Below are 72,089 nucleotides of genomic sequence, written 5' to 3' on the forward strand. Positions count from 1 at the left end.
CTTAAAACTTGCACCGAGCTTTTCAAACTCGGGAGCAAGCTTCTTACAGTGACCACACCTGCATCATAAGATGAAGTCCCATATCACGAATCTGAAACTACATAACTGCAGCAAAAGCAGGAACAATACTGAAATATTACACTGCTAGTTACAACTGATCAAGTTCGAATTCCACTTATTCTAAAATTTGTTGTCTGCAAATTGAAAACTTGAAACTGAAATTAAAACCATTCATCATGATATGCAAATAGGCAGGGCTACAGCAGGGAATTGCCCAATGCTTACCACCTTTTATTACAGGATAAAACAACAACGCGTAGTCGCGTAGAGATGGATAATTAAACGCACCCACGACTTAACTAACTGACAAATATATCGAAGATGTAAGCGATCAAATCAGATCTGCATCAAAGATCTACACAATTGTATAAATAAACATGGAAAATCAATCACTTAAAACTAGTATATCACTAAACACGAAACATAACATACGAAAAAAGAAGTTTAAAAACACAGGTGAAAATTGAATAAGTGGATGAAATCAAGAAATAAATTTCGTACCAGGGAGCGTAGAACTCGACGAGAGCACCACGGTCTTTGCCGACCTCTAGGTGGAAATTGTCTTCGGTAAGAACAATGACGTCGTCGGCGTAGGCCAAAGCGACCAACAACAGCGTTAGGGCGGCGAAACAGATCGGCGATCTCCACATTTTCGGTGCAATCGGAATGAAAGAGAAGTCTTTTGTGCCTGTTCTCTAATCCCTTAAGCTAATTTTGTGACTTTTCAGTGGTTTTACTACCGACTCCACTTTCTTTCTTTCCATTCTCTTGCCACAAAAATGAAGAAAAATGTTAAATAAAATGTGAAGTAAAAGGAGAGGAAAAAGTTGGAAAATAAAATAAGAGAAAAATGTTAAATAAAATGTGAAGTAAAAGGAGAGGAAAAAGTTGGAAAATAAAATAAGAGAAAAATGTTAAATAAAATGTGAAGTAAAAGGAGAGGAAAAAGTTGGAAAATAAAATAAGAGAATGGGTAAAGTAGGAGTGATAAAATATCCAAAATGAAAAATAATTTTACTACTATCCAACGGAGGGAGTACGTTTCTAGCGAATTCTACAAACAAGATAAGCATACACATAACTTTTCAAAAAATTACATTTTTTTTACCAATTTTGAAAACATATAATATCACAAATTTAAATAGTTGTTGAATTTTTTCCGACAAAATTCAACTACATTAAAATGAGATGGATAACCCTATCCACTTTTTTGGGACTTTATATCACATTGCTATTATTTTCGGTGGTAACCATATCTCATGTGATGTAATAACAAATTAAATGTACCTGAATTATGTTGTTGGTGGGAAAAATCAACAATTGTTTAAGTTCATGATTTTATGGGTTTGTTCGGTCTTCCATATTTCCACTTGGAAGAAATAAATATGGTCATATTTAAATGTTGATGACCCCACCTCAATGAAAGTCAATTGCATCGATTGGTGTACAAAAAATTAGTGCCAACATTTGATGTGATGGGTTGGGTTGACTACTATTGTAGGCGTGATTGGCCAATATTGCCTCTGTCATTTCACACAAATTCCACCGACTACCCAATCCTATAAACCGCGCCAACACCAAAATGTCAAATTTCACGGGTCAAATTGGTAATTTGACACACAATTATCGATGCACTGCAGCGGAGCAGTTTTCAAATACTATCAAGTAGGGATGTCAATTTAGCCCGAAACCCATGGGCTGACCCGAATAGCCCGCCAAATTTATAGGGTTAGGGCTGAAAATTTCCAGCCCGATAAAATTACAGCCCGATTAGCCCGCACCCGATTAACCCGCAACCCGTTAGGGCCAGACCCGAAAACCCGATGGGCTGGCCCGGAAACCCGATAAAATTTATATTGTTCTATTTGTTTGACTCTAATTCGACACTTCATTGATTATTTTATAATACATATTACTGAAAAAATAACTTTTCATTTTATATATTAAATATATAAATTATATATTAAGTTTTTATTAATATAATAATAGATAAATGAATTAGAAACTTCAAATTCACTAAAAAAATATATTTAAATTTCTAAACATGCTTTAAAATTTCTTGATGTTTATGTTTTATGTTGCATAAATCTCAAATATTAGTATTTGATCATGTTAATATTTGAGTTTACGCATATATCTCAAATGTATCATAATTAAATATTTTACATTTTATAAATATAACTACTTTTCACCATTATTTATTGGATTGATCGCATGTTAATTTTATCGGTAGCAACCCGATTAACCCGATGGGCTAGCCCGAAACCCGAGCTTTTAGGGTTAGGGCTGAACTTTTATAACCCGAAAAAATAACAACCCGATCAGCCCGCACCCGATTGACCCGCAACCCGAATAGGGTTGGCCCGAAACCCGGTGGGCTGGCCCGATTGACATCCCTACAGTATCAAGTAGGAGGCCATAATTATATACGCCGAAAGTCGTGGCCATCAGTGCGAGCCCTTGGTCATATCGAGGGCAATGCATAAAAAAATACGAAACATCGAACCATCATTATTCACCTTTTTTCACACAAATTCTGTCCATTTAGCAAACACTGAACGAGCCCTATATGTCAACTTCAAAATTCATAAAAAATATTTTTTAAAAAAATTTGATGATATTAGTAGCCAATATCCTTTTTTAAAATCAAATTAGCATTCTAAAGACATGCAGACCTTGATATGCTTGTTTGGGTTCCTACGACAAGTGGGCTTTTTTCAGTTAAATCAGCTTATGAAGCTATTCAGAATTCTCATGAAGAGGTTTCTCTAATGCTACATTTATGGAATAAGCATGTCCCTTTGCATATTGCAATTTTCAACTGAGATTGTTTAATTGCCTATATCATTTCCTTGAGGTTCTTCGAAGATATGAGTATATTCTACAACCTTCGATATGTTGCTTCTGCCAAGGTGCTTATGACAATATTGGGCATGTTTTTTTCTCTTGTGCAAAATCACGTGGCATATGGACATATTTTGCAGAAATCTTGGATATAAATATCCATAATGACATCGGCTTATGGAATTATGTTCAATCATGGGTCTCCAAAGAGGGTTCATCCTCAACTTGGAAAATCATTATTATAGTGATTCCTTTGTTTATAACATGAGAGCTTTGAAAAGGTAGAAACAAATACCTCTTTAATTTAGAGAAGTTTTCTCAAGATCGAATAGCAAAAGAAGTGCATATGCATGTTTGGAATATGCTTAAAGCTTAGGATTTAGGTGTATCTTCTCAAAGGGAAAGGAACAAAATTGATAGAGCGTTTGGGTTGATGTTGAACATTACCTGGATGAATCCAAGTTATTTCAGTTTGTTGGAAGCCTTCAAGCTCTTCTATGTTAAAAACATATGGTTCCTATATTAGCTCTCCAGGAACGGCATGATGTGCATATGTGCACAGGGATCAACATGGTCACTTATTATGGCAGAATCAGTGTTTTTGGGGCATGTTGATAGTTTTACCGCTGAAATTATGGGAATTTTGATGTGTGATGAGGAAGTGTGCTTGTATTGGTTTATGGAATGTGGGAGTCCAAACGGACAACAAACCGCTACGTCTTGGGGCACAAATGTTGGATAAGAGTGAAGGGTTCCCATGGAGGAATTATGACGAGTTGTGTGAAATTTATAAAATCATGGACACATATACATATGAGGTGGAGCATATTTACCGTGAAGTGAATGCCGTCGCAGATTTCTTGGCGAAACAAGCGTCCTCAGGTCCCTCAATCGAATACAATTGTGCTTCTATGCTCCCCCGCACTGCAAGAGGTTTACTACGTCTTGATAGTATTTCCTACCCATACTTCCGAGAAAAAAAGGGCAATAGTTCCAGGGAGACCTTCCAACACAGAAGATAATGGTATGAAAATGCTCGAGTTGGATTTTTGTGTCAGAGAATGGAGCTGGGGAAGGAGAGGTGATGGTGATTGTTAATGATATCACAAGGGTATTGAATAGCTTCACCATTTGATTGTTGCTATGAAAATAGAGATCGTTAGTTTAAAAAAAAGAAGACTAGAAGCAAGTTGAAAATTTGTATCGCTATCTTTATATTTGAAGCTGTCAATGGAAATGGATTATTGATTAAAAAAATACTATAGTACTTCTGTTGTCTAAAAATATAGATTTTTATAGATAATGCAGATTTTATTACAAATTGATAAAATACAAGAAGAAAAATAATTAAAGTGTGTATTAGTGAATAGAGAAAAACTATTCAAAAAATAAAAAAAAGATTACTTTTATGGGACATATTAAAATGGCAACAAAGACTTTTTTTGGTGATATAGAAAGTACAAAAAGTTTCACTCACGTTTTATTTAACATATTTTGTCTGGTATGTTTAGAAGTCGTAAATCTTTTATCTACTTAGTATACGAAACATAAAACAATGATAAATTTTTTTTATCAACATAAAATATTGATGAAACTTTTTATATAAATGTGAAATAATGCTCATAGTTTGTACTTCATATACAAGTAAAAATTAATATTGTCGAAATATAATTGACAAAATATAATATTAAAAAAATAAAATAAAATACAAATAATTTTTTATATTATTAATGAAAACTTAAATCTTTATATTTTTATAAAAAATATTGATAAAAAATTTGTATGATCAATTTTCTACAAAAATCTATAAAAAATTTGTATAATCAATTTTCTACAAAAATCTATACTTAAAATTTAAAACCTTCTCCTTCTTTAGAAAAGGATAATTTAAGTCAAGAAAGCCTTCTTATTTTAGGAAAACTAGCTAACTTCTTCCTTTCTGAATATTCCCGTTCTGAAAACTAGGGTTCAATCATCTTTCCATTTTTTAAATTTTCTCACTCCCATTTTTCCCCTTCTTCATAATTACGGGTTCCCTCCATCTCTACGCGATTGCTTTTGGTACGAATTCGGTGTAAGAGTCGGCAAACGAAGCTGCATAATGTCTCAATCTGGCAACGGCGTAAGCACCAACTCGTGGTTCAAATTCATCTCTCTTTTTTGCTAGTTTTGATTTCACAGACTCAAAGCACTGATTTTTTGTTGCTTTATGTGCAGGCTGCTGGAATTGATAACACTTTCAGAAAAAAATTCGACCGAGAGGAGTATCTGCAACGCGCCCGGGACCGCGAAGCTAAGGTTTGTCTATGGAGTAGCGTAAATTAAGTTTTTTTCTTCAAGTTTTATCGTAATTTGTTATTCCAGCTGGCATATTAGGTTGATTCTTTGTTTGTTCTTGTGTTGTAGGAAGAAGCTCGGAACAAATCAAAATGTATGGTTTCTTATCTAAATGTCTTTATGATGTTCTTATGCATTATGCTCTTAAATTATCAATCTCAACACGTGGTATTATTATGCTGTATTGGTGAATGTGGTGTTCATGATTGATGCTTGCTATTGAATCTCTGAAATGATTGCCTATCTTTTGTGTTTGTTTGGTGCAGCAAGTGGTCCACCAGTGCAAAGGAAACCATTGAAGCACAGAGATTATGAAGTGGACCTTGAATCACGCCTGGGGAAGACTCAGGTATTGTTCGGAAAAAATTGTAATGTGTTTGGTCATCCAAGTATGCGAGTCATTTACTAACAATTATGGTGCTTTAAAAAACGAGTAGTTCTTTTCTTTCAGTTCATGCCCCAGTGAGGCAGTGATGAACTAACTTCTTCACACATATTATTGTTATTAAAATGAGTGGAAAGTGAATTTATCTACTATCTCATTTGTAGGTCGTGACTCCTATTGCACCCCTCAGTCAGCAGGTATGTGATCAACTATTATTTAAATACTATATACTCAGTTATCTTTTGTACTGTCTTTAAAGGCACTGGTGTACTACTAATGCAGTTATATAGGAAAAAGACGGGACTCTGAATAGTTCCCTTTGTTAATACAAAAGCTAGTAAGATGAATTTTATTTTACACATGTTGCAGTTGGCAGGAGCCACTTTTGTGGTGTTATAAACTTGGAAAATCAATATGGATATGAATGCTTATCTAGCTTTATAAAACATTTTTTACCTGAAAGTTTCCCAATTTTCTCTCATCATCTCATGAGGTTTTATCTATCTGGTCTAGAAGAGCTCTTATCTATACAGAGTTAGTTTTCTGTCTCTTCATATAAAAACAAACTATATATGAAAAGAAAGAGAGTTAATCCATTGTCTCATCCACATCCAAGAAGCCTAAAACAAAGTAATAATATGAAGTCCAAGTTTTCGAACAGAATTTTATAAAATATGTTGTGTTTTCTATAATTTTATATCTGCAAATCATTTAGCTCGATTCTGTTGCAGGCTGGATACTACTGCTCAGTTTGCGAATGTGTAGTTAAAGATTCAGCAAACTACTTGGATCATATTAATGGAAAGAAGCGTATGTCAAAGCCCAGTCTGTTTCTTTTGGTTTTTAATCTGTCTATGTTCTATATAGTTACCAATTGATACGTGATTATTTTTCTCTAGATCAACGAGCTTTGGGAATGTCCATGCGGTCCGAAAGAGCAACTTTGGAGCAGGTGGGGTTATTTACTTTCTATTATTGGGTACATGCATATTGACTGTTTAGCCATCAGAAATATAGGTTTTAACAGGTTTTTGGTTTTCGACTGCTCGTCCCAATGTATTTTGGGATGTAAAATTTGTCCCGTGTGAGGTATAACTAATGCATGAACTAGTGTCGTCTTTGCAAGTAATAAAACTTGGTACTATTTTTCCCTGTCTCTTAGATTGTAGTTTGTACTGGCACAGTGCCACAGCATAATGTGCAATTGTGTACGGCTTCTTAATACAGATAAGGTGGAGGAAAGACTAAAGAGTGATAAAGGCAAATGGAAAGGGAAAATTGATGAGACAAGAGAAATGTGGACTGGTTATTACTTGGATTAGAACTAGATAAACTGAACTGAGATACCGTGTAATCCCATCATACCAAATGGTTTTTCAAACTCGAAGCCAGACTATGCACTAATTTTCTATATGATTGCATTGGTCTTGGAATTTTTTATTGCTCTCTCCCGCTTGACATGAATCCTAATCTAGTAACATATCCTATTGCACGGACCACTTAAAATGAACATAATTTACTAAATGACTCACATAATATGATAATAATATTAACCTTTAAATTGACCTACGTACTAGAGATTGGTCAATTAGCTAAATCTGAAGCTTGTTACATGCAAAATTAGGATTATCCTGCTATAAAAACTAAATAAGAAAAATAGTTCTCTTTAGGTTTATTATTTGACCCTTGAAAGGATTTGCACTGAGTGTAGACTCACTAAAATGCATGCAAGAAGTGTGTGAAGAAAAACTGAAACAAAATCATGATTACTATTAGTAAGAGGAGTACAGTAGTACACGTGTAAAAGAAAAGGAGTGTAACAATTAACTTGTTGGCAGTAGGTCTGAGAAATGTGCTTATAAGTCTTAGCAATTTCGCAAGGTTATATCATGCATCCTACGTAGCTTTACCACCATTATTAACTCTCCCAGAAAAACAACTATCTCGCAACATGGAGCCCCCTCACATCGACCAGATACAGTTTATCAACATTGCGCCGCCGCCAACCGCTGATCTAGCGCCGCCGCCTGAAGCTGGAACGAACTAGGGTTCATTAGGAGATGGTGGACTTGATCATGCGATTTGCAGCGTTAACCATCGACGATCAAGAGGCCTCAACCCCTAGTTCCAGTTTCAGGCGGCAATGCTAGATCAGCTGTTGGCGGCGGCACAATGTTGATAAACTGCATCTGGTCGACGTGAGGTGGCTCCAAGGTTATATCATTCATGACAGCATGAGATATTAATAATAATAGTGTGTTCATTACTTTTGCTTTGTGGACAGGTCCAGCAGCGGTTTGAGGTTCTCAAAAAGAGGAAAGATACTCCAGGCTTTACAGAGCAAGGTATTCAATTGGAATATAATACTATGCTTTTTATGTTTGTGGATGCGTTCAATATATATTGTTGCGTATGTACTCTGTGGCATGGTTTCATCGTAAAAGATTGTGCTCTGCTTTGCCATATGTGATCATGACACATTGTCCCTGAGCTTCTTTTATTTACATGTTCCATTTTGTAGACTTTGATGAGCGGATCCTAAAACAACAACAAGAAGAGGAGGAAAGAAAGCGTCAGCGTCGAGAGAAAAAGAAAGAGAAGAAGGTTAGTAATCACTAATGAGACCACATATCAAAATTTTGTTCTATGTTTCTCTTTATTAATATCTAATGGTGGACCAAATATCTCAGAAAGAGAAGGCAGTAGAGGAGGAACCTGAGATCGACCCTGATGTTGCAGCTATGATGGGATTCGGAGGTTTTGGATCGTCGAAGAAGTGATTTATGCTCTGGCTCCTGAATCAGAAATGTGGGTAAAGCACATACTTGGGTCTCCCATACTAATCTATGTGGGAATCCATGCCTTTCTTTGTCGATGCACTGTAAGCTTTTAGAGAGCTTGACCATGATCGTTGATGCAAGATTCGCAGAGGCTTTGATCAGTTTCAGGTTGTCTTGTGGTGTAATCTTTTCATCTTCATGTCCGCTTTGTTATGGTGCAAATCTCGAGGCCAAGATTGGGACCTTAAGAGCTGCTAGTTAACAATCAGTGATGCATAATGTTAAATTTGGGTAAAGGAGGAAGAGAAAATCATCTTCCGGCTTAGTCGATGGAAGAAATGAAGTTATAATTTCATATTTAAAGTTGGAAATTGGAATGTTAGCAACTTATTGGGTCTCTGGGAGATGTCATGAGAGTCGTGAATTTCATCTTGTTATACAGGAAAGACAACATTTTAGGGTTTTTGTAAACACTATTGTTGCAAAACTTTAATAGTCGAAAATGAGAGTTTTAGAGCTTCCACAACCGTGCTCTTGCCAGCGGCGCGGTTGTGGGCCCGGGCGGTACTATTCATGCCTGCTCTCTGGCAAGAGCACAACACCCACAACTGTGCTCTTCCGCAAGGACGAGCACAATTAATTTAAAATTCAATTAAACAATAACATTTCCATAATACTAAAATTCATTAAAAAACCACAATAAATATTACAAATTATAAATAAAATAAAAAAGACATAATTAAAATCGTAAAAATTAAAATTACATAATTAAAATACTAAAAATTAAAAATTACATAATTAAACTCCTAAAAATTAAAAATTACATAATTAAAATCCTAAAAATTGAGATTGAGAGAGTTGTTTAGTATAGTGTCATTTTTTGTGTTTGAAATGAGAGTATTTATAGATGAAAGTATGAATTTTGGGGTAAAAATAATGAAAAAAAATAAATTAAAAGTGTGGAAAAAATGGATATATTTTATTAGGAAGTGAGACAATATTTTTTTTATTAATTTTGAATTTTTCAGATTTTTTCGATTTTTTTTAAAAAATAAATAAATAAATGATAAATCAACGGGCCAATCGGAAGCTGCCACGTCGACGCGCTGTGCTCTTGCCGCTGGCACGGACGTGCTCTATGCATAGAGCAGCGCCCTGCCAGCGGCAAGAGCGCAATGGTGGCGGAGCGCGTCCTTGCCAGCGGCAAGGACGGACGGTGAGCTGCTGCTCACCGTTGGGAATGCTCTTATGTGTTTTTAGGTTTAGAGTAAATAATTCAAGTCTCAAGGATAGGGCCTCTCATCAACTAATAGGGTGATAAAAGGGGTTTGACCATAGGAATTCCAGAAATATAAATCTAGATTTATTAACACGAACTGGTGTCATTTTTTTTAGCAATTAATACACCTTTATATGGTTTTGTTGTACCTATCTGTTCCACCAATTTCCATACACGGACGGCTGAGACAACTAATTCACAAATTATACAACTGCTCCATCTTGCAAAAACCTTAACTATCATAACTAACTAAACGTACAAATTTTCTTCTATATAACTGAATCTCATTCTCATCCCATAAAACAAATTCGTAGTGACAAGAGAAAAATGTCCAAGAAATCAGCAATAGCATTGCTAGTCACACTCCTGGTGATGACGAAGAGCATCGCTGTCGTCCCTGACGGCGAAGCCCCGGTTCTGGAGCTGTACATGCACGACATCCTCGGCGGCAGCAACCCGACAGCTCGGCCCGTGACGGGGCTCCTTGGCAACATCTACAGCGGGCAAGTCCCCTTCGCCCGCCCCCTCGGCTTCCAACCCCCGAAGAACGGCGTGGCCATCCCCAACGCCAACGGCGCCATCCCCACCATCAACGCCAACGGCATCCCCCTCGGCACCGGCCTCGCCGGCACTGCCTTCGCAGGAAACCCTAACAACATCAACACGGCCCAGCTGGGGCCGGACGGTTTGGGTTTGGGATTCGGCACGATCACGGTGATCGACGATTACCTGACGGCGGCGCCGGAGGTGGGGTCGCAGCAGGTGGGGAAGGCGCAGGGGGTGTACGTGGCGAGCTCGGCGGACGGGACGACGCAGATGATGGCGTTCACGGCGATGATGGAGGGAGGGGAGTTTGGGGATAGTATTAACTTCTTTGGGGTGTATAGGATCGGGAGTAGCATGTCGAGACTGTCGGTGGCGGGGGGGACCGGGAAGTTTAAGAATGCGTGCGGGTTTGCGGAGGTGAGGTCGCTGATTCCGGCGGGGCAGCATGTTTTGGATGGGGTTCAGACGCTGCTCAGGATGACTGTGCATCTTACTTACTGATTTACTTTCATTATCTGCATCACTGTATGTATGTTGTGGGATTGATTGGTGTGTTAATGTAATACTCCATGCTGCTGCAGAAAATGTCAAGCAGCATATATTTCTACATATTTACTTGGGACTTTTCGTATACTTACCAGAGATGAAGAAAAAAGAATTTAAAAAATTTGAAAAGTGATTGCGGATAAATATTTTGAAAAAAATACTTAAGTCAAGTATGGAGATGCGGGGTATCAATCCCCGTGCCTCTCGCATGCTAAGCGAGCGCTCTACCACCTGAGCAACATCCCCACTGTGTTAATGTCTGAATGTACATGCTACTAAGCCACATTTCCTAACAGAGTTCAAAAAGAAAAAACACAATTGGAGATGCGGGGTATTCGCACGCTAAGCGAGCGCTCTACCATCTGAGCTACATCCCCGCGTATGAACAGTTGACAAGATTCATATTTTAGTTTCATCAAGAATTATTATTGCATAACAATATGGATATCATCGTACTTTCACAGTAGTATAAACATGGTTGTCAGTTCAGTTATTTATGATTCGAGAGTTAGTTATAATAGAACACCTACTACTAAGCGATTGCAAACGAAGAGGCTTACAACTCTTAGGGGTGTTCAGTTTGTAAGATTGTATCCGGGATTAAATTTATAGTATGTTTGGTTCATGAGATTCAATCGCACAACTCAATCCTAGATGAATAATCATGGGATAATTAGTATTAGCTAACCTCCTAACCTATGACTAAAATAATCTCACAACTCAATCCTAGATTATATCTTGGTATTATTTTATCTTGGCAACCGAACACCACCTTAATACGTGCGTATTGGGAATACCATATACTAATATTTATTGGCCCTTGTTCTATGGAATTTTGGTGCTTCTGAAATGATTCATCAAGTTTTATAGTATTGTGTTTTATTGTATGCATCTCACAAATGAACCTTTTTAACAGCCTGCATAACTAGCCCTATTGTCTGTTACAGTCTTATACTTTTTAACAATACTAAATAAAATGTATTCTGCTTAAGAATTGTTTAGAGAAGTCCAAGGGAAAATGAAATACATGATTATAAATGCTCAATGGTATATAATTTGATAGTTCATGAATCATAGATGTATTTTCTCTAAATATGCCAACTGAGATATAGAATAAGCGTTACTTCCTTCGTCCACAAAAAAATAGTCTCATTTATGGATAATACGAGTTTTAATGAAAAATTAGTAAAGTAAGAGAGATAGATAAAAAGTAGATAAAATAAGACAGATTGAGAGAAAAAGTAGTAAAGTAAAAGAGAAAAGAGAAAAAGTGTGCAAAGTATAAAAGATAAACTTTCTATTTTAAGAAATAAGACTATTTTTTGTGAACATCCCAAAATGACAAAATGAGATTATTTTTCGTGAAGGGAGAGAGTATAAGAGCATCCGCAGCGCTGGCTCGTTGCCAGCTCGATCTCGTCTGGCCGAGACGAGCCAGCATCGAGCCAGCGCTGCGGATGCTCTGCAGCGTCGCGATGCCCGGTGCCGAGAGGAGGCTGGCGAGCCAGCTCGCCACGCGCGTTGGTCACGTGGATCCATTATTCATCTCAAAACATTATTCTTCTCCCAAATTTAATCCATTCATGGATCTATTTGAGCAAATTCGTCGAATGATGGAAGAATCGCTAGAAGCAGATCGACGTAGAGAGGAAGCCGCGGCGCGTCAAAAGCGACCCCGGAAATACATCCATCTTGACCAGGAGGAAGCCGCCGCAAGGTTGGTACGAGATTACATTTGTGAGAACCCGGTATGGGGAGATACCTACTTCCGTCGCCATTTCCGCATGCGGCGGGAGCTATTTCTGCATATCGCAAATACATTGGCGGCCCGGGAAGAGTACTTCCAAGAAGGGTTCGACGCTATTGGTTGTCTCAATCTCACGACGCTCCATAAATGTACTGCAGCAATCCGTTAGCTTGCTACTGGACAAACGACGGATTTGTTCGACGTCCAGTACATTGGGACATCACTGGGAGACTGTGTTTGATGAACTTCTGCAAAGGCGTCCGGGCAGCCAATCCGACCTCTTCAACGAAATTTTGAATGGTAAAGCGCCGGCCATCAACTTCACCGCTAACAACCGCAAGTATAAAATGGGGTACTATCTTGCCGACGACATCTATTTGAAGTGGCCAACCTTCGTAAAGACGTTCAACAGACTGATAAACGAAAAACAGACTCTTTTTGCGCAGAAGCAAGAGGCTGCTCGCAAGGATGTGGAGAGAGCGTTCTGGGTTCTACAAGCTCGATTCCACATTATCAAATCCCCGGCTCGTACGTGGTTTATGGAGAATATGGTCACATCATGTATACGTGCATAATCTTGCACAACATGATTGTCACCGACGAAGGACCTAATGCGGAAAATTGGTTCGACCCTGAAACCCCAGGAGGTTCTACTGCAAGTAGTCCGCCTCGCAGTGGACTGCATCCTTCTTTGCAAGAGCGAATGTGTGTTCGTGGAAGGACACGTGATTTTATCGCCCACACCCAACTACATGAGGATCTAATGGAGCACATTTGGGCAAAATTTGGCAACTGTTAGACGATCACCACATCACTTTCCATTATATGCAGATTTCAATAAATTGTAATATTAGGATTTCAATTATGTATTTTTCGTATTTTCGGATGTTGTAATTTTCTTGATTTTTAATGATTTTATGAATTATTAGTATTAATTTAAAATATTAATTGAATTTGTTGGAAATAAAAATAAAAAATAAAATTGAATGAATAGTTAAGAGATGAGATGACTAATAGATGGAGGGTTGCAGATGTTGTCTCTTAATTAAAAAATAAGGTAAAAAGGGCAGTAGGGGGGTCATGAATAGTTAAGGGATGAGACGGTGAAGATGTGAATGGCCTGAGAAAAGCACTTTTCCGGTCCTACATAAAAAGGGATCTTCTATAAAACTTTTAGACATCAAACACTTTTTTGGTCACATAGGATTTCACCATCAAATAAGCTCATTATCTATATCAAGTCCCAAAATAAAGGTCCAAAATCCCCCAAAAGAATTCATGTGCTGACATTCAACAAGAAATAAATCCAAAATTCAATTCATTTAACCGAATGGGGCGAACAATCCTTTTAAAGAGACAAGTACCGAATAAAGTCTAACAATGTTATTGTCCCCTCTACTTGATATACTGAGAGACCCATTTGAAGCCATCTCCATAGCCCATCTTCCGCACAATGCTGCACATGAATACCTCGATCGGACGGACGTTTGAATCAGATAGGTTTACCTTACCTTTCCCAGTAGTGATGCCGGTCAACCCCAAATAGTAGGTCAACTCTTCTTCAGATGCAGCATAAGGAATATCAATCTTGTTGCCCAATATCAAGAACGGAACATTAGCCAAACTGTCGTCAGAAAGAAGACCATCGAGCTCTTTCTTCGACTCTGCAAACCTCTCCTTGTCATAAGCATCCACCAAGTAAACAACAGCGTCCACCTTCACATTCAAAAGATTTGTCCACATAATTAGCTACCACACAAATGCAGGGAGTTCAAACATTGATTCTCATTATGTGAAAGTAATGCATATTTGAACCAGAAAAAGCCTCATCGATTCTGTAAAAGATAAGGAAAGACATATAACAATGTTGGTGATATATCAGCCTTTGGCGAGACTTTGATCTCCCTGCTAAAGGAAAGAAGGTTCAGTAGCTCAAGTTTTCTCTATATTACAATATTCTTAAACCTTTTTATTTCTTTTGGCGAGACATATAACAAAGTTATTTCCTTAACCATTTTATTGCGAAATCAAAATATTTATTCTACATCCTTACCAAATTGGAAATTTGGTAGATACTACCATTACAACAAATATGAGACTATAGTTCTTCTCAGGATAGAAGCACTCAGAGCTCATTCCGTGTGCTTGTATCCTTCAAGGTAATGTCCTTGAGAATAATTATTCAGAGTTTGGATGAAGTACAACTGTAACATCTTAAAGCTATAGCTTTTATCAAGCTCTCAATTTTCAGTTGACCTCCAAAGAATTAGCATATGAACTGGGAACCAAAACAAGATACTACTATCCAGTGTGGTGACTACTATCCAGTCTTCTCTGGCGAAATTTAAAAAGTCTACTCCACTTCGAAATTTGACTTGCTTATACAATCACAGTATATCTATCACAAAGATCTTAACTGCTTAGGCACATAAGAGAAGCAAAATTCAAATTTCTAGCAGTCATGAGCATCACCAACACTTTCCAAGAAAAAGATTCAATACAATTAAATGACAGGAAAAGGTGAAAATGATGCCCTGTGAATTAAGAAACAAGCTTTATTTGGGAAGGTTCAGTACCAAAACATCACATAGGCCACTGTCAAATATTTTGAGAATGATATCATCTATCTAGAATCAACTACCAAGAAATCCTAATGACTGCTCGATACATTTACTATACACAGAAAACACCAATAGAAGAGAACACTGCAAGAAATCAACAATCTTAAAAATCATGAGGACTAGCTGTTTCAAAAAATGTCATGAAGACTAGGATGTCAGGAATACATGTTGCAGCAAAACAAGGTTCCATCAAAGAACACAAAACTGAAAGGCAAACTTTAGAACATGGTTAGCTATGGAACCAGAGATAAATGGTGAACAGTCAGCATAAAACAAAAGAACACTCATCACTATGATGATGATGATGATGATGATGATGATGACGATGACGATGACGATGACGGATAGAAGTTTTGCTGTTTTGGAGAGATTATACCTTGGCATAATAATCTTTCCACACCCTGCGTGCAATTTGATGACCTCCCAAATCAAAGGCCTTAAACTTGATATTCCCAATGCTTAGCTCCTCTGATGTTGGATGCTGAGTTGGCTGATGCTGTACCAATCTCTGCTCATTTTAAACACCATAAGGATTTCAGTTTACTTCTAAAGTCAGGAAAACAGCAAGTAAAACTCCAATTTGACCACACAATGATACATCCCACTTCACAATGAGATTAGGACAGACATCGAGAGAATCAGGAAAGCAATAGCAGGAAAAAGTATGAGCTAATTAAACTTGTATTCAAATTTGGGCAGCTGAATACAGGCTCAATTATCTTTGGCAAGAGATACGATTTAAATACATCGTGGACATGGATGATACGCATCAGTTACAATTGAAAACCAAAACAAAAAGTAAACTGAATCAAATCATACTTCATCCCCTCATACATCCAGATCCAAACATACAAATTGCTCGATTTCATAATTTTTTTGTTATAAAAAGTCGTTCATCATCTGATCCCCAACTCTAACTTATTCACCAAAAAAATCAGTAACTTCGCATAAATATTATCGAACAAGGACTCAATTCATTCCAGCCTCAACACCAATTGATAAACAATAAAAACAACAAAATAAAAGGGAAGTAAAGGGGACCTCGTCTTTGAGCATATGAAGGAGGGTGGTTTTTCCCGCATTATCAAGCCCTAAAAACAGAATCTTCCCCTCTTTCTGCCACAAACCGAGCGATGCGAGAACTCCATAAAACCAATCGAACAAGAACATATTGGGATGTTTTCGGAGCAGGCGAGCTCGCAGCCAAGTCGGATTGAAGAATTAAAAGCTGAACCGCTCGCAATCTCTCGATCGAATCACGAAAACTGTTTGTCGGTTTGGTACTTGGAAGTTTTGGCTGGAGAGAGAAACAATGATGTGTGCTGTTTGTGTGTTGGTAATGGTATAAATAAATAATTACCGAATCCAGAGAGAGAGAGTTTGGGTTTTCCCTTTCAGATTCAAAGTCTGTTTACGCCGCCTTTTTTGTTTGCCGAATAATAAAGAGTAAAACGACCGCGATATTATTAGAGTAAGATTTTTTCTTCTCTTTTCTGTAGAGATGTTCACAATTAGGCTATTCGCACCGCTGTCTCTTAATCGTCTCATCTCTTAACTATTCATGGATCTCCCTGTACTTTTCACTCCATCTCTTAACTAAGAGACAGAACCTACAACCCTCCATCTCTTATCCGTCTTTTAATCATCTCATCCCTTAAGAGCATCCACAATGGTTTTCGTCTAGCCATAGCCTAGCCACAAACTCCTCCTGCCACATCATCAAAACAACCAAATAGCACAGCCATAGCCCAGCCACATCACTCAAAATTATATAAAACAAATAATAAACAATCACACAAAATACGGAATTAAATTTACGCCACAGATACGGGAAAATGCAACAATTTTATTTAAATTTTAAATAAATTACATTTTAAAAAATTACATAAATAAAAAAACTAACTCCAAGTAGTCCTCTGCGCCCATAACTCTTCAATTAAATCCTTTTGGAGTCGAATATGAGCTTCCGTTTGGCGCATGTCGGCATGTGCTTGGAGGAGGCTGGCTTCATCGTGAGGTACCTCACTCCGTGCGTTGGGGACGGCCACGCCGTGGCTTGGACCGGCTTCATTATCGTCGTTGGCCCAATCCGTCAGTTGTACACCTTCATCTTCGACAATCATGTTGTGCATGATAATACAAGCTACATTATATCAGCAATGCAGTCGACATGCCACAAACGCGTTGGACCCCTAACCGCCGCCCATCGAGACTGGAGCACACCAAATGCGCGCTCCACGTCCTTGCGCGCCGACTCCTGCCGTGCCGCAAAGTAGGCCTTCCTCTCATCTGATGCGCATCGGATCGTCTTCACAAACACGGGCCACCTAGGGTATATCCCATCGGCCAAGTAGTAGCCCATATCATGTCGGTTGCCGTTGGCGACAAAACTGATGGCCGACCCGACGCTCTGGCACTGCTCGTTGAAAAGGGGCGACGAGTTGATGACGTTGAGGTCGTTGTTCGACCCGGCTATCCCAAAATACGCATGCCAAATCCACAGCCGATAATCAGCTACGGCCTCGAGGATCATCGTGGGATTCTTTTCCCTTATAGCCGGTCGTGTAGAACCCCTTCCAGGAAGTGGGACAGTTCTTCCACTCCCAATGCATACAATCTATGCTGCCTAACATTCCCGAGAACCCATGCTTCTCCCCTTGCATCTGCATCAGATCCTGACAGTCTTGGGGGGTAGGGCTTCGAAGGTACTGATCACTAAATATTTCAATCACGCCCTCACAGAAATACTTCATACATTCCAGCGGATCGCCCAGCGCATAGCCCAGCGGATTTTGACCGCCTAGCGCTAGGCGAAATTCATATCTGAAAAACCGCTCGGCGGTTTTTGGCTCCTGCAATGGTTCGCCTAGCGCCGGCGCTCGGCTAGGCGGTGCGCTAGGCGCCATTGTGGATGCTCTAACTATTCATTCAATTTCATTTTTTATTTTTATTTCCAACAAATTCAATTAATAAAAACACACTTCATTAAATAAAATAAAAATTACAACTTAAAATCCTAAACAAAATACATAATTAAATTCGTGGCAAAATAATAAAAAAAAGACATAATTTAAAATACAATTTTATAGAAATTATAAAAACTACTCCGCCGGTGAATCATCCTCTCTGTCTACTCGGTCAAAGTGAGCGCGGAGAATCTTCAATGTGCGACGGCGGGACCCCTTCGGCTTAATCTCGTTGTAGACCTCGGTGACCTTTTCCCAGAAGCACTTCCGGGTTTGTTGATTCCCGACAATGGGATCGTACGAGACACTGATCCAGGCGTTGTACACAGTCATCGTGTCCTTGCAGCTGTACGAATGTCAACCTACATCCTCCTCCCCCTCGACCGCCTCCGCCTCTTCCTCCACGGTGTCGAATGCCCTGGAGCTTCCACCGCCTTGTCCTCCTTCCGGAGTGGGTTCATCCGAATAATCCTCCCTAATTTGGGATAATCCATGCGAATACCTCGGAGCGCAGGGACGAGCATATGCATCCACATCAAAATGTGGTTGGTACCCCGCCGGCGAGCATTGGGTGCCCGGCGTCGACGAACCGGAACCCGAACCACCCAATACATTGTACATGCTCCCCAGTCGCCAAACGCGTTGATGTCAAACCCGCCGGAGCCGCCACCGCTAGAGTTTCCGTCGCTAGACATTTTGTGATAAAAATTGGAGAGGAAATGGAGATGATTTGAGAAGAATAAATGTGTGTTTGTGTGTGTAATGAGGATGAAATAGGAGTATTTATAGAGTAAAAAAATATAAAAAAATAAAAAAGAAAAAAACGGTAATATTACCGTTTGATTATTTATTTATTTATTTTTATTAAATTTAATTTAAAAATAATAATTTATTGCGTCAGCTTGACGAAGCCCACTCGCGGGCCGACGAGTGGGCGTCTCGCGTGGCGCCAGCGCGAGCCACGTCGCGCGGGCGCGTGGCGAGACGGCTCGCCATCTGTCTCGGTGGGACGGGCGTCTCGGCGGGATGGTGAAGAGATGGGACGCTGCAACGCGTCCCGCGTCCGTCTCGTCTTGGAGGGACGAGATAAGATACACTCGCGAGATGCGTTGTGGGTGCTCAAATTTCAAATTAGGGGTTTTAAGATTATTACAAATGACAAAACTATTTTTTAATAAGAATTTAAAAATACAAACAACATAAAATATACTACTCCGAATGTAGGGGGAGTGATCCATTGTTAACTCATCATTTAATTGCTAACTACAACTAATTTAAGACCATAAAATTTTAGAAATCGTGTGCTGTATAATTTGTCATGTGTAATTTTATTTTTTATTTTTTAATATTAAAAAGATAATAACAACTATCAAATTTTGAGTCTGAAAACACAATGTCAATACAGTGTATGAAATACATCAATACAAAAGACATAATAATATCAATACAATTTCATATTGACATTGTACAAACGTTGTATTGACATATTATATGTCGTCTATTGATATAAAGCTGTTAACGAAATTTATGAAAATTTTCAAAAGAAATTTCAAATTTTGATATCGGAACATATGCAAGTGAGATTTCGTTAGAATCCTTATGAAATTATCTTTAATTTGATATATGTTGTGCGAAAAAATAATTTAAATCGAGAAAGTTAAATGCGTTTTAAAGTTATGGATATTTTTCAAAAATTAGTTACAACTAATTTATTGTAAATTGACCTTAATATCACATTTTTTATTATCATATTGACATATCTAGATCCTTGATTTGAATATCTAATTGCTATTATTTAATTATAATTAGTAATTAAGTATTGAGTTAACAATATAACACTCTCTTCTATCCTTATTCTAATAGTACCATAACAAAATGATATGGAAAGGTAAAAATTATAATTGCAATATTCCACGTAAAGTGGGAGGAAAACTAATTTTGCATGTGACTACTTTCATAAATAGATAATTACTATAAAATACACGTTTAATTAATTACTCACAAAGCATACTTTTTTGCATATTGAATAGAAAATTGTATTGGAAATAGGAATTTATAAATACAAATAATATTTACTATATATCCTAACTTCTCTAATACCATGATAAAATTAGAAGGAAAAAAGATAAAACTAATAAGTGCATTATTCCACATAAAATGGGCGAATTTTTTTTTCCTTACAGAAAATACATTTTAATAAATTACTTCATAAAGAATGCTTTTTTGCAGATTAAAATGAAAATTTAGGTTTATAGGTTATTATCAATTGCTAACTAGTTATCAATCACAAATTAAGACTAAATTTTAGTCATTAGATTAGAAGATCAAGTGGTTAAAATAATGTCACGTAGATTATATTTTAAATTAAAAAAGTATTAAATAAACTTAAAGGGTAATAATGTCAATTTTCATATATGGTAGTTAAAATTAACCATTTTTTCTCTCCTTAAAATCATTTTAAAATTTTAAATTTACGCAACTCTCTCAATTTAAATTATTTTTTCGTAAAAACTATATCAGATTAAAGGTAATTTCATAAGGATTCTAAACAACATTACAATTTTTTCAGCATTATATACATTAAACTTGAGGAATTTACATATAATGTACTTACAACATTACATGTATTGTACTTAGAGCATTACATACAATTGTTTGCAAATTCAAACATACTTAAACAAACAATTTTTTTGATATTAGTACATTGAGCTTAGGGCATTATGTACTTTGGCTTATAGCAGCGTGACAATGCAGTACAGAGCATTAATCTGTAAGTCATTATAGAAATATACAAATTACAGTATGTGAAAAAATATTTTAAATTGAAAATTTTATATTAAATTTAAATTTTAGGGTGTTTTTTGATAGTTTTAAGGATTGACTTTAATTCTCTAATTTACCCTTCGTACATTAAAACAAATAATATAAATGTACATGAATATATTTAGGTATTTCTCATCCTAATCTAATGGCTTTATTTAGCTTTAGTTTTAACATAAGAATGAGTTTTGATATACTTCATTCCTTATGCAAACATTTATTATAAATGTACATGAATATATTTAGGTATTTTAGTTGCATATAACTAATCCATATGTACACGACTATTATACTTACTAGTATTAACCTATTAAATTTTCTTCAAACAAAATAAAAATGTAGTTAAATAGATATAATTATAAAAGATAAATTTGATGAAACAAAATCATTGTCAGCTACTTGTAATAAATATGCCAAAACGATTAGCTAATACATTTTGTATTTAAAAATAAGATAGTAAAACAAAATAATTATATATTCAAGATCATATCCAAGTTTGGAATCATTGTCAACAATATTGCAAGTTTAAAATTTTAGGAAAAAAATAAATTTTTGAAAAGTGTCGTGATATTAGGTGTCAATATTCCTAATTTTTTTTATAAATAAATGCACTAAATATATATAATAAAGATAAAAGGTTGATTTTGTCCCATCATTTAGGATGTTCACTGAAAAATATTTCACTGTTTAAATAATTATCATTTATGACCCTTTTGGAATACAATATCGTGAAAAAAATCAAGCGGGATATGTGGCCTCTGTTAATGTTATTTATGCAACATTTTTACCGAAATGATCACCAAAAGAAATACAACAACTGACTTAATAAAGTACAACTTAAATAAAAATTTATCTCCCTTTCCTCTTGTTTAGTACTAATACTATAAATTTCCACATTCCTCCTTTTATTTTTGTTTTTTATTTCTTTCACAAAAATAAAATTTCAAATACTATATATTTAGAAAACTAAATTAATTAATTTTGAATTAATCAAATATGGAAAGTAATGCAACACTACTAGTTATATCTTGATACTTATGATATCATACCCAAAAAAAATCAACATATGAGGTGAAATCAATTTTAAAATTTATATAGATATATTTGATTTTTGTCATAATTCTAGGATTGATTATCTACATCTAAAATACTACTACTATAAAAGTATAATAGTAAAAAAAAATTAAATATGAGCATATGAAAAATACTGAAAATCATAAAACTAAATATAAAAAAATATATCGTATATAGATATTATGTCAAAAAATCGGGGTAATTACATTTTCATACAAAATGTTTTACCTTTATTTCAATTTAGTACAAAAGTATTAAGTTTACATATTTCATACAAAAAGTTACATTAGTGTTTTAAATTAATACATTCCGTTAAATATTTTAAACACCGTTAGTTAGTTTATAATTTGTCCAACTTATCATCATAATAAAAGAATAATCAAAGATTTAATACAATTAATCCCTCTAAAAAATAACAGTCAATATCAATTCTTCCAGCAATTGATCGTGGTTTAAAAAAATTCTATCTCTCAATATACTCTATTTTTTTATTGTATTCTTTATAGAACAAAGTATAAAATAGTCCATATTTCTTCTTTACAAAATGACTAATTTGAGTTTCAAACAGTCAATAAGTCAATATTTAATTTTTACAAAAAGATTCAAGTCTTTTTAGTTGTATTCTCTATTGTTACATGAGAAAGCTTCGACAATAAAATACAATTCGCTAATTTGATGGTGAAGAGTGGTGATTTTTTTTCTATGTGTTTTTCATTTTTGTAAGTAATAAACTGTGTTTGAAATAACTAATGGAAAGTTTTAATTTAAAACTTTTTGTATAAATTTGAAACATTGATGAAACTTTTTATATGTATGATGTAATTGGAAGTAACGGTGTTAGTAGGGACTTAACGGAATGTACTAATTTAAAACACTAATATAACTTTTTATATGAAATATGTAAACTTAATACTTTTTTGTACTAAATTAAAACAAGGCAAAACATTTTATATAAAACATATAATTACCCCCAAAAAATCATTTCCCAAAACAATAATATTCTTTTTAGGACTGTAAACTAAAAAATCGGATATCCAAATTCCCTCCCAACAACCATGTGATATTACTATTAGAGGCACGTTCTTCTACACTCGATGCATCAAATATCCGTCCAGTCTTAATTAATAAACTCTAATTAAAGACTATTAAATCATACAATTAATACCTCATTGACTATATAATACCTAATTAGCGATTGTGGCCGCGCAAGAGTTTGGCATACTAATAGTAATAATATTGACCGCATAGGCGCACACCACTAGCCATAGTATAGTCAGTTATAATAGTGACATATTCTTAATTTAGGAATGATATAATGAATGAAATAATAAATTTGAATAATGCAAATTTACATATATTAACCTTTTTTACATATGGAGCTATCGCAATTTCAAGCATTAAAAGCAACAAGTTATTAATTCATTCGAAAAACTGAACTCTAATTAAGACTATTAATTGATAGTTTTGTTGATGACTCTACAGAAGCGTCAATTTGTAAATATTAGCCTCTTAAAATATTTGATTTTGATTTTGATTTTGATTTTGGAAGTAGACTAGTCTTCAATCCCTTACCAACTACATGACCAACCTAATTTTATATACAAAAGGCTTTGAAAAGAATTTAAAACGGCAGAGTCAAAACATGAGAGGAAAATGTGCACCGGAATTTGAAAATTCCATACATTTTTACAACATAAATGGAAGAAATTCTCTTATTTGACTGATAAATAAACAAGATTTATTTCCTGAGTTCAACAAATTCCTACAAGAAGCCACATATAAGAAAGTAATTAAAATGTCTGTATACAAATCCAAAAATTTTACCATCCTTCACACGAGCCAGTGCAGACTTCATCAAATAGAGAACAATTGCAATACTATGTAAGATGACCAGTTTCAGCAATTCCTCTCCATGACCAGCGGGAGCGGCTTTCAAAACCTCGAGAAGGCATTACTCGAATAAATTACAACAAACCTAGAAGCCTAAACAGGGACCTGTTTTAGCGGCAGTGTTTAACCTGCAGTTACAAAAGCAAGTGGAAGTATGTTTATTCTCCGATGAAGATATTTACAACAAGACTCTGACCCTCAACGAAGATGCACCACAATTTATGGAAATTGGTATTTATTCTGTAAGCATAGTAGTATTATTTTAGAGGAGAGCATAAGTAATCTAATGTACCATTGAAAAATCAGGAGGGGGTAGTTTATGTTTTGCAAGTGCATGAGGAGTCTGATAAGCTAGCTAAAGCATTTTGCTACCCCCGCAAAGAAAGAAGTAAAGATGTGTGCATGTGTAGGCCTAGAGGTAGAGTGGTTAATGTCCGGACCAAAGGTCACGGGTTCGAGTCCACCGTGGTGCAGCCTTTAAAATTTATATTTATTTGCAAATTAAAAAAAAGGAGAGATTTGCATAGGGTATGACCGTATACTTTAGCTAAGAGTGATTAAAAGAGTTCTTCTGTTCAGAAATCTATAAGGAACCAATTTGTTACCTTTGCTGATTTAAAGAGTTCGTCCAGCACTTCAGAGAAGGTTGGATGAGCATGCACGGCAAAATTTATGTCCTGCAAAGTACAGAGTACCAAGAGAATAAATAATCATCTGAAACTAAAGGCAGATTATTCTAATTGAACCCTTTGCCATAATCTAATTAGTTCTTGGTATGGTAGGAAGCAAATAAACCTCATTGCAGAAAAAAGTAAATTAATTAAAGGCTCAGATACAATTAAATAATTGACAAAAAGTTACGAAATGAGGAGTCTGAAAAGATAAGCAATAGTAAACTCTGCACAAAGCCATCGAGTGCGTGAATTTTCTGTACACCATTTTATTCCTTTTTCTACTGTAAGACATTTTCTTGTTTTCCAGGCTACAGTGTGCAATTGGCATCTTACCTACAAGGCTCTCTATAAAGTGTAGTAGATTGTATTTTATAGGTAATGTACCTGTATACGTGTTCCCATGGCGATGGCATTAGATGCCTCATGTATGAGATCAGCAGCATGTAATCCAAAAATGTGAACCCCAAGGATCTCGCCGTTGTCAGGCCGGTATATCAACTGTAAAGAACAATGGATTCAGTATGCAAACCTAGTACATTATATATATCATATCTAGAAGGACCAAAAGGAAATGTATTGTAAGGGGTTCAGGACTAGTAGCCAGGAGCCAAATAGGCAGCATAGTACCCTGAGCTTCATGTGAAGTTCGCAAACAAGTTTTTCAAATCAAACTCATAGAGGAGGATACATTGTAATCTAACTTTTCAAAGATTCTTCTAAAAAGTGTACTATCATCTAAGGGCAGTAACTGTGACTTGTTGATCACTTTATCAACAACTTTTCAGAGCTTGGGTCATAGGAACCAATAGGGAAAACAATCAAATGAACTAAAACAGAAGCAACTTATTGCGAATTATGCATTACCTTGGCCATTCCTTCTCCTTCATTTTCAGCAAGAGCTTTTGTATTTGCTTTGAAACTTGTTTTGGCAATGCTTACTTCAAATCCTTCCTTCTCAGCATTTTCTCTGGCTTGAGGCTGAAAGAGTTTTAAAGACTTAGCAGCAGAAATGAGAAAAGAAACTATCAATATCTGTTTTCTTATATAATACGCTAGAAAAGAATTATGTCAAAAATGCACTTCAATACGCTGAGCAGAAAAAAATACTTTCTTTCTACAAAAAAAAATCAAGTTTACATCTTATTTAGTTACCACTGTTATACCTATATAACAATTTTCTTTTTAAACTATATAGTTCAAGGTATTAACACAAGCGATAATTTGGCCGCTCTTCACAACAAAAGCCATCATGAAGCATGACTGAAATTGACTCGCTGCACCTCCCGAGTTAAAGAAACAAAAGGTACTGCTATTTTCTCATATGAAGTGAAGCAAATATCTGAAATAGCCAAGCAGTATACTGCTATATTCTATAGGATAAGAAAATCAAGCAACAGGCACTGATTAAAAGCAATTTGAGATGGGAGAGACATACCTCAGTCAGTCCTACCATGCTGATTTCTGGATGGGTGAAGCATGCTGCTGGAATGCTTAAATGGTTCAGGACATGGTCGTTTCCTGTAACTTGCTCAACTACTGAGACCAATTCCAGAGGTTACAAAATGATAGGCAAAATCAAACTGCTGAAGTTTCATATGAACTTCATACCAGATATTCCATGTGCACTGGCTGCATGGGCAAGCATCATTTTCCCATTAGCATCTCCAATGCAATACAAATGAGGAACCTAACAAGCAGAACTTAGGGTGAGTAAAAGGCAGAATGTAAATACTTCTGCACATAGAAAAAAGAAAAGAAAAATGAAACTGCACACTCACCAACTTCCCATTTGCATCAATAACTCTCATGCGCTCATCAACAGGGACAAATCCACGTTGTGTTTGAACATTAATCTGGATTTGAATGTAAATATATTTTACAAACATTAGTTTTCAAACTTTAAAATTCAATTTTACAGTGATGATACAATGTCAATGGCCAGTCTCACTAACATTTTCCAAACCAAACCCTTTAGTGAATGGGGCCCTTCCAGTCGCAATAAGTGCGGCATCTACCTGCAGTAAGTCATGAAACAGATTACACACTCCAATTATAATTATCAGTAGTAACAAAACAGATGGAGAAGACTATAATTGAACAGACAAGCATTGACATACAGGTGCTATCACAGTCCACTTATATCAAGTGCGATAACAATCTAAATGATTAAAAAGAGGGGGGAGGGTTAACACTTCAGATAATAAAACTTGCAATTTATGACATATCACATAGTATAATTTCTCTTCATATATATCTCTTTTCTCAGCTTAATATATACTCCAGAAGTTCATTATTCAAAATAGCCCAGCTTGCTATGTAACATATGCCACTGTGTATTATATCGTAACTGTGCAATATCAAGTGCAGAGGGTAAGAATTTGTATAGGACTTTCATGCCTGATTTCCCTTGAGATAGATTTCTGAACATTACCTCCAGAGTTTCTTTTGGCTCCTTTGTCTTTGCATCAATGAGCTCTATTTGTACTGGCTTCCCATCCTTTGCAGGAGTGATCTGTAGACGGTGTCGACATCACAAAACTTAGGATGGATGGATGATAAAGTTATTTTATTTTTCTGCACAAAATAAGTAGAAAAATTGACTGGTGGGCACCTTGCTAGCAAATACACCAGTGTAAGAGTCAATCTTGCGAGATTAACGAGAACTCGTTGAGCTAATTTTCCAATCTCAGGATCAAATCCTGGCATGATTTGATCCAAAGCTTCAATGAAAGTAACCTGTGTAATGAGATCATCAACGTCCTTACGCCATGTCATTAACCTTAAGAGTACATGTAAAAAGAGATTGACGTATAGGTCTTTGCTTAGGCACAGTATATGATGAGCAATGGTGGTAAGGGAAGTAAGATTATCAAGAAGACGTAAAAAAGTCTACTTTCCTAGCCAAAAAAAATTCTAATAATGTTTATATAAATAGTCTAGATGCAAAATAGTAGGGAAGAATAAGCTATCACACCTCACTTCAAAGTGTGGTATACACATCACTGAACTCAAGTCCAATGTAGCCACTTCCAACAATAGCTATCCACTGTGGAACAGATTCCAATTTAAGCGCATGGTCACTGGTAATTACTGTCTTGCCTGCAGTCAATTGATACCAAGTATATAGTCAGCCTAAGAGGCTAAGATAAGCGAAACAGTAAAAATTCTGACGAAATTGGCTTGAAAATATAAGAGCAAATATAAATAGCAGAAAAGCAGCTACCATCAACTTCAATTCCCTTGGGCACTAAAGGAACAGAACCGGTAGCTACTATTATGTCTTTTGCAGTTAAAATCTTGTCCCCAGAATCTCCTTTCCCAAATTTCAACTTTTGTGGACCCTGAATATGGTTTGAGTTATGAGTATACATATATTAAATGTAGATTATATAATATTGTTTCCATTAGTTATAATCTAAAAAGATTTTGTAAATCTATACAACTAGGATATCTTAGAACTGAAGACATGGACTCACCAAAATAGTACCAAAACCAGTCAATATATCGACACCAAGAGCTTTCATTGAGTTGGTCAGGTTGCTCCTGATCTTTGAGGCCAAATTATTTGCATGGTCAACAACTTTCTGTCTGTCGTATCCAGCTGCTGCAACCTACCATATGACAAATTGATGATCAGTAAGTTCATGGAACATTATCCAGAAAGGAAAGAAAACCTTATCTTGTAACTGAACAGCAAAACTGCTATCTATAACTCTCATGCTATGCAGATTACACAAAATCAAAGGATTTCTTTACAAGAAAGAGAAATACCTGCAGACCGAAAGACTTCATATGTTGTTCATTTTGAAGCTCTCGCATGCGACCGCTGACAGCAAGAAGTGCTTTACAAGGAACACAGCCTCTATTGACACATGTTCCTCCAACTACATAAGTTCAAGACGATTGTCCAATAAACAGGATATTACAGTAACGTGACATTGCCGTTATGAAACAAATCACAAAAGAGATTATTGTAGTCAAGATGGCTAAGCTGGAAATGACTATAGATGCCTACTTAACAGAATCAAATAGGGCAATCAATCAAAAGAAAATAGTTTGAACAAAAAACACAAAAAGTGGCATAATTCCGATGGGAAGAAAACAATTTACAGTCGCTTTTTATAGTAATTGAAATAATAATATACTAAGGTAGGTAACAACGCTTTTGGCCATTAAACAGAGAAAGGTAGCCCTTATTAAGTTTATTGTATCTATTTTTTTAGCATTAGATCACAACCAACTTTGCAATGGAAATTATGCTGAAAATGTAAATTTCAAGATGGAGAAAGTAAAGTCTGTATACCTCGCCACTTTTAACTAATTTATCAGTTGATCTCAAGCGACATTCGCAAATATAATGAAATTAGGCAAAGCACTAATCAGAAAAAGGAAATCTGAAACAGAGCGCACGATCGCAAACAACTAGCTTCACCTTCTCAACAGCATGAAGCGCGGCACCGTGACCGCCAACTCCAGCTCCAATAATGACGAGATCGTAGTCGAAGCCGCTCGACGAGGGCACGCCGTTGCCTTTCAAGGCCGCAAAAACGCCATTCAAATTGGAATGCTGGGAACGCGAATTGAAGCCAGCCAAGCGCAAGGACGTCGCAGCCGAAGAGGCGCCGGCGCCGAATGCCTCTCTACGGAGGCCGCAGAAGCGAAGCGAGCGCGGCGGAGACGGACAGGTATCGTTGGCGGCGGAGGATCGAGCGATCGGCGATGGAGAAGAGAGGGAAATGGCGGATTGCATTTTGGAGAAGGAGAAGTGTGCGTAGAGTGTGGAGGAGGGGTGGTTTTAATGCCAATGGAGATGGTGGAGGCGAGCTTTGGGAGGTTCGATTAGGGCCGGGGAAAAATATCGAAAAAATGATCTATCGTTCGTATCGTATTGAAAAATATTGAAAAATTATCGAATTTTCGATATATCATAATTTTCGATATGATACGATACCGTATCGTAAGTTTTCGATACGATAACGATATGAATTTCCTTATATCGCGATATATCGTTTTATATCGAATATACGATATATATCGTATATATCGAAACATATTGAAATTCAATACATATTAAAATTTAAAATTATAAATATATATAAATCCATTTAATTGTACTTGGTTGTGTTGCATTTTGATTATGGAGATAAGAACAGTATTAATTTTATTGTGTTGAAGTTTCATTAATTTTTGTGTGAATTTTAAGTTTTGAAATTATAATTTTCGATATACAGATATTCGATACAATATCGATATTTCGATATATCGAATTTCAATACGATATATCGAAATCTCGATACGATAACGATATTGATATTATCCATATCGAAAGTTTCGATAATATATCGATATATCGAATTTCGGTACGATATATCGAAATCTCGATACGATAACGATATTGATATTATCCATATCAAAAGTTCGATATATCGAAACTTTCGATACGATAACGATATGAAATTCTTTCATATCGATATTTTCGATACGATATACGATACAACGTTTTCGATACGATATCTCATATCGACTCACCCCTAGGTCCGATGAGGGGTGGCGGAGTTTGCTAAGAAGTGCTGCTGTCTGTTTCAGTATTGTTTTTCAATCAATTGGTTCATAGATTTAATTTATTTGTTTGATTTATGAATCCATAAATAAATTGAAGTTGAGATCATAAGAACTAAAATTCAGATTGTAAATGTAAACTAGAATTAGTCAAAAAAATAAATCCATCCATTTACATCTCACCACATTATTCGGTTCAACCAAATCCAACTATATTTCCTAAAAAAGAGAGAAGCAATTTTGGGTTAAGAGTGGTTAAGAGTTACAGTGTGCATGAAACGGAAGCAAGAAAATCCCTATCAATCATCTTCAATATCTTTGTCCAAAGAGGAAGATAGAAAGCTCAAGATGAATCCATCAACATCTCCTTGCAGGACGGAATCCGGATCCGAAACCTCGTACTCGGTACGATGATCCTTCACCATTCTATAAGGCTGCGAATAAGAAAGAAGACTGATCAGCAAGGGAGAGAGCAATTTAGTGAAGAAGATGTTGAGATGCATACGTGGAGCACGTAAGACCGGATCTGGCTGCCGAAGTTTATGTCAGTGAGTGACTGTGTGTGCTCTGCGTTTATCTGTGCTTGACGGACAATTTCAAGTTGGTCCAGCCGCGACTGGAGCACGGCCATTGCAGAAGCCTTGTTCTGGTGCTGAGACCTGCATTATCGGACATGTTTTTACCTTAAAATGGTACTATTGCATTTTGAAAAGGCAAAAAATTGACAACATTTGGAATGTGGGCCTCTTATGAAAATGCACAAGGTTGCATCTGCACCTTTCGTTTTGACTAGAGGCGGTGACTCCGGTTGGGATATGAGTGATCCGTACAGCGCTGTCAGTTGTGTTAGCGTGCTGGCCCCCAGGGCCCCCGGATCGATACCGCTCAATGCGTAGGTCGGATTCGTTGATTTGGACATGGGAAAAATCGTCACCTAGGATTGGGATTACAGCTACGGAAGCAAAGGAGGTGTGCCTGCGCTTATTGCTGTCGAACGGAGAGATGCGCACCAGACGATGTGCCCCAACTTCTGCTTTGGCATATCCATATGCATAATCACCGTCAACCTTGATTGTCGCTCTCTGAAAGTTGAGATTTGATGAGACAAACGAAACAGGCAAAATCAGAATGATGTAATAACAATAAAGATTCAAGTTCAAATTTTGTTGTAATGCATTATACAGCACCATTGTTTTTCATGGAAGAGAGCAGACATAACTGATAATGATGAAGTCCATCACCTATTCAACAGATTTACCATGAAAACATTCTCGTGATCTATAAACAAAAAAGGACAGAACAGATCAATGGTTTCCGGAGTAGGGATATTTGAAGCATACATTACTTGCATACGTGGGCGTTAAAAGTTTATTGTTCAAGTTAGTATAAGGAGTTAAGTCTTAAGAGCATGAACACCTTGATTCCTGCCAATTCGCCTGGGATTTCCTCGACAACAGTAACTCTAAAATGACGATTTTCAGCCCACCTTTTGTACATCTGCATGACCATTGAAGCCCAGTCCATGCTCTCAGTACCACCTGCTCCAGCTTGAACCTAGATTTAGCACTAAGTGGTGTCAACATTTGGCTTCACAATGTATCAAAACAAATTTCCAGTATGAGACAAAGCAAAACAGGTTCCAAACCCAATTAAAAAGTATAAGATCGTGCAAAGTGTAAATTTCGCAAACAGTCACATAGTAATATGTTGGAGGCTCAACTGCAAATGCAGTAAAAGATGTGACTGGATTATCAATAAATATTATGCTACCTCGATCTTAAACCTTCTCTTTTTCTTTCTCCTTTCTCCCTTTTTTCATGTATTCTCATGGCAGTATCCCAAGGCTATGGACTAGTTTCTTAAGCAACATAACTATGGTTCTGTAGTTTCTTTCACAAAGCACTTCCCCAACAAATTTTTTTTGCTTGTTATTTTTTATAAAACTTTGACTCTGACCAGAAATGCATGTCAAAACTCAATTTGAAAGGGTATAAGCTTTAGAAGCCTTAAATAAAGAGTCTATCTTTCTGAGTTTAAGTACAAGAGAAACAGAGAAAAGTGAAGACAGTGAAGGATAGAAAGAAGAAGACAGGTAAAGTAGAGACTGCTACAGGGGAGCCTGAAGGAAATTGGAAAACAAAACAGTAATGTCAAACAAAAGGAAACAGGAAAACTGAAAGAGACTGATACGGCAGGGGCATGGAGGGTCTACCGCCGAGGAAATCGGGAGGTAGTTTGGCCGATGGAGAAGAATGAGGAAGCAGATGCGGCAGGCACGGCCTGCGGAGAGAAATAAGGAAGAAAGAGAAGGCAAAGGGAAGCGGCTAGTTTATTAGTTTGTTAGTTTGTTCCTATTTTATTGTGATTCAATTATTTCTTGTTATATCCATAGTCTATAAGTAGAGAGACGCTAGCAAGAATAATGATCTGGTTAGTGATCACTTGTTTTGGACGACGGATTTGTCGTACGCCTCCGTAGTGAGGATTGTCTTTTGAGTCTTGAATTCTATCAATAAAGTCCGCAAATTTCCCTACAAACATTATTGTGAACTTGGGTGCTTGTGGGGATTACAACCAAAGGGGTACATCTCGTGCCCGACTCAACGTTCTGCCTTTACTCCGCTAACAATTGGTGCGGTGAACGATGGTGAACTCTCGAGGTGATTCTCGCCTTGACGCGGTGGAGAAGGCAAACGAGGAACTCAACGAACGGGTCACATCATTGGAGTCCAAGCTCGACTCCTTGTTGGCCGAAGTGCGCGCGGGATTCGCGTCCCTCACCCCCGGTACCAAGGTCCCTCCGGAGGACGAGGCTTCCTCCGAGAACCGGGAATCAAATTCGGTTTCAACTGGCAACCAGTCCCCATCCCCTATGCCGACGTTTGACGGCACCGACGCCCTCGCATGGCTGGCAAGGGCGGAGCAATACTTCCTGATTTCGGATACGGCGCCCGAGAAGCGGGTGGGCGTAGCCATGGTGGCGCTGGCTGGCGCCGCCCTCCCCTGGTATCAGCTTCTGCGGAGACGGAATCCAGACCTCTCCTGGCCCCGGTTTGCTCGTGAGTTGATGAAGCGTTTCGGGGGAAATGGGGCCCTGGACGAGTACGAGGCTTTTGCAGCAGTCCGACACACGGGCTCCCTCGCAGAATATGTAGCGGCATTCGAGGCACGCCTCGCTCAGGTACCAGATATAGCCTGCCACTAGTACCTCGGTTTCTTCATGGCGGCCCTCCGGCCGGAGGTGCGCCTCCAGATGAAGGCCGCAAAGATCACATCTTATGAAGATGCTGTCGAGTTGGCACTGGACATAGATGTGCTCGCATCACAGCAACCTCAGAGGACAGCCCCTGCCCCCTCCCACACGGTGTCGCAGCCCTACACCGGGCACCAGCGTCGCCCGTCGACCACCGGTTACTCAAGCGCGCCCTCTCCGCTCCCTTCCACAGGCTCGTCCCGGCCAATATCCAAACGCTTCCGGAATATCTCCCCGGAAGAATATAGGCGGCATATCGCGGCTGGCACCTGTGTCAAGTGCGGCCTCAAGTTTAGCCCGACTCACAAGTGCCCGCCCAAGACCCTCAATGTCCTCATCTGCGACGACGACGAGCTGCCAACTGAGGACCTGGAGCTCGAGGAGGAGCTGGAAGATGCAAGTAAACCGGAGCTCTCCGTCCTATCCCTACATGGCCTGGACACGGCAAATACCATGAAATTGTTCGGCCATGTGGGGCAGCAGCAGGTCAAGATAATGGTGGATAGCGGGGCAAACTACTGTTTCATCTCCGAGCAATGCGCCCAATAGCTCCAACTGCGGATCACCCCAACGTCTCCCTACTCCGTCGTTCTAGGGGACGGCTCCACGCGGCGTGCGGCTGGAATCTGCAAAGGGGTCACGGTTACAATGGCAAACGAGGACTTCACCATATCTTGCTATGTGTTCCCCCTTCGCAACATCGATATCATTTTGGGAGTGTCATGGCTCGCCTCCCTGGGGTACGTCATGGTCAATTGGCAACACTCCTCGATGGATTTCTCGGTCCACGGCAGACCCGTGGCCCTTAAGGGAAACCCATCACTCATGCGGCGGGCCTGCTCCACCGGGGACCTCCGTCGCTTGGAGGACGGCGACTGCGGTTGGATCCTCCACTCCATCGACACCACGCCGTCGGCATCCCCCTTCGGCATCGACCCGGCCCTGTCGGCCAAGGCCACCGACCAATTACGGCAGCTGATCAAGCAATTCCCCGCGATCACGGAATCCGCGTCCAACCTACCGCCCCGCCGCCAGATTGACCACAAAATACCACTTCTCCCCGGTACGGAACCCGTCTCCGTTCGTCCATATCGTTACAATCATCTACAGAAAGACGAAATGGAAAAACTCGTGGCAGAAATGCTGGAGTCAGGCGTAATTCAGCCCAGCACGAGTCCATTCTCCAGCCCGGTACTCCTCGTTCGCAAAAAGGATGGCTCTTGGAGGTTCTGCGTGGACTACTGGGAGTTGAACAAACGAACGGTTCCGGACAAGTACCCTATTCCGGTGATACAGGAACTGCTGGACGAGCTACATGGGGCCCGTTGGTTCAGCAAGATCGACTTGAAGGCGGGATATCACCAAATCCGGGTGGCGACCGAGGACGTCCCAAAAACTGCTTTCCGAACCCACTCCGGCCATTACGAGTTCTTGGTCATGCCATTCGGCCTCACCAACGCCCCGGCTACCTTCCAGAGCCTCATGAATGATATTTTCAGGCCGGCATTGCGGAAGTACGTGTTGGTTTTCTTCGACGATATCCTCGTCTACAGTACCTCGTGGCCCGACCATCTACGCCACCTTCACTTGGTTTTCACGGCCCTGCAGGCTCACTCACTCGTGGTGAACGCAAAGAAGTGCCTCCTGGGCCGCGCCAGCGTCGAATATTTAGGCCACATCGTGTCCTTCGAAGGCGTTAAGATGGACCCGGCCAAGATCTCAGCAGTCCTCCGTTGGCCCACCCCATTTTCACTGAAGGGCGTGCGCGGGTTCCTTGGCCTAACCGGGTATTACCGCCGTTTCATCCGGGACTACGGCAAAATTGCAGCGCCCTCACGGAGCTATTAAAAAAGCCGCAATCCGCGACCCCGAAGCGACTATGGGCATGGCCACCGGCGACAGCCGCTGCATTTGAGGCACTCAAGACGGCTTTGACATCAGCCCCCCCTCCTCAAAATGCCAGATTTTTCCAAAGAATTCGTGATCGAGTGCGATGCCTCGGGCCGCGGCCTAGGAGCGGTCCTAATGCAAGATCGTCAACCAATTGCATACTTCAGCAAGAACCTGGCCGGCCACAGGTTAACCAAATCCGCATACGAGAAGGAACTTATGGCTCTCGTCCTCGCCATTCATCATTGGCGGCCATACTTGCTAGGCCGCCGGTTTGTGGTCCACACCGACCAACGCAGCCTGCGGCAACTCCTAGCCCACCCCTTGGCGACCCCGGCTCAACAAAATTGGGCGGCAAAGCTGCTAGGATACGACTTCACAATCGTCTATAAGGAGGGAAAGCTGAACCGGGCGGCCGATGCCCTCTCCCGGCGGGACGACGAGCCCGTGGAGCTCTCGGCTTTGTCCCTCCCAGCTTGGCCGGAATGGTCGACCGTCCAGAGCGATTTAGCCGCGGACCCCACACTCCTAGGCATCAAGACGGCCCTCGAGGCAGGCCGACCAGCCGCCCGACACTACGAGCTGGTGCACGGCACCCTCTTCTACAAAGGACGGATCGTCGTCCCTCCCCACTCCCCGTGGATACCTAGGCTCCTCGCCGAGTTCCACGTGACGCCAACAGGGGGGCATTCGGGGGCATACCGCACCTATCGCCGGTTGGCCTCCAACGTCTATTGGCCGGGAATGATGAAGAGAGTCTCCCATTTCGTCGCAGCATGTGCGACGTGCCAGAGGCACAAGTCCGACACAAGATCGCCAGCGGGCCTGCTGCAGCCACTCCCAATTCCAGCTCGTGTTTGGGAGGATGTAAGCATGGACTTCGTTTCTGGTTTACCTCGAGCCGGAGGGTTTGATTGCATCTTCGTGGTCGTCGACCGACTGTCCAAGTATGGGCACTTCATCGGATTACGGCACCCATTCACGGCCAGACAAGTAGCAGAGCTGTTTACCAACGAGGTCGTTCGCCTCCACGGTATACCCCGGTCCATCGTATCCGATCGAGACCCCATATTTTTGAGCTCGTTCTGGAAGGAGCTTTTCCGCGCCACAGGAACTAAACTAAAGATGAGCTCTGCTTATTACCCGGAAACAGACGGCCAAACCGAGGTACTAAACAGATGCTTGCAGACATACTTGCGTTGTTTCTCGTCGGACCGACCAAAGCAATGGAATAAATGGCTGGCTTGGGCGGAGTACTGCTATAACACCAGCGTTCACTCCGTCTCTGGGATGACACCTTTCGAGGTGGTCTACGGGCGACCCCCTCCTACGTTGCACGCATTCCTTCCCGGGGAAATTCGAGCACAAGCAGTCGTCGACACGCTTCGCTCCCGCGATGAAGTGCTGGAATTATTGCGTCATCACCTCCGGCGGGCACAGGACCGAATGACGGCCTCGGCCAACAGGAAACGACGGGACGTGGAGTTTGCCGTAGGGGAGATGGTCTATGTCCGGTTCCGACCGCACCGGCAATCCACCCTGTTTTCCTCCCGCAATAGGAAGATGGCGCCCCGTTTCTTCGGGCCATTTCGAATAGAGTCCCGCATCGGGGCAACAGCCTATCGCCTTCAGCTCCCCGAGACGACACGCATACACCCCGTGTTCCACGTCTCGCTGCTCAAACGGGCCGTAGGGGAGGCCCCGGCAGAGGCCAATCTGCCTGAAGGCCTGGGCGGAAACGACCCTCCCTTTCTGCCCGAGAAAGTGCTGGACACCCGAACTGACCAGCGGGATGGCGAGGCACACAGCCAAGTCCTCATCAAGTGGCAAGGGATGGACGACGATGAGTCCACATGGATGGACGTGGCGGACGTGCAAGGCCAATTTCCTTTTTTCAGCCTTGCGGACAAGGCTGTTTCGACGGGTGGGGCAGTTGATACGGCAGGGGCATGGTGGGTCTACCGCCGAGGAAATCGGGAGGTAGTTTGGCCGATGGAGAAGAATGAGGAAGCAGATGCGGCAGGCACGGCCTGCGGAGAGAAATAAGGAAGAAAGAGAAGGCAAAGGGAAGCGGCTAGTTTATTAGTTTGTTAGTTTGTTCCTATTTTATTGTGATTCAATTATTTCTTGTTATATCCATAGTCTATAAGTAAAGAGTCTATCTTTCTGAGTTTAAGTACAAGAGAAACAGAGAAAAGTGAAGACAGTGAAGGATAGAAAGAAGAAGACAGGTAAAGTAGAGAATGCTACAGGGGAGCCTGAAGGAAATTGGAAACCAAAACAGTAATGTCAAACAAAAGGAAACAGGAAAACTGAAAGAGACAAAGGGAAAAAACATAAAATATAGGATCAATCATTTAATGCTTCAACAATGTGATTTCATGCTCATTTTTCCAATCCATGAAAACAAGTATGCTAGCTAAAGATTTTCCCTCAATGGATCATATGAAGCAAGGGTGAATCATTGAAAATAAGCATTCACGTCATTCTATTTTATATTCATCTATCATGAACTCACTCCATCCAAAAGAGTAAACTAGCCTTATATATGAATGATGATGCAAGGTTTGATGTCCTTAAAATATATAACTTGGTCAAGGCAAGTAAAAACATCATAAGTATATTAAGAAAAACTGACAAATTTACCTCTATGAAGCAAGGACATGGGTCATGTTCCCCAGCTAACAAAGCTTCAAGCTCCTTTTCTTTGAGATGCCTTCTTATGACAAGTAGAGCATTCAAGGATTCCTGGAACAAATAGAACAAATGAATAGGCAAGGGCATGAAATCATTGATCAAAAAATTAAGGCACCCTTAAATTTTTAAAGGAACAGAGAGTATATTATATGCGAACAATAGAATTACTATCATAAGAAAAGCATATTTTTATACTTTTACTGGAGTGGAATGAAATTTAACCTATTGATTTCCTTTTATTTCATTGATTAGCCTTGAAAAGGTCATACTATTTATGTTGCTTCCACCCCTCCAACAGCTTGAAATGAGACTCTACAGGATAATAACTGATATCATGCAACATGCCCCTTCTCAAGCTCGGATGCATTATCCAAAGATTTTCCATAATGTATAACGAACATTTCCATTCACACTTCAGGTACATTTCAAGGTGAAAAAAAAATCATCAGATAGCACCTGCCCTCGGCATTCATTAATCATATGATAAACTTTAGTAATTAGGTTATCGGTAATAAAAGGAAAATCCTAGAAGTTTCATTAAAGGTCAAACAATTACTGCTGTATTGTTTTATGCTAGATAAAAGTTATAAGGAGAAAAAATTGAGTCCCACCGATTCCAATTCTGCATCATTCTCCTCCCGAGCAAGCTTTATCATATCAAAATGTTCAAAAAGCTCTTGCTCAAAAGCATTAACCTCTTTCATTTTTCCCATAACTGAGCCGTGCTCTCGACTTATCTTTCCTGCATGAGAAGGATTATCCCACAAATCTGGCTTATCCAACTCTTTCGATAACACCTCCAGTTTAGATATCAATTTTTTCCACTGGCAAAATACAAAGTAAATGTCATAACTCCTCCTAACAAACTCAAAGAATCAAATAGAAAAAAATCAGCACGCAACCAATTACAGAGATAGGCATCAACAATGGCACAAATTACTTTGCCAACTCACAAATTCTTTGTGCCCCAGGACTCCAACACAGTCAAACATCAGAGATTAATTTTACAATCACAAAAAAAACTCGAGCAATTAAAATAACACCAACAGAAGTATCAATTAGATGTTTTAAAGCTAAAATTCACAATCAACCATTGTGATCCAAAGACACGAAGCTGTCACAAACATACTCTTAGGCGCTTCTTGATAAGGTGAATGGACTGAGCAATGGCAGCAGCGTGACTCTTCCAATCGCTCTCGTTTTCATCATAAATCACCCAATTGTTTGCAATGATTCCTCCCACCGTCAGCCCGTGGGAAGAGGATGCTTCAGCAGCAGTCTGAGAGCTCAAGAATCGCATAAAATTTGATCCCCTCCATTTCGCATCAAATGACGAAAAGAGTCCATTATTTTTCTCGGCTCCAATTGCAGAAGGAGGAGCTGTATGATTGCAGGCGGGGCTAGAAGAATAGTAAAATTGGTGTTTAGGGACAGAATTCAATAAACAGCTAATGATCGAACTATGAAGTCGGATTTTACGGCATAAACTTTTCTGTATCAAAGACCACATTTTTCCGATCAGGATTAATGTGACTGATTCATAAAGATTAATTTGGGTGTTCAATCGAGAATTAGTGTGAGGTTTTGACAAAGGGTTTAAGTTTCAAATTTTAGGAAGTGCAGAACGGGGAAGGCAAAGAATACGACGGCGTTAAAGAAATTAATTCTCTCAATCCTTATTTTTTTCCTCTACCTATTTTCGTTTTAAGATAAATTGTTAGGCCATGTAATTAATAATTGAGAATGAAGATAAGATTCGGGATTAGAGTGAAATGATAATTTTATTCAATTCTTGTGCAAAGAATATAAAGGGAAATACTATGTACAAATTGTAATAATGGAATGAAAAATTGTGCTTGCATGTTACACACAAGTGGCACACAATAACTAAATAGTAAATACACACACTAAGCACACAACCACACACTACACCATGGACATTGCTCACACTACATGCATTGTGTGTGTGAGTGTGTCTATGTAACGTGTGTATTGCGAATGTGTTTGCAGTGTGCATTGTGTGTGTACATTTTTTTAAGAAGATCAACAATGGTTCCCCATTTATCATAGTAATATCTCGAACCCCTGACCTATTGGTTAGAGGGGAAGTCTCTTACCAATTGAGTTACGCTTCATTGTCAGTGTGTTGTGTATAGTTTGTACGGTGTTTGGAAAAAAAATTAGTTATTAAAGTTTTTATAATTAATATATTTAAAAATTTCATAGTATTTTTTATTTTAATTTTTACTTTCTAACAGTTAAAGAGAAAGAGAGGATTTGATATAAATTTATTGCAAAACGAAAGTGGGGGGTTTAAGGTTTAGGCACTTAGGATTAGGGTTTAAACCCTAAACCCCGAACTCTAAATTTCAGGTACTCAAACTATAGGAAAATATCATATCCAATACTAAAGAGAGAAATAGAGAAAATAACATATCCAATACCCAGATATTCCATTTTTATAAAAGTCCGAAAATGACATCCATGTCTTGGGGGCATTTTCAGTGCAAAATTGTGATGAATAGTGAAAAAGTACAAACAAATGTGATCACACTTTAGTCAAGTGTCTACCCATGATATTTTTAAAGTACAGAGACTATTGGCGTACAAAACACAAAATTCAAGGACCATCTGCATAATTCACTCAAAAAATTAAAAAGAAAAAAAAACATGAAAAATTGTGAAATAATTATGCCTTAAAATGGGGCTGCCTTAATGCAGGTGTCGTGACTAAAATTAAAAATGTCGACGTGCCACGAAAAAAATGGGTTGTGGCTGAAATTGTGTCTGATTTTCGCGGCATGAGTGCCCTGATGGACAGAGGGAGTGTAACAATTCACATACTTTGACATAACACTGCACATGCCTTTGTGCCATATTCATCGGAGAAGATACCGAGATGGTGATTATGAGGTGTTACCTGTTTAATCCTCCAAAAATCGTCGCCATCTTCTCTTCCACAGTTGCGGTCGCCATCTAAAAACAAACACGACCTTCGCCTCACTCCTCGTCTCCGTTGCACCCTCGCCACCGTCACCGTCGCCGCCGCCTCCGTATCCGCCTGAACCCCCCGGTGCCCCCCGGTCTTCAAATCGTCACGCATGCTCACAAGCATTGCGTGAAGAAAACTCTTCTCCTCGGGGTCCGTCGTCGTCCGCCATTCGGCTAACGTCTTGGCCATCTGAGCGCGCGTTTGTTGACGCGCGAAGAATTTGAGATCCTCTGTCGACTGTCCAAGGGGGATGCCGACTGTACCTCCTGGGATACCCTGGCGCCCCCCCTCGCCTCCCGTTGCGCCCACCTTTGACCAACCGGGCGAGTTCGGCGAGCGAACGATGGCGGGGACGGAGCTCCTCCGCATCCTCGGGGAGGTCATGGGAACCGCCGCTGCTGCCGCTGTAATCACCGGTATAGTTCAGTCGTTGCTTCTTCGGCCAGCCAGCGTCGACACCTGCCCGGAACTTCTCGGAGTCGTTCAGCACCTCGTAGCAGTTCCAGTAGGTGAACTCCTTATACAACCCGGGCTGGGGGAAGGCTTTTTCTGCTATCCTCCTGCAGTCATCCTCTGTTTGGCCACTGCTCTGCATGCGGAGGGCGTTGGCGTACAAGCCCGAAAATCGGGAGACCCTAGCCCTGATTCGATCTCACCCCTTCCGGCACTCCTCCTCGGTGCGTGGCCTCCCCTCCGGGCAAAATCTCATGTAGGCTGCAGTAATTTTGGCCCACATGTTGACACTCACCCACGCCTTGGAAAGTGCGACGTTCTCCGCGTCCGTCCACTTCCTCCGCACCGAGGGATCGTCCTCAACCGGCTGCGACGACTGGCCGACCCTCTTGTCCTTCCCCTTGCCCTTCTTCTTTGCGGGGTCCCGACCCAGCCCTACTCCCCCCGTTTGAACGGGAGTTTCCGGAACACCGAGAAGATCAAACCTCAACTCCTTTAAGGAGAAAGTTTCATATTGCGTGAACTGCGCCTCCGTTGGGGTCGATGTGTGCGAAGAATCAGTCGAAAAATCCAAACTAGGGCGATAGACGTTTCCCTCCCCCCCCCCCGCGGCGTCCCCTGCGTCGCCGGTCCCCTCCCGGCATCATCTGCATCCCGGGACCCACCCCGGCATCATCTGCATCCCGGGTGTCCACCCCGGCATACTCCCCACGGGTGCCATCCCGGGCATCATCTGCTGCCACGGGTACATGTTGTAGTACCCGGGCATCAGACCCCATCCACCTCCCACGGGTACCGGGGGAGTTTGAGACCCGCTCGTCACTGGAGTACCTTCGTTGTTGTTCTTCATTTCGAGTTATTGATCTTGTACAGAAATTAAGATAGAGAGAGTACTCGTTAAAACAAGTGGTGGGAATGAAAATGATGTGTAAATCGCGTATATATAGTGTTTCGAAAATTTTAAAAAAAAATTAAATTCGCTCGCCGAACGCTCGCCGGTCCTGAACCTGCAATGGCGGCGAGCGCTCGCGAATCGGCCAGCGCTAGCCGATTTTTTCACCGAAATGGCGCTCGCCAGTTCCAATGGTTCATGGTTAATATGATATATACTTGCTATGCAAAAGCACAACTAATATCAAACTTAGTACACATCATAGCATACATGAGACATCTATCTGCAGAACTAGTCTCATAATTCTTGTTCTCACTAAGCGTCAAACGACACTTGACTAGAGACAAGACAATTCCATCTTGAAAGGTAGAAACCTTTGCATGGAAATTCTAATGCTAAAATGTTCCAAGCTATGTGTAGATATAGGATTCCTAAGAGAATCTCAACATTCTTTCTAGCAATCTTAAAGACTTTAGATGCTTAGAATGTAATTAGTTTCTCTATAATCCTTTATCTTAAACTGGGTAGACAACCAGTTTCCTACGCTAGATGTCAATCTTAGTTGTTTGCAACTTTTGTAGATTTCATCATCGTAGAGTACCAATAATACCATATTTAATGCACTTTCAACTTCCTTGTGCTTACTACACACTTAAAGAGCACATGTCAAATTCCAAACATTTGACAATCTCGACAAAACACTTATCTCTGATTTAGATGCTTGCCTAAGACCACAAAGGTCTTCATAAGCTTCTAATCATGTGTTTCTTGCCCTCTATTACATACCTATTAGGATGTTCCATGTTGATGACTTCTTCAAGACTTCTATTAATAGAAAGCTGTCTTGACAATCATGATACATACATTCTAATTATGTAAGTGCTGATAGACAATAGGATCGAACAAATCTTGGCACAACGACAGCGAGAAGATGATATTTCTCTTTGGGCATAGCCCATTGTCATTGTCTAGCCATTTGAGATCCAAATTTACACTTGCAAATGTACTAGCTCCCACTGACTGACACAGCCTGTAGGTAGTATTGCAAGTCTTGTAAAACATGTTGTCTATCTAAGATTATAGTTTGGAATCTATCACCTTTCCAAGGATGAATATCCAAATGAACCAATTATACATTGTGGTTAAAGGGATTATGTTTAAGTTAATCTAAGACCGATTCTTTCGACACTCTTAGACCCATGAACTTGTCATGTTCCTGGGAACGCTCCCACTACGACATGGTTCTAACAATCTTAGGTGTTGAAGTTGATTTTATTAGTGCAAAAGTTTCTAATGGTATGACTCTTTGGTAATATGGAAAATCCGATATCTCTCTATGTCCTGAGAGTTATCACGCTGTTAGGCTTTTAATTCCATTCTTGATCTTCATACAAGAATTATATCTTTGAAGATTATAGAACTTATAATCTTACATCATTTGGGACAACCTTAAAACATACCTCAGTACTCAACTACAATTACTTGGATACCTTTCCAACATGCGTTGGAACAACATTACACCTTGAGATGTGCAAGACTAGAGTCACTCTAGTCCACAACTCGTGTTTTGTAGAAGGTACTGATGATGGTAGTTTCTTTAAGGTGTATCTCGTTATATCTAACGCTTATCCCATCAATGATAAGATTTTCATGAGTACAACTCATCACTTGATCAAACTTGTCTTAGAAAGACTCCGATTCCTTCTTACATAACTATCTCATTCTTTGAAAGAATGCTTGGATTCGTTAATGGAGATTAGACTCCCACTACTGATCATAAAGCTTTGCTCGTCTTCTTATTGGTGTAAACCATTGAGACTAGCTAGTCTTTCTACGTTGCACTTCTATAATTATTCTGAATCAAATGATTCTAACTCATAGTGCATCGAATAGACATTCTCGACTTTCAAGCTATTTAACAAACAAATTGTTAAAATCTTGATAGTCTAGATCAGTTTGAACAATAGCTAAGTATTTTCTTGGCCTTAAGATTAAGAGCCATAAATACTTTATCATTCATTGTTTAAGAAGTTAATGTGTTATTTCATACTCAATCTTGTTGCACTTATATTGTTTCAATACTATGATGCCTTAATCATCAACTATAAAACAATAATTGAGCATTATAAGCTCCCACTGCAACAAAAGCCTAACTGGATCAAGATCTCTTACTTAGAAGTTGCATTGTCATGTAAGTCATTGTCCTTCTTTAAAAGAGGTCAATCCAACTTACAAAGCATCTTCACTCGCTTTAAACAAACTTTGATGACTAATCAGACTCTTCCATTTCCACATCTAGTCTTTTGTTCAAATGAACTAGGACTTAGGAAAACTGCAGCCTTGATGAATCTGTCATCAATCATGTTACTTTCCTCTAATAGTAATATAACGACTAATATTCTGAAGGTTTTCTACTTTTCGGTTAAACCTTCTTTTAGTCATTTCTTATTACTCCAAGCGATGACTTGAGTCAGAAACTATTTGAGTGATCAAAAGATTCCTCAAAATATTATGTCCCTTTAGGATATTCCAATCGAATCATCTTGATAGATTCTATTGATATCCATCTTTCATCGTCACTAACCAAGACTTGCCGTGCTACTTAAAAGAAAATAGCTTGACCTTATTCCTTAAAGAACTTGTCAAGTTCATGCAAAAAGCATTCTCGAACAATATTCGTGGAATTATGTCGAGGAAATGGAGGACATGAATTATTGAGTATAAATTCCCAGTTTTAGCGATGAGAATCTCATCCATTTGCATTTCCAGTCTACATAATTTTGGCATTCGAGTTTATTCCATTAAGATTGCAGACAAAATATGAATGACATAATGAAGATTTGGCAAATAAACTTATTATCACATACTTATGCTCAATTAGACGTCTCCAAACCGAACCGGCCCGGATGAACCGGCCCGGAACCGTCGCCGGCGGTTCCGAACCGGAACCGGAACCGGAACCGTCACCGGCGGTTCGAACCGGCACCGGAACCGCCGGAACCGCCGGGCCGGTTCCGGTTCCTCATTTTATGCAAACCGTAACCGGCGGGTCGGAACTGCCGGTTCCAGCGAAACTGGCGGTTCCGAACCGGCGGTTCGGCGGTTTCCGACACAATTTCAGGCCTACTCCCTAGCCTTTTCACAATTTCAGGGTTAAACCGGCGGTTTCCCACCGCAATTTTCAAAATTTGAAAATTCAAACGGTCTGTAAACCGTCGGTTCCACCGAAAACCGGCGGTTTCGGCGGCGAACCGGCGGTTTCGGCGTTATTTTTCAAAATTTGATTTTTTTTTTTAAATTTTTAATCACAATTTTCCCCTATAAATACCCCCTCCTCTTCCATTTCTACTCACCCCATTCTTGTGTTAATAAGAATTTCTCTCTCAATCTCAATTTCTCTATTCTCCATCCTCATTCTCTCAAGTTGTGTACGTTGTTTGCGCTCATAATTTACTCACGTTGTTCTTGTTCACGTTATCATATAGTCATATTCACATAAACACTACTATCTATTCTCTACTTCCAATTTCCATAATATCATGTCTTCATCTCGTCGTGATTGGTGGTCTTCACACGAGAAAGATTTTCTCATCCTTGCATCAATGGCCAAGGAGATCTTTTCGGTTCCGGCTTCCACTGTCGCCGTCGAGTCCGCCTTTAGTGTTGGAGGCAACGTCTTGGACGACCGAAGAAGTAGGCTCACCGGACAAAACATGGAAGCCACCATGTTACTTGATGATTGGTGCTCCGCCGAAATTAGAGACCAAGAACCGGATTGGGACAAACTAGTAGTACAACCCGACCAAGACTACTTCCCCGACGAAGAAGAGTAGGCGCCAATACTTCCGATCAAGCCAAATAGGTAAGCAAGGTAAGAGAACTACGTGGACTTTGATTCCAAAATGCAATTGAGCATTGAGGATACGTAGGCATCTCAACTTATATTTCAACTTAAATTTTAAATTTAAGTTTAAATTTAAGTTGAGCTCAAGTCCTTTTCCTTTATTTCTTTTTTCTCCCCTTTATTTCGAATATGTAATTTTGTAAATTGTAATGAAGACTTTAAGTCTTTTGTAATTTATAATTTTGAAGTTGTAATTTCTAATTTTTATGTTGTAATTTGTAAATTTTAACTTGTAATTTGTAATTTTAAAGTTGTAATTTGTAATTTTGAAGTTGTAATTTGTATCAATAAAATTACATTTGTACATCGCTTCATTCTAATGTTATTTACGCAAGTTTTTTTACATTTTAAACTTGAATTACAATTTACAAAATGCAAAAAAAAAAAAAAAAAAAAAATCGGATAAACCGCCGAACCGCCGAACCGGCCCGGAACCGGGTAACAACCGACGGTTAGGCCGGTTCAAGTGAACCGGCGGTTCACGGTTCATAAACCGGAACCGTGCGGTCTTCGACGGGCCGGTTCCGGTTACAACAAATCTTGAACCGGAACCGCCGGTTCCGAACCGTGAACCGGCGGTTCACGAACCGTGGTGACGTCTATGCTCAATACATAATCGCAAATAACCACAAAACAATTACGTATTTTGCAACTGTAAAATTAAAATTTTGTACCCTCCAGAGGAAGTCAATACGCATTAAAATCTTACAATTTTACTGGTCACAACACCGACGAATAGTCCAGAGACCGCAGCACGGCATGGCCGCCAAATGTTGTCTAAGCACGACCATCGAATTTAGCATTACAGAGTCTCATTTCTACAACACACTCTCATAACAATGCTCATGTGCTGCTAACAAGATCAAGCTATCTCATAAATTCTGTGTGAACTTCTGAATCTCGCAATTTCTTAGGATTATTGTCCCCACAGTGCAGGTGGCGATAATATTGGAAACCACATTCTAGTTCATACTATCTATATTTGAGAAGTCCGCCTTATGAACTCGCTATTTCTTAGGATTATTGTCCCCACAGTGCAGGTGGCGATAATATTAGAAAAAAGCTTCATAAATTGCAGACCAATTGATGGAGACCATATACAACGCACTTGTTGTAATTATCGCTTAGATATTTTATATAGTTTTTGCATAATTATCACACAAGCAGATAAAGCAGATAATCCACTTACAAGGATAATCACCAAATAAACAGATAAATACATTTAATGCATGACATTTAAACACACTAGATAATTATTGACAATTATTTAATGTTTATCTTGGATATTAATTATCCAAATTCATTTAGGATTTATCAAGATAGTGTTAACTATCTAAATCCATTTAGGATCATTCTAGATTTTATTTTGATAAAATTAAATCCTTCAATTCAAGATAACGTTGATCTAGGATTATCATTATTTAAGTCGTTCTAGGATATTACTAGATAGAAACGATTCCATCATAATCCATACGATAAATAAAATCCAACCAACCAAGATTTATACAAATCTTAATTCTGTTTAGAATAGATATCTAGAATATATCATACATAACTTAGGATTTGTTAGATAAATAAGTTTATCTAAATCCAATTAAATACGGATTTTCTTATATATTATCTTTATCCTAATCTATCTAGGATATAAATCCAAAAGATAAGGATAACTTGGATTAACGCTTATTTTAATCCATCTAAGATTTGTCTATTCAAATCTATAGGATAAAATAAATTAATATTAATATTAATAATAATCCATCTAGGATTTATTCTTGGAGTAAATCCATATAAATAGATAATATTATATTATAATTATTCAAATCTATCTAAGATTTATCTAGGAACAAATCCATATAAATCTATAAGATAAAAATAAAATATTATATTATCACTATCCAAATCTATCTAGAATTTATCAAAGAATAAATTCATATAAATTCATAGGATAAGAATAAAATAATATTGTCATTATCTAAATCCATCTAGGAATAAATCCATATAAATCCATAAGATATAGATAAATATTAGATAATTATTTTCCAAATATAACTAGGATTAATCTAGGAATAAAATCCATATAAATCCATTAAATAAGGAAAGAATCTAATTAATCCAAGATTTGATTCATAATCCATATTTATCTTGAATTATATCCAAAATTGAATCCAAGGATTTGGAAACCCTAATCAAATTTGGAAAGCGAAGTCACGGGACAAGGCGTCTCGACGTCACGCATAGGGGAAACCTTAATCTTGTGTCGTCGTACTCCCACTGAACCACATCTGCCGCTGGGCTCCCACTCGTCCCGCGAGTTCGACGATCCTGACGCCTCCGACGCTGCTGCGTCGACGTCGCTCGCCGGCGCTGCTTGCTTCTGCACGCTGATCGCCTGCCCAGCGTCACAGCTTGTCTATGCAGTCCCCATGGTTCCGCTGCTGCTGCGATGTCGCATTCTCAGCGGCTCCGAAAACAGCTTCCTCCGAGCCCGGAAACTGCCCAAGAAGGGCTCCCACTCGAAAAACTGTCGCCGCCGGCATTCTGCTGCCTCGCGCCTTTTCTTGCAGTCACCGGCGCTGCTCACTGCTGCTAGGACATCTCCGACGCTGCTGCGTCGATGTCCCACCGCCGGGGTTGCCGTCCGTCTGCTCGCCAGGACACACCTGACGCTGCGTTGTCTCTACGTTGACAACGCTGCTGCGTCATAGCCCCCGAGCCGGATCACAGGTGGTCAGCCGCCGGCGATGCACATGTGCAAACCACCGTCCTTGGCCACACGACTCGAATTGATTCATCAATTCACGATGGTGACAACGGAATTCAAACAATTGAATTCTTGTCACGGCATTACAATCCACGTAATATAATATGTATATATGTAATCATTCAAAGAAATAATTACACACAATCATTACATAATTAGTTTATACCAATTATCCTCAAAGAATCAATTGATTCGTACGGACAATCATATACGCAAATTTGTAAAACCAATTCATATGTAAAAGATTATGCATTCAAAGCAATTCACATAACATGAAATTAATCCACATAATCAGAGCAAAAAATTGGCTCTGATACCAATTGTTGGGGTTTTGGAGCCCCTTGCACAGCGGAAGACTTGTACAAACAAATAAATCAGACGTATGATCTATTTGACCGATTATGGAATTAATCTATTCACATGTTAACACAGAATTGCATGCTAGAACGCAAATAATTCATGCTCATAGAATATAAATCCTAAATATGAATTCTACGGTTTAGTGTTACCGATTTGATTCTCCAAAGAATCATCGATTGCTCGTGCCTTCTCCAAGATGATCTTCAATACTAGACCACGGATCTTCTGACTGGTGTCCCGAACTGTATTCCGACATCAGGGTGGGCTGATCTTATCGAAACACTAGGACTCGAATAAAGAAGACAGAACTTTCTCACGGAGGAGGAGCTGAAAATCTCACGGGGGAGAAATTCCTGAAATTTTTGTCCCCCCTCTCCAATTAGAGAGGGACGAAATTTTCTCATATTTTGAATAATGATTCTGTCTCTTTTATTCTCCTATTATATTAAGTTCATATTGGGCCCAGTCAGGGATCTATGGAAGATTTTGGATATAGGCTCCCCCAATTAACTTTTTACTAATTAAATTGAACCCACAATTTAATACAAGCCTATATTGGAATATTACGAGCAGCCACTACAGACGTAATATTGACCTCCCCATCCAAATCCGAAATTACAAGTAATCTGGGTTTCCATTTTGTTTATTATTATTTATTTCTCGCGCTTAAGATAGAAATGTCCATTAATTAATTAAAGTCTGCTATGGACTTAATTAATTAACATCTTATTATTTCCAAGAGTGGACTTAGCAAGAAACACTTATTTATTATTCATGGAATAATTAAATTCCAACTGGCCAGTTTCCGAATAATAAAACCTTGTTCAAGCTCCTCTTGAGGACATTATCAAACGAGACTCACCTCGCGCACGATTCAACATAATAGCAATCCTAGCACCGCTAGATAATGATCACCACTACCCAATATACCTGTATCGTTGGGTAACGAAAAACCCGCACCTTTGGTAAGTCAAAGTTGTAGATACTCAATATCGTATGCTCAATACTAACGTACATTGATTAAGAAATAGATATTTATCAAGACCTCGTCTTTCAGTAGATAGCATAAAGACACGTCTTGCTGTTAGATCCATTCAGTGCTATACCACACCAACGTCATCTTATTTCAATAAGGCTTAGAAATAATCGGACTGACATTGCAACCTTTCACAATAGGTAGTCAAAGCCTATCTAGGTTGTGAAATTCTTCTTTTTCTTTTGCAAAGCATTGCTTAGAACCGACTGTAGTACCTTAAAGTGAGCGCAGTCCACGACCAGTCTACTAAGCAAAAGACTTAGGCTTTATTTACTTCTTATGCATTTAAATGTTTATAAAACATCTTATAAACGCACAGGTAAACACAATGTAATAATATACTGATTCTATTCGTGCAAACTGCTCGAATAATACTGAATCGGGTTAAAAGTGGATTGTAGAGTTTTTCCGTATACAAGCAAGATTCCTATTCGTGCGAATTTGCTTGAAACATGCTTTTCAGTATACTAAACCTAACAACAATACCTTGTGCAATCATCTATAAACGTGATGAAATACTTTTTACCACCTCTTGTTTGCACAAATTTCAAATCACATACGTCTGTATGGTCAATTCAAGAGGTTTTGTGCTTCGCTCTACCGAATGGAACGGCAGTTTAGCCATTTTGGCTTCAACACACACTTCACATCTTTCTTGTGAGTTAAACTTATCTACTTTTAGTAAATTAATATTTATTAATCTTTTTATAGCATTTAGATTTACATGTCCCAATCTATTATACCATAAATCAGAGCTTTCAAGCAAATAAGAGGATGTGTCATCTTCCTTATTGCTTATTCCTTTTCCACGGTGAATGACCGTAACATTCAGCTCAAAAAGCCCATTCACTAGGCGGCCTTCACCTATGAACTTTCCATACTTGGTCATTAAAACCTTTTCACACTCAAATTCTAGTGAAAATCCATGATCTACTAGAAGTGAGCCTGACACCAAATTATTTCGGATGTCTGGGACATGCAGTACATCCTTAAGGGTAAGAACTTTTCCAGATCCTAATTTTAGGAACACATTACTCACACCAACCACCTCAAAAGAGGCTTGGTTTCCCATGCGTACTTTTCTACCTCCAACAGATTTGTAAGTAGAAAAAACGCTTCTCTCGGAGCACACATGACATGTGGCACCAGTATCAACAAACCATTCATTTGGATTATTACCATGGTCCACTTCGGAGACCATTGCGACCACCTCGTGATCTTTGTTGTTTATAACAACACGTTCAAATAATTTGCACAATATTGTCTCCAACAATAAGTACACAATTATATTGAAACATATGTGCATTGATATTATTAAAAAACTCATGCATCCCAATTACTACTACCAAGTCTAAATTGGTCTTGCTTGTCAACTGACAAACGATAAACACAATTCTCAAAAGGATTGATCTCAGGGAATTAATCATTTCGTAGCCCATGAACATTGCGACTGTTCGTTTCTTCATTCCAACTTTGGAGCTCATGTTTCCTTCAACTTCGATTGGTATAATCCTGTCTTAGAAGAGTACACTAATTTGTCTTGCGATTGTTAGAAAAATAGTAGGAAGAGATTCCCAAGCCGTGTACAGACGGTACTCTAACTATTACAATCGAAAGGAAACTTGGAACAAAAGAGGAATGAAATTACAACGGAAATAAAGCAAACCAAATTTATAAGTCGAGTCGAGGAAAGCCCTCTTTCCGCAAGACAAATTACGCCCCGGCTAGTGCTCACGGAATGGTGTATTGCCCCCAAAGATAAAACGACTTCCTCCTAGCGTGTAGAAGCACCTCAAACCCGCTAGGCACCGACGAACTTGATGGAGTTCCGAGAATCGAGCTAGACAATGCTCCTAAGATGCACACTATGATGTAGAGACCTTGAGAGAAAAGAGAGAATGTTTGTTGTTGGTGTTTTCCATCTACAAATCAATGCCTTATATAGGCTAGAGATGGAGACATGAAAGATCATGACATCAAGACACTACATAAAGAAATTAGGGTTGAAAGGCCAAAGGACTTGGCCACATGAAAGGCCAAAAGCCTCTCTCTTTCCCCCCACATTTCTCACGTTTCCTACAGAAGAAGCGTCCTTTTTTAAAAAAAAATTAATAAGTGGAGTAATATAATACTCCCTCCGTCCCGGACTACTCGCACATTTCCTTTTCGGCACGGAGATTAAGGAATGAGTGTATAGCAAAGTCAACAATTGCGGCTGTAGGTGATATTTTTACTAAAAATGGAAAGAGTGCAAATAACTTGGGACGCCCAGAAAGGAAATAAGTGCAAGTAGTCCGAGACGGAGGGAGTTTATTTTATTCTAAAAGTTTCCTCGTGAATAGTGTAGAATATGTGGACTAGTTGAGCTATAAGAGCATCGACAATAGGACGCCCGATGGCACGCCCGATGCGTGCCATCATCCGCGGGAGCCATCGTCCGCCCCATTGTGGGTGCCCGCCATCGTTCGCGCCCTACGCCACCACCCGATGCATCGTCCGCGGTTGAAGAGCGGATGATGGCCTATCGTCCGCGCCATTGTGGGCTCGGCGGACGATGGGCGCGGATGATGGGCTATCGTCCGCGCCATCAGGCGCCCCATTGCGGGATCGGCGGACGATGCCATGCGTTTTTTAATTTTTGTATAAATACTCCTACCCCACCTTCATTTGTAACGTTTAATTTTCACGATTTCACTCTCGAAACTCACATTTTTATTATTTCGACGAAATGGTTGCAAGTCTCAACAGTCCGATGTTTGGGGAGGCGCGTTGGCCGGGTACAGAACCCGATGAATATCGGGCGTTCGACGCCAACACACAATACGATGCCGAATTCAGTACGGAATCATACGGTTTGGATGACATGGAGCCGTCTCCAAACCAACCCGTCGCCCCCTCCCGCCGCCGCCGACGATACTCCATCTGCCGCCGCCGCGGCTTCCGCCCTCGCCAAAAAGAAGCGGAACCGGTAATGCGGGTACAAGTTATGTAATAGCCGAAAATGTTGAAGTTTTTTTCTTTTTTTTATTGGTTGTTTTGTGATTTTGTGTTTAATATATGGTGTGGAAAATCTTAATTGTTTTATTTTTGTTGTGGATGTGAGATAATTTATCTAGGCAATTAAAATTGGGTTAATTAATAAATCATGGATTAAAATTCTAATTAACTAAATCTTTTTCTCTCCCTCTTCTTTTTTTTTTTCGAAAACCCCTCCCCCTCTCCCACTAATTCCTCAACCTCCCCCTCACTCCCTCATAACCGACCCCCCCCTTTTCATTCTTTTTCTCTCTCGGTTCTCTCTCAAGCTCTCTTCTCTCTCGCGTCGTGCACAACACCGGTAAGCCCCTCTCTCCTTCTCTCTCTCGGTCCTCTTCCCTCTCACTCCCTCTCACTGAATTCTTGGTTTCGTCAAGGTATATCTCTCGTACCGAATTGAAATCGGAGTAGGGAAGCGTTTGATCTACGTTCGAACTATCCGGGAAAGGTAACCCAAACCCTAACCCTTGTTAAATTCGAAAAACATGCATGTAGGACGTTTTTGGGAAGGTTTAGATGCTGAATAGATTTTGTGATTATGTGTTGTTGTCGAGCATGTTTTGATAGTAACTGACAGTGGGTTCCGACCCCGTTTTGACTGAGCAAACGATCTCCTTTTGGTACGAAATTTTAACCGTATAAACTTGGATGTGTCTTCGGTGTGGTGTGTAAATTTCAGCTTCATTGGATGTCGTATGATTTTATTATGATTTTTGCAAGTAGACTGCGCAGATTCGCGAGTTGTATGTTTTTGGGAGATGTTTTCATGTGCTTTGGGTGTGTTTCGGAGTGTTGTGTTTTGTGAAGTATGTGGGTGTGTTTGGCCAAGAGATGGCTCGGGAAAATCAGTGTTTGGTTCGAGGGTTTCGTGTGTGTTGGCCGAGAGTTGTAGGGTTCGGCCTAGGGCAGTTTTGTGGAGAGTTTGGAAGGGATGATCCCAGGTGTTTGGGTGTGTTTTGGGATGTAGAATGCGTGGTGTGTTTGTCGTATAGGGTTTGAGAATCGGGGGTTAGAGGAAAAGGGGTGTAAACAGGTGCCGCGCCAGGTGCCGAGCCAGGTGCCGAGACAGACGCCGAGCCAGATGCCGAGACGGGTGCCGAGCCAGGTGCCGAACCAGTGCCGAGACAGGTGCCGCGCCAGGTGCCGAGCCAGATGCCGAGACAGGTGCCGCGCCAGGTGCCGAGCCAGGTGGCCGAGACGGTCGGCCGAGGTGCCGAGCCAGGCGGCCGAGGTGCCGAGCCAGGCGGCCGAGACGGTCGGCCGAGGTGCCGAGCCAGGCGGCCGAGGTGCCGAGCCAGACGGCCGAGACACCGAGCCTTTTCCGAACCTTTTCCGGGCCAGGTGAGCCGTTTGCACAGTAAGAGTATGCCAGGAGTTGGAGTGTTGTGTGTGTGTGTCGTGTGCGCGTTTTGAGGTACGTCGTACGCGTGTCGGGTGCGTGCGGGGTGCGTTTCGAACGTGTGGCTTTGTGTGTTTGTTTTATAACATGTTGTTAAGTGTGTATACGTGTAACGTGCTAGATGTTGAAGTCATCCAAGTAGGAATCATGCATTGACGTTTAAACCTCGTTTACTCTGACTCTAATCACGATTTATTTATCTGTCAAAAGGGTGACTGTAACGAGGAAAGTGTGGTTGAAGGGAACTGTTTTAAAAGCTAAGCAATCGAGGTGGGCTTTTCTACCCTACTTTTATGTGGGCTTTTTTTTTAATACGGACTTTGTTCCGGAAATGTTTATGGAGGTGAACTGTTGTCTTGCCAATTGTTTTGTTTTGAAACCTATCTGAAGTGGTTTACCACATATGTTTAATCGAATTCGGGTCTGTTGGGCTGCGAACCCTCAGGCTAGTGTACACGAGACCGGGAGCCATCTGAGAGCAAGTTGGCCGGTCTAGTTGACCTGGGGTGTGGCCACGCCCCTTGTCACCGTTGGATCAGATAGTGTATGATGGTGGGAATAAGGGTGGCAATATCTGAAAATGACTGCGCAGTCGAATTTATGAAATATATTTTGTGTACTTGGGTTATTTTCTTACACTTAAAACCCCAAGGTTACACTGATGTGGCATGACAAACTATGATTTTGGCGTGTGTCCACTGAGTGCAATAAGTACTCAGCCCTGCATGTTGTTTTCTTAATGTGCAGGTTGAGCGGCGATGGGGATGACGGATGTTGAGCAGTGAAAGCCAAATGAGTGTTTTACTTGGTCTTTTGGATGGTGTCGTGTCGTCATACCCGGCATCATCTGTCTTTTGGTCTTTTCCGCTGCTTTGTAATCCGATACATTGTTTTTATTTAACTCTGTTTACATTAACTTTAGTAATGTCTTCTTAGTACAATGTTTGAAGTGAACTTCTTTTTAATAAATGTTTTTGGGTCAAATATTCCTGTTCTCCCCTTTCTTCCCCGCTTCTTTATTCCTCCCCTAGTCGCGGTCCACCGTACTTCCTATCCTTAGGAAATGCGGGCGTGACAGAGTGGTATCAGAGCCTAGGTTTTTCTTTCTGCTCTGGACCCAAAAGTCTTTTTCTGTTTTGACTAAGTTTTCAAAAGTGTCATTGGCTCAACATCCGACTCATCGCACTCAACCTGAAATGAGGTAATGAAAATTTTGAATTTTTGGAAAGTATATGGAAGTGGAGGAAATTATGAATGGGTTTGGAAATAAATTTTGTAAAGTTTAAGAAAAGGTTGATGCATGTAAAAGGGTACAAATTGATGTGAAAAGTTGGGAATTATTTGAGTTATGAACTGTTATAGTATGTTATGAACTGTTTTTGTGTGTCGAATGTACTTGAAAGCATGTAGCTGATGTATGATGATTTGATGACGTGATTGTTGATGTGAGCTTTTATGGGAGAATGTGTTGGCCTTTTGAATGTTTGAACTTAGACGTGATAGGATTTCACTAGTGCTTCTTGGACCTATAGTAGATAAGAACGTTTGGCCTTTGAACACCAGCGGGTTGGGAGTTAGAACATCGATACGTCTGCATACACATATCTCTCTCTCTTCTTCGGTTATGCACTCTGTTTTTATACGCGAGGCGGTTGTTTCTGTTTTTCTATAGATGGCGCGTATGTTCCGAACCCCGCGACGGAGTGATCGCGATAGACTTAGGGCACAGAGGGTGCTCAGAGATTATAGAGTGTACCGGAAGAAGGATCACGTACCGTTGATCGAGTTCGTGGCACACTTCGATACCCTATGGAGGGCAGCTCAGGAGTTCGGAGTGACAGAGCACGACGGCATTGAGAAGCTAATAGAATTGCTCCCTGACAGCTGGAAGGAGTGGGCTGAAAGAACGGCGAGGAGGTACACGTGGCATGAGCCCGCTACCGATGACATGGTGGGTGACATGGCTGGCTTTCGGAAGGCCGTGTATTGTGCACTGGTAGACTCTCGAGAGGAACAGCCCCCACAGGATGTGCAAGAGAGGATTGTGTATCAGGACAAGTATGTGAGCATGTACGAGGATGAGCAAGGGTTTGAAGGCGACTACGGGGAAGAACCCGAGGAGGCTCCGCAAGGGAATCCCGAGGTGGCTCTGCAAGAGAACCCCGAGGAGGACGATGACGAAGACCCAGAGGAAGGGCCTATGGATGAGGATGATAGAGTCGTAGTCGAGAATTAGAATAGTTCGTTGTCTTGTCAGTTTTGTTTTCAGTACGATCTGCTCATGAGAACAACGTTTGACCTCCTTTCTTTTAATGAGAATTTGGATTTTGATATATATATCCTATGTGTTGCATCTTATACTACATGAAGATTTTATAAGAAAATTTTGAGAAAGTGGTAATTTTGGATGAGAATTGTAGTAACACTTTTTGGATATTGAATCAGAATGCCGCCAAGACGTGCACGCCAACCACGACAAGGACCCAACGTGGAGGCACCACCACCGCCACCACCACCTCCACCCCCGCCTCAACAAGAAAGATTCATAGTTACGTTCTCCAGGCAGAATCCTCCTAAATTCGATGGACAAGGAGATCCATCAAAAGCGGAAGAGTGGATACGCGGCCTCGAGCGTATCTTCAGGGTCATGGAGTGCACAGATAGGGAGCGCATTGCTGGCGCTACCTTTCAATTATCAGGTGCTGCCGATTACTGGTGGGAGACTCGGCAGAGAACTATGGATCCTGCACGCCTGGAAGCGCTAACATGGGAGGAGTTTAAAGTAGAGATCGATAACAAGTATGTTCCAAAGACGTACAGACGGGCCAAGGTGGTAGAGTTCCACACACTAAGCCAAGGCCGAATGACTGTAACCGAGTATGACCGAGCCCTCGCGCAGATGGCACGATATGCGCCCGAGTTGATGGACACCGATGAGAAATGGGCGGTGAAGTTCCGGGCCGGGCTCAGAGATGAGATAAAGGCCGCATTGGCCTGTCGAGGAGAACTCTCCTACTCGGAGATCTTGACTTGTGCACTGGACGTGGAAGATGCACTCCCTAAGCCAAGAGTTGTGGCAACAACAAACGCGACACCTCTACAAGCTCAGTCAGGCCACCAAGAGAAGAGGAGGTGGGATGGTGACCAGGCTCAGTATGGTGGTAAGAGGCCACAACACATGAGGAACCCACCCTACAATGGCGGGAGACAGAATACTTTCCAACCGAGGGCAAACTTTCCGCCCAGGAACCCTCAATGTGGAAGGTGCTTCAAGTACCACGCCGGGGAGTGTCGAGACCCTAGGTGCTTCAACTGTGGTGGAAGTGGCCATTACTTCCGAAGCTGCCCAAATAAGAACATGGGAACGGGAACGAGACAGAACCAGCTAGGTTTCCGTCCACAATCCCAGGCACTACCTGCACCTCCACCGCAACAACGCCGCCAAGGATTACCATCGCAAGCAAGGGCCTACGCCTTGAAGGGGAAGCAGCCGGCAAACGGGAAAGAAACCTTTGGGCAAGGAAACTTGGCAGGTATGGGCACACTTCTCAATATGCCTATAGTTGTCTTGTTTGATACGGGTGCGTCGCATTCCTTTATATCAACGTCTTGTGTGGATACTTTGGAATTACCTACTGTTAAGACCGAACCCACTATGAGTGTGACCTCACCGGTAGGCGGGACTATAGATATATCCCGATCTTGTGCATGTGTGAACTTTGGAATAGGTGAACTCAGTTTAGTGGCTCATAATTTGCAAATAATGACGATGGGTAGCGTAGACATAATCTTGGGTATGGATTGGTTAGCGGAGAACCACGTTACCCTTCATTGTAGAGAAAGGGAAATCTCGTTTGAAACCCCCGGAAAGGAGCCGACGAAGTTTCACGGAATCCCATTGAGCCGACGCAAGTCCATTGTCTCTGCGCTGCAAGCCACTACAATGATGAGGAAGGGATGTCCAGCGTACCTTGTTTATTTGAATGGGGAGGAGAAGAAAGACAGGAAGATAGAAGATGTGGAGATAGTGAGTGAATACCCCGATGTTTTCCCCGATGCATTGCCGGGACCCCCACCCGACAGGCAGGTAGAATTCACGATCGATCTGGAGCCCGGATCGGCACCAATATCCAAAGCACCTTATAGGATGGCGCCAAAAGAGTTGGAGGAGCTTAAGGTGCAACTACAAGAGCTACTGGAATTGGGATTCATTAGACCTAGCGTGTCGCCATGGGGAGCACCAGTTTTGTTTGTAAAGAAGAAGGATGGAACGATGAGGATGTGCATCGACTATCGAGAGCTAAACAAACTGACGCTGAAGAACAAGTATCCACTACCAAGGATAGACGACTTGTTTGACCAACTTCGAGGGGCAGGAGTCTTCTCTAAGATGGACTTGAGGTCTGGGTACCATCAGCTGAGGGTTCGGCGAGAAGATGTACCCAAGACAGCTTTTCGAACAAGATATGGTCATTATGAGTTCGTCGTGATGCCTTTTGGACTGACGAACGCCCCGGCAGTGTTCATGGACCTTATGAACCGCGTGTTCCATCCATTTCTGGATCGGTTTGTCCTAGTTTTCATCGATGATGTGCTTGTTTACTCAAAGAACGAGGAGGAGCACAAAGAGCACTTGAGAACCGTCCTAGCAACTCTAAGGGACGAGAAACTATATGCCAAGTTCAGTAAATGCGAGTTTTGGCTCAAGGAAGTGAATTTTCTGGGACATGTAGTAACCTCAGATGGAATTCGTGTGGACCCGGCCAAGGTGGAAGCGGTGCAGGAGTGGAAGTCACCTTCTACACAAAACGAAATCCGAAGCTTTTTAGGACTGGCGGGCTATTATCGAAGATTCATCGAGGGATTCTCGAAGATAGCAAGGCCAATGACGCAACAACTGAAAAAGGGAGTCAAGATGATTTGGACACCAGAATGTGAGGCGAGCTTTCAGTTGTTGAAGGAGAAATTGACCACCGCACCAATCCTAGCCGTGCCAGAGCCAGAGACTGACTATGCGGTGTATACGGATGCGTCGAAGGTGGGACTTGGATGTGTGCTTATGCAGAAGGGGAAAGTGATTGCATATGCATCGAGACAATTGAAGCCCCATGAGCTGAATTATCCGACGCATGACTTGGAACTGGCAGCCGTGGTACATGCTTTGAAGATCTGGAGACATCATCTTTATGGAGTCCGTTGTGAGATATACACGGACCATAAGAGTCTAAAGTACTTCTTTGAGCAAAAGGAGTTGAACATGCGCCAACGTAGGTGGCTCGAGTTGGTAAAGGACTACGATTGTGGTATAAACTACCATCCAGGAAAAGCAAACGTAGTGGCCGATGCTCTTAGTAGGAAGTCTCAATCTCAGCTGGCCACCTTTCTTACTTTCGAGGAGAGTTTAATCCAAGAGTTCAGTAAGATGCGGTTGGAAGTAGTGAGAATACCCGAGACTGTGGAAGGAATAGTAGCCATGTTGGTAATGGAACCCGACTTAAGAGCCAGAATTGTGGAAGCTCAACGGCGAGATACGTTACTAGAAAAGTTTCGCTCAGAAGTGAGGACGGGTGAACTCAGAAATTTTCGTGAGGCAGTAGATAATGGTCTCACATACAAGGGAAGGTTGTGTGTGCCTAAGGATGAAGGCCTGAGGATGGAAATCATGAGAGAAGCACATGGAACCCCATACGCTGCACACCCAGGAAGCACCAAGATGTATCAAGACTTGAAGAGGCAATTTTGGTGGAACGGTATGAAAAAGCATGTTGCGGCATTTGTGGAGAGATGTCTAGCATGTCAACAAGTAAAGGCGCTACACCAACGGCCCTATGGGAAATTGCAACCCCTCGAGATTCCGGAATGGAAGTGGGAACATATTGCAATGGACTTTGTGGTAGGACTGCCAAAATCCCAGCGAGGGAACACGGTGATTTGGGTGATTATAGATCGCCTCACCAAATCTGCCCATTTTGTGCCGGTTCGTGCCACTTATGGATCCGATCAGTTGGCTAAGGTATATGTACGGGAAATTATACGCTTGCATGGAGTTCCAGCGACAATCACATCTGATCGTGATGCTAAATTCACTTCTAGATTTTGGACAAGCCTGCAGCGCGAGTTGGGGACTAAGTTGAGTTTCAGTACAGCGTTCCACCCGCAAACCGACGGGCAGTCGGAGAGAACAATACAAGCCTTGGAGGACATGCTACGAGCCGTGGTGCTTGATCGAGGCTGGGGTTGGGAAGAAGTGCTGCCATTGGTAGAGTTCGCGTACAATAATAGTTACCAGACGACTATCAAGATGGCTCCATATGAGGCATTGTATGGAAAGAAGTGTAGGTCGCCACTTTATTGGGATGAAGTGGGTGAGAGAAGAATTCTCGGACCAGACTCTGTAGAGGAGATGATAGAGATTGTCCGACAAATCCGTGGGAGGATCAAGGAGGCACAGGATCGACAGAAATCTTATGCGGATGTTCGAAGGACCGATTTACAGTTCGAGGTCGGGGAAAAGGTCTTTCTGAAAGTTTCCCCTTCTAAGGGAATAACCCGTTTTGGAGTGAAAGGAAAGCTGAGACCTCGATTTATCGGCCCATACGAGATTTTGGATAGAGTCGGCGTGGTAGCATACAGATTGGCCTTACCACCAAGCTTTGGGAATGTGCACAACGTCTTCCATGTGTCACAATTGAGGAAGTACGTGTTTGACCCCACACACATCGTTCACCAAGAAGAGATGATGGTCCTAAATCCCGATCTAAGCTATGAGGAGAAGCCCGAGGCCATTTTGGACCGAAGAGTGCAAGAATTGAGGAATAAGTCAATTGCTTCGGTGAAAGTACGGTGGAGGAATCATGGAATCGAAGAAGCAACATGGGAATCAGAAGATAAGATGAGAGAGAAGTTTCCAGAACTGTTTGAGTAATCTAACAAATTTCGAGACGAAATTTTGTTAAGGTGGGAGGAATGTAATAGCCGAAAATGTTGAAGTTTTTTTCTTTTTTTTATTGGTTGTTTTGTGATTTTGTGTTTAATATATGGTGTGGAAAATCTTAATTGTTTTATTTTTGTTGTGGATGTGAGATAATTTATCTAGGCAATTAAAATTGGGTTAATTAATAAATCATGGATTAAAATTCTAATTAACTAAATCTTTTTCTCTCCCTCTTCTTTTTTTTTTTCGAAAACCCCTCCCCCTCTCCCACTAATTCCTCAACCTCCCCCTCACTCCCTCATAACCGATCCCCCCCCCCCCTTTTCATTCTTTTTCTCTCTCGGTTCTCTCTCAAGCTCTCTTCTCTCTCGCGTCGTGCACAACACCGGTAAGCCCCTCTCTCCTTCTCTCTCTCGGTCCTCTTCCCTCTCACTCCCTCTCACTGAATTCTTGGTTTCGTCAAGGTATATCTCTCGTACCGAATTGAAATCGGAGTAGGGAAGCGTTTGATCTACGTTCGAACTATCCGGGAAAGGTAACCCAAACCCTAACCCTTGTTAAATTCGAAAAACATGCATGTAGGACGTTTTTGGGAAGGTTTAGATGCTGAATAGATTTTGTGATTATGTGTTGTTGTCGAGCATGTTTTGATAGTAACAGACAGTGGGTTCCGACCCCGTTTTGACTGAGCAAACGATCTCCTTTTGGTACGAAATTTTAACCGTATAAACTTGGATGTGTCTTCGGTGTGGTGTGTAAATTTCAGCTTCATTGGATGTCGTATGATTTTATTATGATTTTTGCAAGTAGACTGCGCAGATTCGCGAGTTGTATGTTTTTGGGAGATGTTTTCATGTACTTTGGGTGTGTTTCGGAGTGTTGTGTTTTGTGAAGTATGTGGGTGTGTTTGGCCAAGAGATGGCTCGGGAAAATCAGTGTTTGGTTCGAGGGTTTCGTGTGTGTTGGCCGAGAGTTGTAGGGTTCGGCCTAGGGCAGTTTTGTGGAGAGTTTGGAAGGGATGATCCCAGGTGTTTGGGTGTGTTTTGGGATGTAGAATGCGTGGTGTGTTTGTCGTATAGGGTTTGAGAATCGGGGGTTAGAGGAAAAGGGGTGTAAACAGGTGCCGCGCCAGGTGCCGAGCCAGGTGCCGAGACAGACGCCGAGCCAGATGCCGAGACGGGTGCCGCGCCAGGTGCCGAACCAGTGCCGAGACAGGTGCCGCGCCAGGTGCCGAGCCAGATGCCGAGACAGGTGCCGCGCCAGGTGCCGAGCCAGGTGGCCGAGACGGTCGGCCGAGGTGCCGAGCCAGGCGGCCGAGACGGTCGGCCGAGGTGCCGAGCCAGGCGGCCGAGGTGCCGAGCCAGACGGCCGAGACACCGAGCCTTTTCCGAACCTTTTCCGGGCCAGGTGAGCCGTTTGCACAGTAAGAGTATGCCAGGAGTTGGAGTGCTGTGTGTGTGTGTCGTGTGCGCGTTTTGAGGTACGTCGTACGCGTGTCGGGTGCGTGCGGGGTGCGTTTCGAACGTGTGGCTTTGTGTGTTTGTTTTATAACATGTTGTTAAGTGTGTATACGTGTAACGTGCTAGATGTTGAAGTCATCCAAGTAGGAATCATGCATTGACGTTTAAACCTCGTTTACTCTGACTCTAATCACGATTTATTTATCTGTCAAAAGGGTGACTGTTACGAGGAAAGTGTGGTTGAAGGGAACTGTTTTAAAAGCTAAGCAATCGAGGTGGGCTTTTCTACCCTACTTTTATGTGGGCTTTTTTTATAATACGGACTTTGTTCCGGAAATGTTTATGGAGGTGAACTGTTGTCTTGCCAATTGTTTTGTTTTGAAACCTATCTGAAGTGGTTTACCACATATGTTTAATCGAATTCGGGTCTGTTGGGCTGCGAACCCTCAGGCTAGTGTACACGAGACCGGGAGCCATCTGAGAGCAAGTTGGCCGGTCTAGTTGACCTGGGGTGTGGCCACGCCCCTTGTCACCGTTGGATCAGATAGTGTATGATGGTGGGAATAAGGGTGGCAATATCTAAAAATGACTGCGCAGTCGAATTTATGAAATATATTTTGTGTACTTGGGTTATTTTCTTACACTTAAAACCCCAAGGTTACACTGATGTGGCATGACAAACTATGATTTTGGCGTGTGTCCACTGAGTGCAATAAGTACTCAGCCCTGCATGTTGTTTTCTTAATGTGCAGGTTGAGCGGCGATGGGGATGACGGATGTTGAGCAGTGAAAGCCAAATGAGTGTTTTACTTGGTCTTTTCCGCTGCTTTGTAATCCGATACATTGTTTTTATTTAACTCTGTTTACATTAACTTTAGTAATGTCTTCTTAGTACAATGTTTGAAGTGAACTTCTTTTTAATAAATGTTTTTGGGTCAAATATTCCTGTTCTCCCCTTTCTTCCCCGCTTCTTTATTCCTCCCCTAGTCGCGGTCCACCGTACTTCCTATCCTTAGGAAATGCGGGCGTGACAAGTTACCACCTCTGGGAACTTGTGAAGAGTACGCCCCCGGCCGTATGAACTACCAGCCGGATGAAACCCTCGTATTGACGAGGTGTTGGGTGGATATATCGGAGGACCCGATATTCGCGAACAACCAGAGGCAGCAGGCGTACTGGGAGCACATCCCCGAGCACGTACAAGCGCCAACGGGAGCAGCTCCGCAAGCACTGGGACCAGGTGAAGAGGCAAATCAACATGTTCTCGTCGAAGTACGAGAAGTGCGCGAGGGCGCAGGGGAGCGGCGAGAGCTTGTGCGACGTGTGCGCTAAAACGCTGTTGTCGTACCAGCCCTGTACGGCGAATTCAAGCACGAGGCCATCTGGGCACTCTTAAGTGACAAGCAGAAGTTCCAAGTCGGGATTCTGCACACCGGGGCGACAAAGAGGATGAAGACCACCGAAGCTGGTGGTTACACGAGCAGCAAAAGTGGAACTCGTCCGGTGGACCTCAACCGGACGTACGAGGACATTGAGAGTTCCGACACACCGATGTCCTCCCTACGTCCCATAGGCGTCAAGGCTGCGAAGGCCAAGGGGAAGGCGGCGGCGACATCATCCTCGACCGCCGCCACGCCATCGCCGATCCCGGTCCCGATCCCGGCCCCGAGCGCGACGGCCGCCGCGTATGAGTCGTTGGCAGCAGCCTCAATGGCGAAGACGTTTTTGCAGACGTACAAGGCCCTCAAGAAGTGTACGGACCCCGCCGAAGCCGAAATTCTCCGGGGGTTGATCGATGAGTTGCGCCGGAAGTTGAGAATTGCGTAGATTAGCCAACTTGAATCGTGTAACTTTTGTGTAATTATTAATGCAATATTCGCTGGTTTTTGGTTACTCGTTGTGTTTTTAAATTAGTTTGCATTATATATTTGAAAACATTTAAATTAATTAACATAACAATATTAAAACATATAGGGAGCGCCCTAAGGGCGCCCCATTGCAGGTGGGAGGGTAGGAGGATAAAACTGCTGACGTGGCGCGCCTTAGGGCGCCCCATTGTGGATGCTCTAATAATTAATAACTGCTCTGTCAATATATTCACACATAGATTAAAAGTACAATCAATTCATAAATTTAATTTCAAAACATTTTTTTTGTAATAATAGTGTTGCTATTAAAATGTTAACTGTGTTCAATTTCCATTTAGGTAATGTAATAATTCTAAATTGATAATATAGCTTTTAGTACTATTCCATTAATCATTCTGAAAGTATATACAATGTACCAAAATTTCAATTTAGTAGTCAAATTTTTGTTGTTAATAGTTACATCAATGATAGGTAGGCTATAGTAATAATTTACTAGTAATTGATATTTACTCTATTGAATATCTTATAACCTTGTGTCTAACAGAACATTTCATTATTTATTTGCAATAGTAATTTACAAAAAAGTGATAAGTCTAATTATAATAGTATACATTAAAACTTTAATTTTCTTTAGATAAATTGGCCGACTATTATTTGATTTGAGTTTAAGATGTTAGAATTGGAGTTTGGTTCAAATAAGATTCATATATTTTTCTATCTTTTTTTATATATATTTGCAACATAGTAATATATTGATTTATGCATTATAATAATTTTTTGTATAAATTTTTTTATCATTTTTATAGTTGTATTTGTGATTTTTTTAATATATTATTAATTTTTATTATATTTAGTTTTTTATTTATTGAATATAGTATATATATAGGGTATAATGCAGCCCCTACCAATAATATTTTCTGCATCCGCCACTGACAGTACCGGGAGGCAACAACTCAAACTCGGGTTATCCGATACTCTACAAATCAGTGGTATTCAAAGTCTATGCAGTTGCAAATGTGGTCTCGCTCTTCACATCCATGATTTCACTCATGTCAATACACACTTCGCGCTACGCCGAGAAAGATTTTCTGTATACGTTGCCCAAGCGACTATTAATTGGTAGGGTCACACTTTTCCTTTCCATCTTTTCTATGATGATGGCCTTCAATGCGGCACTGTATCTAGTATTTTTCCCGGAGAAGACATGGGCTATATATTTGTTGTCTCCGGTTAGTATGTTACCGATTGTTTCATTCGTGTGGTTGGAGTTCCGACTTTTTATTGATGTAGTCTTCTCCACATATGGCCATGGTGCTTTCGGCAATCCAAGTGGTCATCAATTTAGATAAAATCACAACCAGATATCATCATCAATATTGTTCTTTCCGTCATTGTTGTTGTTTCCTAAACCCTGTTGTTAACGCTGGATATATAGCCTCTAGTGATGGCTGTTTTGATATATTAATATACAAACAACGTATGTAAACTAATGTGGCCTTAGACTTTATTATTATATATTTACATCTTTTAGAGAATGTTTTCTCTCATGTGGGTTCTAGGGGTGGTTCGGTACGGTATATCGTACTGTGAGTGTCATACCGTATATCGTACCGAAAGTTACGATGTGACAAAACACCATACCGAAATCGTATCGAATTTTTCAGTTTTCGGTATATTGGAAATTCAGTAAGGTAGTTTTTGATACCGTTACCATACCGTGTTTTGGGTATACCGTACCGCATTTCAGTATACCGTACTTTTGCGGTGTACTGAACTGCGGTACGACATTCCGTTATACCTATTATACCGAAAAAAAAACTATTATACCCAAAATATTCAAAAAAACAATTCTAGTGTTCAACTACTTCAAAAAATCCAAAACAATTAAACTTCATCACAATCAAATCTTGTTCATACAATCATTCTTTTTATATTTTAGTATAAATATAACATAAATATATAGATAGGGAGATAGTCCAAACAAGAATGCATCTAAATCCAGAAATGCAGCCCAACTATTGGTCCTAGAATTATTTGATCTAATGGTCAATAATTAACCAAAAACACGGAATATAATTATTAATCTTTGCCCTATGATTATATATATATAAATATAGGAATGTGATCTGTACCGTTATAAAATATCAACAGATGACAAAATAACAACAACAAAAAATGTAAACACAGTGTCAATAGTTGACGTTGTGTTTATATAGTGTTGACATCAAAATTTTAAAATTTTACACTGTGTTGATGTTGTGTTGACACTAGGTTGAAAAGTTTGGAGTTTGTACAAAATATAAGTTTGCAATTTATCACTACCATATATATATATATATATATATATATATATATATATATATATATATATATATATATATATAGTCCCTTACTCATATGCTCATATGAAGTAAATGCACATATGAATGAAGTAGTGATCACTCTTCCCCATATGTTCAAGAATCTCTTAAAGTAATAACCCAGTCGAATGAAGTGATAAAACTATTTGATGAAGTAATAGAATAGAATTGGAGGGGGAGGAAGGGATCGAAAACATGAATAGAATGCGGATCAAGTTATATGGAGTGATAACCGAACCGATTGGATCAGTTAGCAAATGTCGTTGCCACTTAATCAATGCACTCTAGCTCTCGCCCTTTCCTCCTTGCCAAAGTAATTTATAACTCCCAATTTTGCACAACTTTAAAAGTAAAGCGGCAAGTTCGGGGTCGATCCCACAGGGAAGTTAGTGTGTCTAGTGTGTGAGTAGTGAACAGGAGGGTTGGCTGTTGCCACGCTTTAATTTGGGAGTTTTAACTACTGTTTTAATCTAGACAGAATTTAAACTAGCTAGCTTGATCAACGGAATTCTAACTACTGGGTCAAGTGATTTGCAGGAAACAACAGAAAAGTAAATACACGGATTTAAAGCGAAAATAACTTGATTAAACTAAAAACTGATTACAGCGTGAAATTAAACTAAGCTAACACTTGGAATCTAGGAAAGCGGTAAACTGAGAAGGATCTCAGCGGGAAACTTAAGTCACGCTAACAGAAATGAGTATTCTGCAGCGCTCCCTTTGGTCGCCCTTCTAACTAAGCTATCTAACTAAGCTAGAGAATTGAACTAAACTAAGCTGGAGAGCTGGACTACGCTAGATAACTATGCTAAACTAAACTAGGCGGAAAGTAAGGTGTCTCTTCTTTTCTTGTGGTGGCACACCCTCTATTTATAAGCTTGATTCGTCCTCCAGCTGGATAACGATCTTGTCAGGGAATATTCACTCATTCTGAGAATGAGCGACTCATTGATTGCTACGTGTTGTTCTTCTAGAATGTCGAGCTTTTTGGTAACAAATTCGTGACTCAGCTTCGTCCTTGCGTCTCATATTCCAGCACGTGTCCCCGTCTAGAACGTCGTCCTTGATAACAGAATGGCGCACTGTATCCAGCTCATTTCCTCACGTGCTCTTCTTCCAGAAGCCCGTGGTCCCCTCCTAACTGCTTGATCGCTCCCCTTGATCAACTCCCCCGATTCTGAGCCTTTTATCGCCTTTGTACTTGCTTGATCAGGTCGGCCTTGAAGCCTTGGTCAAGTGGTAATTCTGCACATTTAACACTTGTTTTGAGCGATAAACCGATCAAGTAGCATGTATTTCACCCATAAACCGATGCATGAAATAGGCCCTATCAAGAATAAAATGAAGTAATGATCTAGTCAATTCGCCCAGCTATCAGCCCTCGGATCACCCGAATCCGCCTCACTCGGATCTGGACCCTGTCTCAGCGGTGGCAGAGCCTCCCCCCCAGGCCTCACACAACTCGATCTCGACACATACATTTCCGGAGGCGCGATGCTGCTTCCCCTCCTCTGGCGCATTAATCCCAACCGCGACGGCGACTGGCGAATAATTGATGAGAATGTAGGAGGAATTGAAGTGGAAATCGGATAGGCGAAGAGTTGCTTGAAAGTTAAAACTGAAATTGATATGAATTAAGGTAGAATTAGTGAGAATGTGGAGGAAATGGAGATGGAAATCAAAGCAGCAACAAGCTGAATCGACAGTGAGCAGCTGTTGGGGGATGGGATGAGACACCAGAGACTCTGACGATGGTGACGGAGGGGCCGTCCTCGCGAAGGGACATGCCGACGGCGAAGGGGGCATTGGGGGCAGGGATGATGAGAGAGAATTGTAGAGAGAGAGAAAAGTGGGTTGGATTTGGGAAGGGAGGAAGAGTTGCACATTCCTAAACTACCCTTTACCAATTTAATTGAATAAAAAAATCAGAAATTATTAATAACCATTAGATGTGATTAATGGATGGATGAGATTTGGTCTCTAGTTCGGTCTTTAAGAAGGGTTCGACATTGATCACAACTCTCTCTCTCTCTCTCTATATATATATATATATATATATATATATATATATATATAGGGATGAAGTTGTGATCAATGTCGAACTAATTTTAAAGACCGAACTAGAGACCAAATCTCATCCACTCATTAATCACATCTAATGGTTATTAATAATTATACATTATCTGATTTTTTTTATTTAATTGAATTGGTAAAAGGGTATTTCCGGAATATGCAGTTCTTCCTCCCTTCCCAAATCTAACCCACGTCTCTCTCTCTCTACAATTCTCTCTCACCGTCCCCGACCCCAATTCCACTTTCGCCTTCAGCATGTCTCTCTGTAAGGACAGCCCCTCCGTCGCCATCACTGGAATCACTGGTGATGTCAATCAGGAGTTCCTCTCGTTATTTCAGACAGAGACTTCCCTACGGATCCCTCAAGTTGCTCGCCTCCAAGCACTCCGCCAGAAAATTGATCAATTACGAAGTCGAGATTACATCGTCGAGGAATTGACAGAGAACAACTCCGACGACGTCGACATTATCGGTTTAGCACATGAAGATTGTGAATAAGAAGATGCAAAAGGAGATAATTGATAAGGTCATGGGGCCATAGGGAAAGGGCTGGAGAGGATGTCGGACGAGCTGCCATTGATGGCTAAGAAGAAGAAGCTGCAAGAGCAGCGTGGAGAAGGCTGACTGAAGGCATTCCAGAATGGGGAAGAAGTGTGGAAATCGTCATTATTTAGATTTCTATATTACTTCATTTGATTAGGTCGTTACTTCATTTTATTAGGTTATTACTCCATTTGACTAGATCATTCACCTAAGTCACAGATTTAGGGCAAACAACAACTATGATGTAGTTTTACATCTATGGTTCTCGATTGTTTGCAGATTATGAAATTTGTTTGCTTAGACTACGAGATATGTGATTTTTAATGCAATTGGATGTTGGAGGAGAGATGCATATACCTTAAATTCACACCGGGGAGCCATGAAAACGAGAATTGGACATGTGTTGGAGCAGAGGAAGAGCAATTTTGAGTGTGTGTTGTGCATTTATTAGGTGAATTGCTGAAAGTGTGAGTAGTTAAATCACAACAAGTATACCTCATGCATATGAAGGTAGTTATGTACATTCCTTCGGAGCTGTCCCCGCTACATTAGTTCCGGTCTTTCTTGAATGCTTTGTGTTCTGTTGAAAGCTTGCAATGGTTCTCTGCTCTATGCTCTCCACCTACTACAACTCAATTGATTTTCTGATATAGAGTATCGAGTCATCGTTGGTTTTAATCTTAACTAAGTTTTGGTCGACCATAAAGGTCATCTCATTCTCTCTTGAACACCCATGGTAGTTGTGTCGCACCTAAAATCATTAAATAGAATATTATTGAAGTTGAAGTTGAAGTTGAGTTTGTGGGATTCTCTGTTGGTAATTTGAATATGTAAGCAACTAAGCATAACCTCTCTACTTTTATTTTATTCAACTTGTACTATTATTGGCTACGAATTTGGAGAAGAAAAAGTATAAAAATCATTGTTATTTATATTTCTATATTACTTCATTCAACTAGACTATTACTCCATTCAGTTACATTATTACTTCATTCACCTAGATTATTACTACTTCATTATTTAACTATCTATATTACTTCATCTGACTAGTTCACTATTTCATTTTATTCTTTTCTATTACTTCATTCAAATAGTTTTATCACTTCATTCGACTAGGTTATTACTTTAAGGGATTCTTGAGCATATGAGGAAGAGTGATCACTACTTCATTCATATGTGCATTTACTTCATTCAACAAGTATACCTCTTCATCACAATAGGATTTTACTTCATTGAACTTCAATTGAGTTATTACTTCAGTCCATTACCTTATTAAATGAGGTTATAACTTCATCAACATTGACTTACATCATTATAAATAATAAATACTTCATTTTGAAAACACTTCACACAGTCTATTCGCTTTAAATTTTGTAAAAAGGTTAAACAAATTCAAATTCAAAGTGGAATGAAGTAATAATCTGTTGGAATAAAGTAATTAATTATTGGAATGAAGTAATAAATCTACTGGATGAAGTAATAAACTATAAATGTAATTTGATAAAAAAAATACCCTCGGTTGAAGTAATTTGGCTAACTAATCTAATGAATGCGAAAATTTTCACTACATCATCTCATCTCATCCATTAAAAACTAGATCTAAGAGCCCTAATTTGGTCTCTAGTTCGGTATTTAAGACTAGATTTGTGAATAATGAGACTCTTTAGGGATGTATTCATATTAACTCAGAGTCCCATTATCCACAAATCCACTCTTAAAAACCGAATTAGAGACCAAACTAGTGTCATCCATTTTCTTAATCTTGTGGTTAGGATTAATTTACAATTAATTTATTATTTTATTCAATAAATACTTTTAAATTTTAAATTTTTTAATTTTGTTTAAATTTTTTTAAAGTTTTTTTATTCAATAAAAACTTGCTGGAGTAAATAATGAACTATATTCACTTCATAACATACTTCATTTAGTTCATTATTTAGTGAATATAGTTCATTATTTACTCCGACAAGTTTTTATTGAATAAAAATAAAAATAAAAAAAATATTTAAAAAAAAAAATTAAAATAAAAAAGTTTTTATTGAATAAAATA

General features: G+C 40.3%; 5 protein-coding genes and 1 pseudogene across 5 annotated transcripts in view; 2 read left to right on the top strand and 4 right to left on the bottom strand.

The window, feature by feature from the left end:
* Nucleotides 1–836, bottom strand: part of LOC121797231 (probable protein disulfide-isomerase A6) — a 3,686-nt gene extending 2,850 nt beyond the window's left edge. The window contains exons 1-2 of the mRNA XM_042195987.1: nucleotides 562–836; nucleotides 1–58 (exon numbers count right to left, since the gene is read on the bottom strand). The exon at nucleotides 1–58 is cut by the window's left edge and continues 27 nt beyond it. Coding sequence (XP_042051921.1) covers nucleotides 1–58; nucleotides 562–710 — 207 coding nt within the window. The 5' untranslated portion in view covers nucleotides 711–836. The remainder of the gene's footprint in view (nucleotides 59–561) is intronic.
* Nucleotides 837–4,809: 3,973 nt separating this feature from the next.
* LOC121797232 (zinc finger matrin-type protein 2-like) lies at nucleotides 4,810–8,909 on the top strand. Its single transcript, XM_042195988.1, has 10 exons — nucleotides 4,810–5,026; nucleotides 5,122–5,202; nucleotides 5,311–5,335; nucleotides 5,508–5,590; nucleotides 5,791–5,823; nucleotides 6,358–6,436; nucleotides 6,526–6,578; nucleotides 7,911–7,971; nucleotides 8,148–8,230; nucleotides 8,317–8,909. Exons 1-10 carry the CDS (start codon nucleotides 5,006–5,008, stop codon nucleotides 8,404–8,406), a joined length of 609 nt encoding a protein of 202 aa, XP_042051922.1. The 5' UTR covers nucleotides 4,810–5,005; the 3' UTR covers nucleotides 8,407–8,909.
* Nucleotides 8,910–10,012: 1,103 nt separating this feature from the next.
* Nucleotides 10,013–10,732, top strand: LOC121795517 (dirigent protein 18-like). The gene has a single exon (XM_042194057.1). The coding sequence runs from the start codon at nucleotides 10,013–10,015 to the stop codon at nucleotides 10,730–10,732; it is 720 nt and encodes a 239-aa protein (XP_042049991.1).
* Nucleotides 10,733–13,825: 3,093 nt separating this feature from the next.
* Nucleotides 13,826–16,531, bottom strand: LOC121795388 (GTP-binding protein SAR1A-like). Its single transcript, XM_042193912.1, has 3 exons — nucleotides 16,187–16,531; nucleotides 15,522–15,653; nucleotides 13,826–14,240 (listed from the first exon to the last, which is right to left on the bottom strand). Exons 1-3 carry the CDS (start codon nucleotides 16,313–16,315, stop codon nucleotides 13,920–13,922), a joined length of 582 nt encoding a protein of 193 aa, XP_042049846.1. The 5' UTR covers nucleotides 16,316–16,531; the 3' UTR covers nucleotides 13,826–13,919.
* Nucleotides 16,532–23,699: 7,168 nt separating this feature from the next.
* LOC121796715 lies at nucleotides 23,700–29,319 on the bottom strand (annotated as a pseudogene).
* Nucleotides 29,320–30,249: 930 nt separating this feature from the next.
* LOC121797233 (peptide chain release factor PrfB2, chloroplastic-like) lies at nucleotides 30,250–39,649 on the bottom strand. The gene is made up of 7 exons (XM_042195989.1): nucleotides 39,098–39,649; nucleotides 38,580–38,792; nucleotides 37,918–38,019; nucleotides 31,545–31,682; nucleotides 30,906–31,210; nucleotides 30,634–30,787; nucleotides 30,250–30,562 (listed from the first exon to the last, which is right to left on the bottom strand). The coding sequence occupies exons 1-7, from the start codon at nucleotides 39,476–39,478 to the stop codon at nucleotides 30,428–30,430; spliced, it is 1,428 nt and encodes a 475-aa protein (XP_042051923.1). The 5' UTR covers nucleotides 39,479–39,649; the 3' UTR covers nucleotides 30,250–30,427.
* Nucleotides 39,650–72,089: the final 32,440 nt, after the last annotated feature.

Source organism: Salvia splendens, chromosome 3, assembly GCF_004379255.2.
Source record: "Salvia splendens isolate huo1 chromosome 3, SspV2, whole genome shotgun sequence".
In the NCBI taxonomy this organism is placed as follows: Eukaryota; Viridiplantae; Streptophyta; class Magnoliopsida; order Lamiales; family Lamiaceae; genus Salvia; species Salvia splendens.

What these genes read in the sequence shown, in the direction of transcription:
- LOC121797232 (XM_042195988.1), top strand. Translation starts at nt 5,006, where the DNA reads ATGTCTCAATCTGGCAACGGC. An exon ending in TTGCACCCCTCAGTCAGCAG is followed by an intron (nt 5,824 to 6,357) that starts GTATGTGATCAA and finishes ATTCTGTTGCAG; the next exon opens with GCTGGATACTACTGCTCAGT. An exon ending in AAAGAGCAACTTTGGAGCAG is followed by an intron (nt 6,579 to 7,910) that starts GTGGGGTTATTT and finishes CTTTGTGGACAG; the next exon opens with GTCCAGCAGCGGTTTGAGGT.
- LOC121795517 (XM_042194057.1), top strand. Translation starts at nt 10,013, where the DNA reads ATGTCCAAGAAATCAGCAATAGCATTGCTAGTCACACTCCTGGTGATG.
- LOC121795388 (XM_042193912.1), bottom strand. Translation starts at nt 16,315, where the DNA reads ATGTTCTTGTTCGATTGGTTTTATGGAGTTCTCGCATCGCTCGGTTTG. An exon ending in TTCATATGCTCAAAGACGAG is followed by an intron (nt 15,654 to 16,186) that starts GTCCCCTTTACT and finishes TAAAATGAGCAG; the next exon opens with AGATTGGTACAGCATCAGCC. An exon ending in GGAAAGATTATTATGCCAAG is followed by an intron (nt 14,241 to 15,521) that starts GTATAATCTCTC and finishes TTGAATGTGAAG; the next exon opens with GTGGACGCTGTTGTTTACTT.
- LOC121797233 (XM_042195989.1), bottom strand. Translation starts at nt 39,478, where the DNA reads ATGTGGTCTTTGATACAGAAAAGTTTATGCCGTAAAATCCGACTTCAT. An exon ending in GCGAATTGGCAGGAATCAAG is followed by an intron (nt 31,211 to 31,544) that starts GTGTTCATGCTC and finishes CTCAACTTTCAG; the next exon opens with AGAGCGACAATCAAGGTTGA. An exon ending in GCCTCTAGTCAAAACGAAAG is followed by an intron (nt 30,788 to 30,905) that starts GTGCAGATGCAA and finishes CCGATAATGCAG; the next exon opens with GTCTCAGCACCAGAACAAGG.